At 42.9% G+C, this 72,089-nt stretch overlaps 2 protein-coding genes across 3 annotated transcripts in view; both read left to right on the top strand.

Moving 5' to 3' along the window:
- The window catches only part of gripap1 (GRIP1 associated protein 1), a 50,850-nt gene extending 49,763 nt beyond the window's left edge, over positions 1 to 1,087 (top strand). For both annotated transcript variants that reach the window (XM_076276897.1, XM_076276898.1), the window contains one exon: positions 1 to 1,087. This exon is cut by the window's left edge and continues 1,522 nt beyond it. The gene's annotated coding sequence lies outside the window, so the exon portion shown is untranslated.
- A 23,618-nt stretch (positions 1,088 to 24,705) lies between these two features.
- Positions 24,706 to 63,861, top strand: kcnd1 (potassium voltage-gated channel, Shal-related subfamily, member 1). Its single transcript, XM_076276900.1, has 6 exons — positions 24,706 to 25,891; positions 55,930 to 56,092; positions 56,693 to 56,776; positions 61,412 to 61,507; positions 62,044 to 62,282; positions 62,750 to 63,861. Exons 1-6 carry the CDS (start codon positions 24,777 to 24,779, stop codon positions 62,952 to 62,954), a joined length of 1,902 nt encoding a protein of 633 aa, XP_076133015.1. The 5' UTR covers positions 24,706 to 24,776; the 3' UTR covers positions 62,955 to 63,861.
- Positions 63,862 to 72,089: the final 8,228 nt, after the last annotated feature.

Below are 72,089 nucleotides of genomic sequence, written 5' to 3'. Positions count from 1 at the left end.
GAGGATAGTGAACCTTGGAGTGTGTGACGCTTTGCTTCAGATGTTATGTATGTATATGTGTGTATGTATGTATGTATGTATGTGCGTGTTTGAGTGTGTGACCTGTATACTTGGGCTGTCTAATCACTTGATTGTCCATGTTCCCTCATATATATTATTATTATATTATATTATTGTTATTCTTTTTTGCATATGTGTACATTTACATTAACTTGAATGCAGTGACCACACCATCTGTGCAAAGCCCATTTCTTTGTTTTAAGAGGTATGCCTTCAGACGTTCCAAGGAAATGAAATGAAAAGTTTTTAGTTAGTTGCAGCCACTTTTCCCCAGATGGAGAGGTCCTCGTTCATCCCAACCAGTAACATGTTGGGCTGCTATTATTCAGGCCTTCAATGAAGTCACATTTGGAATGTATTTATTTTTGTCTTTGCTTTACTTTAAATCAACTGGAAGCTGGCTATCGATCTCCATATTTAACTTCATTTTTCTCGGCTGTAGATCTTTTTAAGTGATAATACTAACTTTCTAGATACTGTTTTATCCATGATTTAGTTTCATCCTACATGTGAAAAATATCTCAATCGTTTGCATGTTTGTTGACCAAGACCTTTGGGAAAAATTACTTTTATCATTCATTTAGATAGGCCCTACAAAGACCTAACACATATGATTTCAAATGCAGTTGAACTAACCTTCACTTGTGATTAATGCAACAAGCATCCTGGCCTGTAATGTTAAGCATCTTATCAGCCTTCATGTACTGTAAGTATTCAAGTATTGCTTTCCACAGAGAGTAAATAATTAAAGAAATCTATCAAAGACTTAAGTGCTATTGTTGCCTTCCAATGTTTTTTTTTCTATTGCAGTTTTATCATTTGAACTGCCAAAGCAGTTCTATAATAGTGTCCTAACAGGGCCCCTGTTAGTTATGTCTGTGATGAAACTCAGCACTCTACTGCAACTTCCCTCTAACCCCTCCCCCCTCCCCCTCTTTACATATTTACATCTGTGCATTTGTCAGGCTGGCTACTCAGCAAAATGATGACTTGCAATGTCAATAAAAAAAATGGCTGAACATAATAATTTCCTGTTGTGGTTATTGGGGCCGTGTACGCTTCACATGCCATTTGTCACTTTAGGTTACAGATGTTGGCGAAAGCACATGACGCATGATTAATGTTCCAGTTTGACATGAGTTAACAATACTGTGAAATTATGTTGTTGAGCAAAACAACCCTATATCAGACAGTAAAATAAACATTCATATTTACATTGACAGCCAGTGCATGTATCAGAACATTTCATTCTTTCTGTCCAAAGAATAGAAGGGATTGGTGTGTATTGGGTGAGTGGGTAGTCTGAAGCCTTCCGAAGAGTGTGGTATGTTTGTTTATGTGCCAAATAAACTCAATAATGCGTAACACTAACAGCCTCTACACACAGCTGCGTGCGTTGCAGTGCTGGAGACGCATCCCACTTTACATGGGCTTACGTCATCCGTTGCCGAACTGAATTGTGGGTCCGTTGCGTCGCGTTTCTCCCGTCGCTCGCGTTGAGAAGTTCAGCTGTTGCTGCACCGACAGACGGCACCGGCCAATCAAGCCAATCGACGGAAGGCACCAACCAATCAAATTACGGTTATACTTGAAGTCATTTGCATAGCTACCGTCGGGAACACCCACTGGCATGCGTTGATGGAACGCAACTGTGTAGAAGCCGTTACTGAAGACCACCATCACCATGTGCTTTTTTTTTTTTTACTTCAAAATAACCGCACCCCCCTGCTGGTCTTCTCTCTTTCTTTTTGGGATTCGAACCTGGGTCCCCATGGGCACTCAGGCCCGTATATGGTACGGGTGCTGTAGCCTGCTGCGCCACAGCGCCCCCCGTCTTCTCTCTTTCTAAGCCGACACAAGACTGCACTCTGAGCTGTACTCTGATGGCATCGTTCTTCTCCACTGCCCCTCTGCCATGTGAAAACCCTTCACCCATCTGCCTCCTCTCCCTCTCCGTCTATAGCTTTTTCTTCTGCTTTGCAGTCTTATTCTCTCTTTCTCCAACAGTCGTTTCTCATTCCAGTTAACCCAAGTGATATGTCTGTAATCACCGATTCTCCATTTTCACGGTAATTAATCTTTCGATGAGATTCTAGGACAGGAAAACAATCTTTAAAGCCACCGAGTGGTCTGCCGCTCTCTTTTTTTTTATTGGCTGTACTTTTTTTTTCGAGGAGATCCTTAGAAATGTTATTTCATTTTATATTTTTGACAGTAGCCAGCGCTGTCAGCTTGTCACCAAAATATTTTTGTCCATGTGTATATCTCCCCAGAGACGAGGCCTTTTTTTGGTGTTGGGAGAGGATTTTCTATCTCCTTTCTCTCATAGCCAATAAGGCAAAGCATTTGTCTGAAACGAGGACATTCGAAATGCAAATTATGCTTAACCTTAAAAGGATTTGGTGTTGTTCTGTCTCCTAGCAAAGGGTTTATAACATATCTTATTTTGGATTGTCAGACCTGCAGTATTAACGTTTCCAGGTGGATTTTGAGATGTTTGTCCAAATGTACAGATAAGCCAGTAAGCTATTCAGTCATAACCAATAACAGCTACAGTGCACTGTTGGATTGGGAATCAATATGTTTCAAGGAATGGAATTAACTCGCAAAGAGATCAGGAATGGAATTCAATAACCCTGCCATGGTCGGGATAACACAAGTGGCAATCAATCCCGAGTTAAAGATGCATGTTAGTCTCATCCTTGACCTGTCTTCTGTACTCCTCCCCTGCTGAACAGTGCATTGTCATGGACATTCTTTTTGACTGTTTCTGTCACCAGTGTCTTAAGAATGAGCTTTTAAGTCTTAATTAACACCGCTGTCTCACGGACAACTGAGCCCTGGTCACCTCATAAGGATGATGGCAACAGAGCTGTGTGTGGTGTCTGTGAGGTGGGGGGTAGAGGCAGTAGGGGGTTTCATGAATAACGCCGGCCTTGCGTTGTGGGTGTTGACTGACAAGTAGGTGATATAAATGGAAATGCTGTGAAACGGCATCCAGGTTGGTCATGCCAGACGAGAGTGACAGGGCTGTAGATCATCTGCCTACAGTACATGCCATCTGACCCACTTTTGACAGTGCTGCTTGTCATGTTTATAGGGTGTGTGCATTTACTTGCAAAGCACACCCTTGTCCATGTCACTGTCAGTGTTTTGAGTAGGCTAGAGTTGTTTTAGACCTTGTTCCTCACTGAAGGTGTGCCTAATAGAAGCTGGTGTGATTGCAATCACAGGTTGCACACAGTTTGGGTCAAAAAAGCTGGCCTGTTTTCTTTTCTTTTGGGATGGGGATTTTGTAAGTTATTTCAGGCCTGGCCTGGGGCAGATTGATTATTTGGAGGGAAGGGTTCATTGATCGTTTGGTTATAAATGAGGAAATCAATGTTAAGCAGGCGCTGAAAAAAGCACTGCATCACATGCAAGTTTTTGTTTTCCCCTTCTTTTTTCTCCATGCATGCTAATGTGGTCGATTGGCACATTCAATACCCCAGATAAAGTGTATGGTGATGGACCTCTTTTCCTCAATCTCCAGCTAAATATTTTGTTTGGTAATTTACTGGGGTTCCCAGAGCCTCTTCAGGAGAAAAACAAACTTATTGGCACTCAAATCAGTGGGTTCTCACAGCGATGTAGGAAAATCAAGGTCCTGTTAGTGTTCCTGACCTGGTCGAGTGCACACACACACACACAAAGGCAAAGAGAGAGGCTTACTGAAACATTGGAAGCACATGGATTGCCCGAGAAAGAAAAGTTGCAGAGACTGAAGTAGGACAAGCCATTAAAAATTCACATGGAGGTGAATGGCCTGAAATATTCATACGGCATAAAAACACACACAAAAAATGTAGGAGGCTAGTTTAAAATGAACTTCGTAAAAATAGAGAAACATTTCAGGCCCAGGTGACCTGATGGAAGTTGTCTTGCTTGTTAGAGAGCCGTGTACCCCCTCAAAAAAGGAAGAGGAGCGGAGCACTGCTGCGGAAGCAGATGCACTTTGCCACCAGGAAGCGAAGCGCATAGGCCATTTTGGATCCTGTGTTGCCTCTGCCCATAAAATATAACACCGCACATAAATCCAGGTCCCCTTGTTGTCCCCTTTTTTTGTCCATTAACCACTGACCGTTACAGCCCACAGACATTTACCCTGGTTGGCTTGTGAGCAAGAGTGAGGCACTTTTATTGCCTACCTGTGTGTGATTTACCATTGCACATGTTTTGTGATTGACGGGTGAGCTTGAGGAGGAGGAGGAGACTGATTGGAGATATCCCCCATTGTACAGAATCTCTAGTGGCTTGCAAGCCTCCTCTCTACTGTTGATTATACTCTGGAGTAGAGACCAAGCCCCCACTTAATAAACGTGACCCAAGATTGGGTGAGCGGTGGGGAAAAAGTTTGTGGCTTACAGAACCAACACTTGAGAACTACATATGCAGTCGCTGTGTTGCTGGTCGAGGTCTCCAGTTAATGCTTCATTGAGTCTTTTAGAGATTTTTTCCCCCTTTGTAGCACTAATTACCTTCCCTGTGTTTTTCTGGGCACCAGTGGGAAATGAAGTCTAAAGGTGAGCCCAAGTTTCTATTGAGTTCATTCAGAAGAAGATATCGACAAATTCAGATGTTGAGGTTAATTGTGGTGCCACTCCACCAACCTGTCAAATCTGTTTTTAATTAAACACAATACAGTGGAGGGGCCAGCTCTGGACCTTTGTAATTAGCCAAGATTTGGGTGGTCAGAGTTTCACACTGAATTAGAATCGGTAGTGTGCTTTATGTTTATTTATTTATTTTGTTAAACTGTTTGCACTGTTTTTGTGCAAAACTGTTGGTAAAAATAGTTTTGTCTATATATTTATATTCAACCATGAGATGGGTGAGTAGACAAAACTGTAGACAAAACAAAACTGTGGTTCTGCACAAGAGCAAAATGGATTGCTGTTCTTCTTGATGAGCAGAAACGACAGCAGGAATAACACTTAGAACGGAACAGATGGATAACTGTGGAGTGGAGCTGTGCTTCCACTCAGAGTGAGAAAAAAACAGCAATAAATTGAAAATGAGGCAGGGTGATCAACATTTGGGGGTTCGCAGTAGTTGGAGAGGAATTCGTAGAAAAATGCCTGCAGCAGGAACCAATTTCTTTCACCCCACTGTCAGGGAAAAAGGTAATGTCGCTCTTTCTATGCTCAGTATGTCACGAGGAAAGAATTCTGCTGCATAAGCTTAAATTTCATTCCCGCACTACACATAATGCAGATCCGGTCTGCTTTGGAAATGGCTACCATTTGCCAGTAAATATTTCATGTTTGCAAGATTATTTTTAGTTTGCTGCTGACATGAAGTTCGACACATTTGTACATTGATTACTTCCATATCACTTAAGCAGTGGGCCTTAAATATTTTACCAAGTGCCAGCTGATGACATAAAAAAAGCAAAACCAACGTTATGGGCCGGTTGTTTAGCATAGAGAGACTAACCATATGGATGTACCTGAGAAGTTTAATGCGGTTCAGAGAACATGTATGTGACAGCAGAAAAAAGTGAAACATTTGCTGATTATGCGGCTTTGAATCTGACCTCAGCAATCTTCCCAGATACAGATGAACACCTTGTTTGTGGATTGAATGCAGTTCTTTCGGACAGGTAAAAGGCAATACATATCGCACGCTTTTCTGTGGGTCAAGGATGTAAACGTTCTGTTATGCTCTCCAGTGTAGAGCTAGTCTGGAAATCCAGACCCAAATCTAGAAAGATTTAAGGGCGACTCGCTGAGCGCATTCAAATTGTGCTCTCGCGAAAACTCTGGATTTCCAGGGTAGTCTAAAGCCATTATTGTAAAGAATATCACCATTGTGTAGCCTACACAGTATAGGCTACAACAACAGAGATGGTTGACATTCAGTTAATGCCCATGATAGCATAAGCTATGTAATTTGCGTTTGCCTTTTTCAGGGATAAAACTCTGGGAGACCACACGCATCTGTCTGTCCATCTGTCCAGCATGGATGAGGAAACTGAGCAGCACACTTCAGTGGGCCATGCTTCCCAGCATGCATTTCTTCCCGTGAGTGACGTGAATGTAACGTATGTGTGACCTACATGCAAAGTTTAAGAGATGGAAGGCAGGTCAAGGAGAAAAGGGAATTGGAATACAGCCCAAACACTTCAATTTCACCGGCCGTTTTTTTTAAAACCATGCTAGCTATCTTGTGCACTGCAGTAGTGACCTCCACACTTCAAATGTCATCCTTGTGCTGAACTTCAATCCAGTGTAAGCAGTTACATTTTTAATGTACCTTGACTAACCAAAATCTTTGTTCATTTTCCTCTTCAATCTTTTCTTTCTAACATTTCTTTACCTTCCTTCCTTCATCCATCCATGCATCTATTCATTCATTCATCTATTCATTTATTAATAAATAGGTAGGCTCAATTATCCACTCACAGGACTGAAGGGTTCTGTGATGTGATATAAATTGGGCTGTGTTCTCAGCCATGTGACCCTTGGCTCTAGAGGAGGCAGACTTGCAGAGTTGTGGGTGTATTTTGGTGAAACTGACCCGGGCCGGCTCTCACGTTACAAGCAAATGCTTTCCTCAGTTTCTCCATTAAGCGTTCTCAGCGCTGTTGTTTTGAGTACACATGTCAGTGCACACACACACACACACACAAACACTGACTGCAGGACTGGGGCACAACAAAAAAGGTTGAGGTTGTAGGCAAGCCTCTCTCTGCATAGTTTGGGAGACTAGTAAGTGTACACAGGAAGCAAGGTGGAATATTCTTTTTGAACTCTTAATTGTTGTAGTTTTCTTAACTATAAAAGGAAAATTAAACTCCATATTACAGTGCCAGTGATGATGGTCATGATCTATGGTCTTTTGGGCCTCCACCGTCGTCTTCAAAGGTTAGGGTTAGGTGCACTGAAATCGACGGTGGCAGCGCTGCCTTGAAGTCATACAGGAGTTTTTTTTTTTTTTTAAATCACTGTTTGTACTGTTCACATCCATAAAAAAGTCTGATTTGGCCCAATCCACCCACACTCACTACTGTTTATCTTCAGCCTGACCAAAAGCAGTCGTAACAGTAATCCAGTTTCTTAGAATTAAATGGTTCTCCCTACTCGAAACTAAGTCACACTGCATCACTGTCTTATTATCTTTAAGGGAAGAGGGAGCAGACTTGACTAAAGCAGGGTAGATAACACGAGTCTCCTGGGTGCTCTGGTGTAAATAGAACTGTCTTCCTTCACACAGCTCAGAAAAGAAGAGCAATCTGCAAGAAAGTGCAATTTGTTTTATTTTTACACAACATAAAGCGCAAAGTGTTTTTGTGCTTTTGTCCGAGGGTTTGGATTTAGGAGTGGACATATGCAGTTTGACTCTAACATCACAATAATTGTATTGTTTATTGTCAACGTTGTAGCATAAAGTGCTTTGTGCACATGCTTTCAGGCCCCGTTTCATCTGTATGTCTACAGTAGTTTCTCTCGTGGTATCTGTCACTGATAAACATGGCAGTTGTACAATGGATGCTGTACGAAACTTATTTGGCATAATAAGTACTTGTTCAGGATGGGCTTACTGGGACTAGACGAGACGAGAGCGGTCCTGATGACAAACCTCCGCTTTTACTTATTGGGTAAAGTCCTAGTGCTAAGGTTCTCTCCAGAAGACATATATGTGTCATACTTTAAAGGCTTATGGCCGGCTTACTGCCTTGACTTAAAGTGATTTGTCATCTAGCGTACATCTACGTAAAAATAGACTGACATTTTGTATCCTGTGCTCATATTTACATTCATGTATTTATGTAAATTCCACATGAGCTGTTTGGAGATACTGAGGCTAAAAACTAATACTATTACAAGCCTAGTGCCTATTTCACAAACATGCTCTCCTCTGTGATTAGTTGACCTTATTGGCATGAATGAAAACAATTCTCAATTTCACTTCTACAGTAGGTATTCTCATATTAGTTCCTGCACAATTTCTAAAAAAAGTTATGTTGTGTAGGCTATTTATCCTGTTATTGGATCTATATGCTCTAAATTAGACAGTGTTTTGAACTGGAGTAAAAAGGACGTCCCCTCATTCAACATGATGTAATATCCTTATCCAGCCTTCATCATGGGGAACACTGAAGTCCTGTGGCCTCCTACTGGTCATCTCCCAAATGGGTTGGGTGAAGACAGAGGGAATCACACACATAGAGAGAGAGAGAGAGAGAGAGAGAGAGAGAGGAAAAAAAGGGGGGACTTGGAAATGGAATCTTGAGTCATGGCGTTTGAAAAATTTAGCAGTTTTCCTTTTGCTCTTTACAGCTAACTATAAATAGCATATTCACCATGCTTTGCAGAGGCCAAACTAAGCTAAAACACAAGGAGGAGGGGCTGTGGTGTTTATGTGTGTGTGTGTGTGTGTGTGTGTGTGTGTGTGTGTGTGTGTAGCATTCATATAAGACCTGTCTGTAGTCTTGTCTCCCAGCTCTCCCATCATTAAGCTGTTAAAATACAAGGGCTGACATTATTCTCTCCTCTTCTTCACCTGCAATAACTCTGGCCAACTGTTTAGTTTACCCCCCCCCCCCCCCCTTTAATCTCCCTGAAGTGAAATCCCCTGATGTACGCAAGGGGGGTCTGCTGGACGGTGCTACAAAGTTCCATAATTGCAGGATCGTGATTTTTTAATGAGAGTGAGGTAATAAAAAGTCCCCCATGCAGCCAGCGAGGACGGAATGTTCATTTATGTGCGTCATCATCGTGTCTCTCATTATGATTTTCCGACTGCACTGAAGCTCACAGCACATACTTCACTGGGATTTATGCCACCGACTCACTCAACAGAAATCCAATGATGGGGGCCAAAAAATGAACAGTTTCATTATTTAACTGGCCTCAACTCGACCCGTTCATTTTCTTTAAATCAACTGTGATTGCATTGTTAATGTGTACAGAGTGCAAGACAGTTGTGGGGAAAAAAACAATTCATCAAGCGTGCAATGCATGAAGGTTCAGTGCATACACTACCTGTGACTAACACATTGTGTATGAGTATATACTGTAGCAGGAACCAACCATAAATCGTGAATCTGTGCGAGTCCTGTTGTCTGTGTGAAGGATGGTGTGCATTTTCCTTTATTTCATCTGAGTAATTGGTATCATCTGTTTCCCCAGCTCATGAGGAGGGCAGAGCGCTCGGCGGCACCCATGTCTGGAGACACGTGATTCGGTCCAGGCTGGGGTTTCCTGGACTGCCTTCCCTGAGCCTTCTGTGCTGCATTTGGCTGGAGCTACGGTCAGGAGAGCAGTGGTGAAATGTTGAAACAGTCCTATTGATCCAACCCCCACCCCCCCCACCATCTCGGTGTCTGAATGTAATGAAATCTGCCTGTGCTTTTGTTTTTGTGAGTATGTGAGTAAGAGTATGAGGTTGTGTGTGTGTGTGTGTGTGTGTGTGTGTGTGTGTGTGATTATAGCAGTGTGTGCACTCAGTGCCGTGTGGGAGGTTGTCAGGGAGAGTGTGTGGGAGTATCCTAATTGACAATGAAGGGCCTGAGGTTTTGTATGTTTTGTTTCGTATTCCTCAACCTTGGTGGAGAAGATTTCTTCCTCCTCTGGTGCTATTCTTCCCATTAAGGTTTCATCCCGAAGCTTTTCTTCTACAGAATAATCTCCCCTCCCCTAAGCGTACACCATAGCTCAAAACTCAAAAACCCTCCAGATTACCAGATGAAGATTAATGGTCCATTAAGAAATGATGATGATAATGATATCTTGATATAAAAACCGAGCTGGTTACTATTAAGGCCATGCTGTAGTCTGGGACCATAACAAGGTTATGTCCTGAAGTCCTCCTCACGTTGTACAAATCTAAATAACTCCCTCTTTGATGTCAACCATATGTCAAGCCCCACCATCAAATACAATATAATCGTGATCGACTCATCGTGAATCATTTGAGCCAGAGGTGTGAAGGCTAAATAATCTGTGCTTGGGAGGTTCTGGGATTTATGCTTCTGTTCTCCCCACAGAATTCCATACGCTGTTGAGATCACGTATAAAAAGGGGCGTGATGCTGCTGTGTATGCAGACATGATCCAGTATACAATAGTTACTGTGCCAGGAGGACACCTGCGCTTGATGGACGTGCAGTGTCGCGGTGCTATCTGCTCGGCTGCGCTGAGATTTGAAGTGGGTTCTCTGTGCCTCCGCTGAGAGCAGTGGGTTGCATCAGCGGCGGCGCATTATTAGCTGTGAGAGTGAGAGAGGGCTGTATGCTGTGTGTTTTTGCTGGGAGAAGAGCGAGCAGCAATGGTCGCGGGAAGCTAATGAATGTCCTGACTGTTTCATCTGTCACTGACAGCAGTCTAAACTCTATTATTCGTCACCCGTGTGGAAGCTAGGTGTGTGTGTGTGTGTGTGTGTGTGTGTGTGTGTGTGTGTGTGTGTGTGTGTGTGTGTGTGTGTGTGTGTTTGTGTGTGTGTGTTTGTGTGTGTGTGTGAGTGTGTGGGTGTGTGCGTAAATGGGGAGTGTAATTACATACAATTCAACACAGCATTGTTAAAGTGGCAGTGATTACCTGTTTGTTTGTGGGCCTGGTCATCTGAGTCATTGGGACTGGAACAATACACACACACACACACACACACACACACACACACACTTTCACTAGTTGCAGCTGTGTGTGTGTGTGTGTGTATGTGTGTGTGTGTGTGTGTGTCTGTATGAACTTAGACTTGGAAGCCCAAGCTCCTGAACATTTGACCATATGATCTATGACGTATAACATAATGACAACTGTTTTATGGTTCCCTCAAGAGGAAGACTTAATTTATTTCAGTGGTCAATTTCCCTGAGCAAAGCTGCCCTCTTCACTTCACTCTCTCTCTCTCTCTCTCTCACCTCTCTCTTCCTCTCCCCCTCTCTCTCCCCACCCTGTTCAATTCATTAGCTAGGCTGTGCTTGTAAACCTGTACCTTATGATGCTCTTAGGCTGGGGTTATATTGGTGGTGACAGTCCATTAAATTCTCCATCAGGAGTCAGTGTAATTCCCCCTACCTGCTGTCATGATGGTCAGCAGTGGTTCATTTCAGAGCGTGACACCACAACTCAACCGCTCCCTCCCTCCCCAGCGTTCCCCATACCGATGTCAGTCCGCGGTAATATGTGAGCCTTCATGGCAGATTAGTCTGGCAAGATCAGTGCCGTTTGCCCTCATAAAAACATATAGACGCTCACATTTTTTTTTTTTGGAAGCATAGTCCATCAAAATTGAACGGCTAGCCAATTCTGCAGAGGCTTTGCTTTGGAAGGTCATTAGATGGCCACGGTCAATGGGTAATTTAGCCAAGTCATAATGGAAATGGCCAGTTGTTAAACATCTTTATGAAATACTGAGATTTCTCACCTGCAGTTCAGAAATTTGCATGAGCAGGGGAAGGTGTATGTTTAAGTAATAAGGGATTTATTTGTCTTTTTAAATGAATGAGCTGAAGAGGAGAACTTAATACCCTAAAGCATAATGGTATAGCTGATGAGTGTCTCGCAGGCAGAGATGATCTCTTTACTGAAGGCACACACACACCGAGGCTTATCTTTGCCTTGTTAAATCGACTATGAACACAAAGTGCAGTCATTGTACATTCTGCACCATAGAAAACCGCCTTAATAAGAGCCTAACGTAGGACTGGCTTTTTTCCCCCTCTCCGCTGCAGCTTTTTGTGCACGGAAATTGCTGTGGAAAATCAGGGATTGCCACGCATAATGAGGAACACGGAGGGGAAAAAAGAGAATGGAGGAGGAGGATGAGGAAGAGGAGGAGGCTTGAGAACACTCAGCCTGAAGTTTACACAAACACAAAGTAAAAGAATGGACCCCTACATAACACCGTGGAGCTCTTAAAGCAACACCAAAGAGTTTTTTGTACCTTAAAATAATGTTTCCAAAATCGTTTCAGTGGTTCATCAACTCGTAACGGCACTTTCTGCATTCGCTTCGCGGCCCTCTATCGGCTATTACCGCACTATGTAAGTTTGCTGCATCGGGTAGCGGATCTGTAGTTCGATGGAATGAGACATGAGAAACTACAAATTTGACTTGCATCTGATGTCGCAATACATCGTACTTTCATAAAATCATGCAACTTATTCTACCTTGTCTGTGGATATTTGTTATTTGCAAAGCCGGTGCTGGATAAACAAATAGTGCGTGCGACAGATGAAAAGTTCTTTGGTGTTGCTTTAATGCTAAGAATGATAAAATATGCACTCAGGACCATGGCAGCACAGTTAACACATCATTGCTGATTTCCTGAACACCAAGCCAGTACCCAGTTCCCTTTTAATCAAATGGCCTGTGTTGGAGACTGCTGGGTATCTTAATCCATCTAGAGCAAATCCATGTAATTGTTGACATGAAAGGCTTTCGGAAATCAATCAACAGAGCGTTTCTCCAGACTTCTGGAAAGATCGGCTCAGGCCGTCTGCCCTGGTCTGACAGCTCGGTAAGTTATTAGCGGCTAAATGAGCACCAAAGCCTCATAGTAGCATCGGCCTGTGACGGCTCAGAGATTAAATTCCATTGCATCAATGCCAGCGCTGCCGTACCTGGCTTCATTCATTATCCATTGTCTACCTGAGGCTTAAGAAAGGCTGAGTTGCCAAACTCAGACATGATGATGAAAGGGATATGGAGAGCTCTGTTGTCAGACAGAGAAGGAGAGAGAAGGAGAGAGAGAGGGAGACTCAAACCTAGCCGTCATTGAATGCCATGCTATTGATTTCACAGGAAGATGTACCAACAATGTTTTTTTTTCTTATATATATTTTTTATGCCGATTGATCGTGTCACTGCTCGAGTGTGTTTTCAGTAGGAAATGTAATGACATGATTGAAAAATTGATCAACCAATGAAACATGCGCTCACTCTCTCTCTCTCTCTCTCTCTCACACACACACACACACACACACGTCTGATGCAACACTAAGACTAAAAGTATATGGCAAATAGAGTATGGAGGATAAAAGACAGGTGATAATTGCCAGTATTGTTGGACAGACAGGAAGAAAATGATGGGGGACGAAAGGAGAAGATCAGGTTAATGAAATGGAAAGCGGCTCACAGGATTTGACTGTCTGAGGACGAACCTGCAGTGACATTCATATAATGGACTTGTCAGAGGTGTACTCCAAAACAAAATGGAGCCGGGGCCAGGTGTACCTCTCAAATTGCCACCATGGCGCAGTCTGATCCGCCCCGCAAACTCCACCAAGGCCCTGAGTATAGGCTCGTCTGAGACACGGGATATAATGAAGGTTTTTTTTTAAACTGCCATCCTGTTCCTTTCAGTGTGTCTGACATGTCGTGGTCATTGTGGCTGACTCTGTGTCGTAACACAGCAATGTCTGCACTCGCTTGTCATTTTTTAAAACAGGTCAGGGAACTCTAATGTATTGTTCAACTTCAGAAATAAGAGAAGTGCAGTCTATGTATAACCGGCACGTTGTGTTGAACAGCTGTCAGAAACAATCTCATAATTGGGGCTTGTTTTCTCTGAACGAATGATCTCCATTGGTTGATTTACTTCAAGCTCAGAGCAGAACAGTTGTTCAGGATTTTGTTGTTTGTATGAAACAAATATGTTGTCTTTTTTAAAGTGAAGTTCAACTCAGTGGTTAGACCTGTGGATATGCCTGTAGAGGAAACAGAAGGCAGTTAGGTTAGTTGAACATAGGCCTATTCTGTAATATAGTCACTAACTGATAGTATATTTTTTACTACCATATTTCTCTTGAGACTTAATCAGGACGATGCAGATCAGGATCCAGGCTTTATTCTTTTCAATGAGGGGCCAGTGGCGCCTCAAGGGAGAGAGGTACATGTTTGAGTCACCCCATCATTGGTTTCCACCAGATGTTCTCAGTATTTCTCTTCTAACTTCTCTGACTAACAGAGACCATATTTAAGGTTACACACAAAGAGAGGGAGTGACCTCTAGGTCCAACCCAGTTTGAATATGCAATAGAAAGGGAGGATGAGGATTAGGCCTTCATCAGGTCTGGTCAGCTTCTATTATCTTTTAATTAAAACTACCCCCTTTCCTGGGAAGTCCTTCAGAGGCTTGGACACATGCTGTTCTACAAACATTCACACCTTGGTGATAGGCAAAAGGCATCTAGACAACTTCACTGAATTCAAGGCTAGACAATGGATACATTGCATACAGACCAAAGACACACACACAGGGTACACATGGGTACAAAATCACAAATGACCATAAGAACTACACAGTATTCAAGTCATAAAGACTTGAATCATTAAACTGTTCACATAAAATTATCATACAGAAATATTCCCTTCATTACTGATAAATGATGTTGCATGATTTATTCCCTGTGCTATGTCAAGCTAACTCGAAAATAGTTACGTACAGGAAAACACATTGGTCTTTCACCAAGATTAATAATACACGAGTAACAGTTGAACCATTCATCACTGTCAGTAGAAGCAGGTAAAGAGAAGTCAACCATCACATATACAAATACACTGAGCCCTAAAGGAAGAGAGCATTGTCAAGGCTTATCCATAAACTAATAGAATTGCTAAGCCAGTATCAAAGATGCTCTCTCTAGCCCTTGCTTCACTTGCATTCATTTCACTGTTGTAGACACAGAAATGCCCCGGTACCCTAAAGCCCTGCATTGATGTTCTGTTTGGTGCATAAAAACGACTGAGGAGAAATATAGTCGGAAATAAAAGAGAGTGGCCATTAACAAAAGGCAATCTATCTGGTAATAGAAATCATTATAGAAGCATCATGAATAAATAATGTGTCCTCTTTCCTTTCCTTGTATTTGTACATCTGCCACAATATCTCTTTCCATCTCTCTTTCTTTCTCTCTTTCCCACTCTATTTTCTCCTTCTTCTATCCCTCTATCACCCTCTCAGGACTCTGGTCTCTTGTCACGCAATGAACGGCAGACCGTTAGTGTTTAGGCACTTCCACTGGGCTGGTTAAGAAGGGGGAACCGGGATACTTAATTGAAATCTAATCAAGTCGATGGGGAAAGCAGGGAGAACTTGTTATCCTGAATTACTAAAGGGTGGGTTCCTGAGAGAGGGAAGAGAGAGGGATAAAGAGAGAATGAGGGAGTGATTATTCTCCTTCACTGCATGGGGTGCAGAGTGACTCATTTCCACAGCTTGTCAATATACCATGCACCACTAAAGAAAAATGAACCATTAGTCTGGAAAAAAAAATATAACCTTCCATGATGTTTGTGGAGGGCTTGGGAAAACCAGGCACTGAGCCAAGGGATACACTATGCATCAGCCCAAACAAGAAGTCTAGTTGCCATGATTGGTTTTAATGAATTTGCTGCACATGGGCCTAGGCGCCTGACGACTTGAAAAAGATTGTATTAAACGGTCAACAAGAGTTAGTATAGAAAATCCAACTCTATAGTACATCCATGTTCAATTATGCAGTTCACATTTGTTTTGCCCATGCAGCTTTTAGGACATCCAAAGTTTCAAATAAACGCTCATTATTGCAATGTTTTAAAACTAGGAATATAATTCTTCCATTAATTCTTTAGAAATCGACTAGTCTGCCAAAGTGACTAAATGAACAACCTCTAAAACAACAAATGTTCTTAATTACTTTCACAAATATACTGTAATTTGGAGATAGCCTTTTAGCTGGTCTTGTTTTTCATTTTGTCAAAAAAGTTGCCGTTACTTTAAAAGACCAGTATGTACTTATGTTACTTCTGAGTATTTTTTTTTTTTCTGAGCATTCCAGAACAATAAAATGCAGGGCCTACAGCCTAAAAAGCTATACATTAGCTAAACATATCATTCTAAATACAGCCTCAACTCACCTCCCATTTAACGTCATGGCAACATCCAACATCACTCAAACTCCAAAGAGAGAGAAGCAGAGAGAAGTGTTTATGGTGCTTATTGAAGCTTATACTGTATACAATGAGATTATTCAGCATGATAAGAAGATTTTATTTTAGATATTAATTTCATGCTGAAATGTATTCAAGTCAAGCCTATGAGACTAAGTTCTGGGAAAGCTTCAATTGTTGCCTTGGGTTTAAAGTTTAGAGCAGGGGTGTCAGAGATACGGCTCACGGGCCAGACCTGGCCTGGCAGCAGGTTTCATATGACCCTCCCCGAGATGTTTTGAGTAGAAAGGGAAAATGTTTTTAAAAATTAGATATTCATAGGCCCCAGCTGTGGCGCAGCTGGCTGGGGCACCTGCACCATACGCCGGCGACCCGGGTTCGATTCCCGCCCAGTGGTCCTTTCCCGGATCCCACCCCGACTCTCTCTCCCACTCACTTCCTGTCATTCTCCACTGTCCTATCAAATTAAAGGCATAAAAAGCCCCCCCCCCCCAAAAAAAAAAAAAAATAGATATTCATATCCAGTTGTTATCAACTATGTGTAGTAAGCAACCATCCTTAGGAAGGAAGATGCAGAATAGGAAACATGTTGTTGCACAGCTAATTACAGCTGTTGGCATAGGGTATAGATAGGAAAATCAGTATACTGTATGGCAGCAGTACATGATGAACCTGTATCCATTGTTTGCTCATTAGTGGGTGTGGTAAAGGAGTAGGCTATATCATCAAGCAACCATATTACCCTTGCAGAAAAATGAAAATGACCATGAGAATGACCATAACAATGAGGGCCCCTACGAAGTCTCATTCCAACAGATCAGGTCCACTGCATAATATGAGTCTCATACTAGATGATCATATTTACATTCATATTGTCACTTAAGCCATAACTGGAGGCTGTGTTGTTCCGAATTCCACTGAAATGTATGTCTATAATAACAGATTATATCCTAATTCAAATTTATTTTAAAAGGTTGGAAAATGTCTACATATGTAAGCATAACAGAGAACATCTTTCCTTTGTCCCTTGGGTTATTCTGCAATTTTAAAATTAAAAAAACTTTATAGGATTCTGAACTTTACCCTCCAAGGACCAATGCAATAATTGCATTTTTGGCTTCCTTTTCTAGAGTTTAAACTGAAGGACTGTTTGCTATCTGTGAGACTGTATCTCACAGCTTCTGTGTGTGTGTGTGTGTGTGTGTGTGTGTGTGTGTGTGTGTGTGTGTGTGTGTGTGTGTGTGTGTGTGTGTGTGTGTGTGACGTGTGGAACTGGCTCTTGACTGGCACTAATAGAGACTACTGACCTTGCTGATGAAGTGGCTCTCGGGAGAAGCAGGAATTAGACTCACTCATAAAAATGTCTCTTAGCTCTTCCTCCGAGCTCCTCTCTCAAAAATAAAACATAAGATTTATGCACTGTTGTTTCATTAATTTAATCTCTGCACACATGTACAGTACAATCATACTGTACATTCCACTGCTTTGCAGTATGACCTTAAGTATATCCTAAGTCCCCAGTGCTATCTCCATTGTTTTTTTTTTATTTTCGGTGAAGCAAAGTTCCCATATAGAGCTCTTAATGTTTAATGGCAACGTGATGTGCATCGTGCTACAACAGACAGAAAATGTTTTATAATGATCTCGATTTGTGCAATATTTCTCTCGAGAAGTACAACACGTGCTTCCATAGGGTAGTGCACAGTGGTGGGGACAGGTGCCCTAAATCACTAATTAGACACTGACTAGCCTATTTAAGGCACACAGGAACAGTCAGCCTGCAGTGCTGTGAGTGCAGCAGCAGAGTCTTCCTGCTCTCCATGCCACTGTAGACAGACGCTTTACCACTGCTGTGGGCCGCTGCGAAATCTACTCCCAGTGAAATAATGCAAAAGCCTTCTAGTGGAGGGTGACACCAGGGTCAGGCATTAAGGCACAGGCTTCAACATGGTAGCAGTGGCTATTTTGGGGCCCAAGAAGTTTGTTTCCTTAAGGTCAGTTTTGATCATGCAAAAGTATGGCCGATCAGCATAAGGTTCTGGACTGGTAACTTTGGTCATTAGTCATGTAACATTTTCACCACAAGTAATGTATATTTTAATGCCAAAACGGAGCACCATGACAAAATATGTCAGCAGTCATTAAGATACAGTACCACTCAGGATAAGTGATTTAGTTGTTTAGTTTCAGTCATTCGTGCTAATCCATTTCAGATTCTTGGGAAAACTTGTGTTGTGTTATTATAAGAGGGAGGGTCTTCCTCCAGCCTAGAGTTAATATGGTGAAATCAGGTGTTTAGCAAAACAAAAGTTAATTTGAAGTAGCATACTTCCTTGAGCTCTTCCATGCTGTTGTTTAGTATGTACTGTATTTGTCAGCAGGCTATCATGTTTGTAAGACTTGATGTGGAGATCAGGAGTGTGTTTTGTAAGTGGTGCAGGCTGCCATAAATTATATAATGACCACTCAGTCATCAGTGGACTAAATTAGCCACCAAAACATTCCAGGCACCTGACTCTTTGGTGAAAGATAGAGAGGGTCAGAACTACTTCCAAGCAGTGGACCACACTGGGTCGCATTAAACATGGAGAATCCATACAAATACATCATTCAGTGTTACTGTCGCATCATCTGTAGATATTTGTTATCATATGAGCCAATGGTTCTGTCCCATATATCCTGAAGGGAAGAATACAATAATATATCTTATTCCTAGCAGGCAATGTGTCTAGAAAGCTGAGGTATAACTTGGCAGTTGTCATATAAATGGGCTAGTGTTTTTGCTGGTTGTCCTCCCAGAGGATGAGTCGATTTGGGAGGTTGTGTGCTGAATTTTAAGGAGACTGTCATATGCGATTTCAACCTCTCTGCTCCACTTCATATTTAAACACTCTTAACTCGTATGTTTTGGGGCAGAATCCTTGTGGCCTTTTCATGTAAAATTAAATTATGGCTCACCCATACATCCATACACCACATTTTTCACTGAAGAATGTAGTTGCTTCTTAAAACAACTGGGGTCTTGGCAGTGGAATTTAGGTTTTAGGTCATCATACCCCCATCCATTTCTCTCAGATGTCAGGCTACTCAGGTGGTGTTATATTTGGCCATTTAGGTGGACAAAACATCTCTTATTGATTTTTAAAAAGGAAACATCATAATTTGAAGCAAGATCCTGAGCTGCAGTAGCCTACACTTGGGATTTTCCTGTGCCAGCAACCTTTTTACCACCAAACTTTTTCCACAGTGTTTTCTCACGTATGCTAATATTGGGGATAATGCATAGATTATGATGAAAAATGTGCGCCAATGACATTAACTGCTTGAACTGAGAATTCTTTCTTAAGTGCTCTATGACAATGACATTATTAAAGACACTGACTAAATTAAAGTGGAATGAGGTTTAGTTTAGCTCATCAGCAAAGGGTCATGGCTCATAAAGATTTTGTCCTCTCCTGGTAAATGCCCTTGCTGTGGTTGTGTGAAGTGTCTGTTAATGCAGTGAATGGCTTTTGTATTTTGGTGTGGACCAGTCTGACGTGTAGCAGTGAGGTGAGATTTTAGTAAGGCTTTTTACACCTTCTCTTAAATCATTCATAATAAAGAATTTAATAAATTAAACATGATACAGACACTACAAGCTACGCCTAGTGACTAACATGTCAGGTACTCAAATGTCTCATCTTGCTAGTGTTGCTAGAGTTTATATAATGAACCCATATAATAATGTTTTGAATCATTGTTTTTTACCAAGAAGCCATACAAATTATGCCATGCTAAGCACATGTAATATTTAAGCATATGGCGTGGCAAACATGACTTCTCATAAATAATTTGGCTGCTGCTCATTCAGTGCATGCTCGGTCTCACACACGGGTCACCAGAACTGCAGAATGCTTCCGAATGCTTAATAGATGGAAGTAACATGAGTTCATGATACAGAAGTGTTCTGGAGTGAAACAGCCTAAATGTAATTACTTCTGCCTTTTATACACATGTCTCTATACCATAACATAACATAGACTTTTACATAATTGTGTTTGCATGAAATGCATGCATGTAGGCTAATGCACACACCAGAGACCAAAATTAATGAAATTGTGATAGTCTGTTATTTCTTTAAGATCTCAGGATCAACATGTGAGTGTTTTTTGTGTTGTAGAGCTGTGGTCGTGAAGGTGATGTGAGCTGACTCCTTGTGATTGAGTTAAAGGCAATAGTGGGACCCAGCCACCAGCGTCCCAGGAGGAGAGAGAGAGGAAGAGAGAGAGCACAGGAAGTGAGAAGAGCTCAGTGACAAGGGCAAAAGCCCTAACCCGACTCTAGCCGTACCTCACCACGAAAAAAGCAGGTCACCTCAGCGGATGATGTGCCAATCAAAATGGGTGGGAGGTGGGGGGTTGCGTTGCTTTCATTTAATCATTTTCTCTTAGTGGCACCTTTTTTCTCTACCCCACCACACACACCCTGTCATGTTTCCATTCCACTTCTTTCTCCCAGTGCCTGATCTTTTCAAATTCTTTAAATTATTAATACCTTTATACAGACTACAAAAAGTAGCATCTCTTTCCTCTCTGTACTTCAGTCAAACAAATACCTCATGTTGGAAAATAATATTGCATTGTTGATGCAGGTGATTCGCTGGCCAATGAATGGATAATGTGCACAGTCAACTGTGGTCAGATAAGTGACAATTCAGTAACGTAACAGCCCCCAAGGGACACTAAATTGCCAGTTCAACCTGCTTAGTTTCGTATGTGTTTGTTGATATGAAATGCTCCATTTGTCAGATTATTAAATAATGGATATTGATAGCTGAGCTTATGTAAAGACATCAACAAGACATCAAATACTCTTTTACCAAGAGGGGGAAGCTGTTCACCTGAGAAAGATATTTTCTCAAAATCCCAGTTATGTAGTTACCACATTATTATCACACAGCAGCTCATGACATGAGTTATGCAGATGATACAAAATAAAATTACACTAAGTTCAGCACCCTGCAGTCTTATAGATACAATGTTCAAGAGAATACAATATTCCATTTTAAAATTCTTTTTTTTTTTACTAATTGCAAAGCTACAAACGCTACTGGGGGCAGTGCAGTATGAGGGTGCTCTAACACACTGAAGCACTACCAACACAACAGCATTGGAAGAAGGCGTGAGAGTGGAGGTGATGTGTTAGGAGAGCTAATAGATTGTTCTGATGGTTTCAAAGGGAAGCAGGTCAATATCTGATTGCTCTTGTCTGGGCTCCACATTGGAACTCACTGTAAATTATTGATAATGAGAATGAAACAGTCACACAGACAAAAACAAAGAGAACAGAGGGTCTTTGTGAGAGAACACTACTCTCTTAATGCTAAGCCTCTCTCCGTTTGTTTTATTTTCTTGTTTTTTTGTTGTTTCCTTTTGGAAAATTGGAATCCATTTTCATCTAGGAGCAGACAGTTTAAAACTGCAGTAAAAGTGTATCTGGATTCCATACTGTTGCAGAATCCATATACTGTATACTCATATAGTCATTCATAACTTCTGTTTGCATATTTCTGGTTGTGAGTGATGTCATCCGGTGGCTGTAAATGGCAGATGAATGAGTGTAAGACTGCTGAATTCAGCTTTTATCCGCATGAATAATTCAGAGAAGCAGAGCAAATATTCAGCACTGGCTTGTGATTTTTATCCCCCTTAAATGAGAAATTTCCCCCAAAATGATGATCAGTGGGGAGACCCTGATTTTTTTTTTATTTGTCCACATTAAAAAAGAAACAAATGCTGCGCCAAGCAACTGAATCTCCTCTCACTTCCGCCGCCTTTAACTCTGGATTCTGAGGTGGTGGAAGCAACCGTGACACCATCTCCACTAAGTGCTTTTGGAATGGCCAGTCAATCTTGTTTTATTTTTTTTTCTGTTTGCTATTAGAGCCTGTAGACATTTTTAAATTCCCCTCAGTGTAGATTGTTCTTCTTCCCTCTTTCTTTCACCACATCCAGGATGCAAGAAAATAGCCAGGCAGATGTGTTACTCATGTGTCACAGCTAAATGTGTCTATTAAAAATAAGCTGAGTCAAACTTGAAATAAGACACGTGCGTTTTGCATGCAAAGTACCCAGTTCAGTCCGTTGAGGACTTTCCTAGACTGAACAGAACATCATCATCGCTATCGTTATTTCATTCCAGGCTAATGTAGGATGTAATGCATTGTTGAGAGATCTTAAGCACTATTGTGCATTTATGAGAGACAGAAAGAGACAGAGTGAGAGAGAGTGCAAGAGAGAGAGAGAGAGAGAGAGAGAGAGAGAGAGAGAGAAAAGGGTGGTGGGTTGAGCAAGCAAATGAGAGGGAGAGAGAGGGAGAGCGAGCGCAGGCACAGAACAGGAGGAGGAGGAGAGAGAGAAACAGAGGGAGAGAGAGAGGGAGAGAGAGAGTGGAGAGCTGCCAGGACTAAGCATTACAATCACTCCTGTACTATCCTGTATCCGATATGGTTGGACTGCAGCAGAGGGGCTCCTGCATACCTGTTCACCGGGCGCTCATTTTTTACCCTTCCCTCTCCCCGCGGCACACCGGACCCTACGCCCTCGTCTCCTCCAGCTAGGATGGAAGGTAACTCATATTTTATCAAGACATAAATGGAGCATTAGAGCGTTCAAGTGAAGCCAAAGTGTACTGAGAATGTCTCACATTCACAAGTTCATTGCTTTTAGAGTACTCTTTAAAGACTGCCAGCTTGTTGTGTGCATTTGCTGATTTGTTCACTTGATGGACTGGTCTTGATTTGAATTTGTCAGGGTTTATTTCTAGGGATTTGAGTGAAAGAGCTGTCTTAACCTCTTTCATGATACAACATGAAGAGTTTAGAGGAGGTTTGGTCTGAAGTGGAAATATAATTTAGTGGAGTTAGCCTACACCTTGAAATCACAAGAAGACAGTGTGGGACATACAATGCATGCTGTGCCTCTGCTGTGGGAACAAAACTTTGTTAACGACAGGTTAGTCTGTGGTTATGCTCTTTGTTTTAATTTGTGGTGTGCAGTTTGAAAATAATGTTATTGTCCTCTGGAGCAGGAAGTGGTGGATAATGTAGTATTGATTATCTGATCTGGAATGCATCTTGTGTCCTTGCACAGTTGCTATGCGTCTGGGCTGGGTCACCTGCCTTTTGTTCATGTTCAGTATTCTCAGTGTTGGGACTTGTTGTCACAGATACGGCAGAGTTGTGATGTAGACTGCACCAGTAGCCTTACTGCATGTGCATGGACTTCCATTGACTGAACCTCCGTGGGATGTTCTGGTGAACGCACCATCTACATGTAGCCTGTCCTGTTTATTGGAGAGCAACAGGGGAGATATACAGAGATCTGTTGTGCGAACCAGACATAAATTAATTTCTCTATTTGATTTGCTTGATGGTTGACATACAGCCCTTTTACTGTGTACAATTTTTGTTCACATGGAGCACTTTCGCGTTTATGAGCGTCACTTTTTTGCTGTGAGTAAATTTGTTGGAGGTTTACAGATTGTGTCAATGAGCATCAAACATGCTCTCTACTGTTGATGAATGTTTGGTAGAACAGGCTCTGAAAATGCAATTTAAAGAAATGTGCCAGTGGTGTTAAATTATACACATTTTGTGTACATAACCTTGGATCATATCCCTGGCAGTTCTCCTTGTATTAAAGAGAAAGTGTCACTCAAAAGGTGCTCTGTCTGCCTTTGCATATGGCACTCTTTTCATACACACAATGTGCTTCTAAAACAGTCTGACGAGCAGGCAATGGAATTTCTGTATTTCTTAATGCCTCCCACTCTTATGCAGTCTGAGTGGCTCAGATAGACCTTCAAGTGCGCTGCTACTGCTGCAGAGCATCTAAGTTCCCTGTGTTGTCTGTTTTGACAGGTTTGTAAAGAGATGACCATACAAGGAATGCAGGAGGACCTACGGCCCGAAAGTGCACCATTCGCAAGCCCCTATTAGAAAAGCCTGAAACTGAGTAGACGCGACAGACTGGACTAAGTGCTAACGCTCCAGTCAAAGAGAGGAAGAGAGTATATCAGACACTCACATAATCAAAGCTGGAGAGCTGTGCTTAGAGGGAGGGGAGCGAGGACAGAGAGAGAGCAAGTGAGAGAGAGAGAGTGAAAGCACGAGGAGGAGAAGCAAAAGAGGGAAAAATGTGTCTATCTTGCAACTTTTGAGAGCATCAACACAATTTAATAAGTATTTGAAACACCACAGAGCAGCAACAAATCTGTCTTCCGAGAGGGGAGCCAGTCAGTGAGGGCCAGACGCATTAACAACGCCATGTCTGGAAAGCTTCTGTGAACGCCACTAAGAGGACATACATTAATGATACAGTGATTTTGTACAGGTCCATTGTTGGATACATGTTTTTATTTTCTTTTTGTGGTCATCTTAGATTTTTTTTTTTCTTGAAAAGCTAATGGCTTGACTTTTGAACTTGTTCTCCAGTTGTTTGCCCATGACCTTTTTCTTCGACGATGGAAACTCAGACCCCTGCTCCTCACACTATCTTCTCTTGCTACAAATGTCCATTCTCAGGTAAAATGAGTGGACTGGGACACTGAGACGGCGCTCAACGAAAAAAAAAAGAAAAAAAAAAAAACACTAGCAAAGCCTGTTGTTCGGAAGCCAGCTGTTCGAATGATTATTGTGGAAGTACCATTCCTTTTCCTCCTGATCCGAAAAGGTTCACAAACAACCCCTCAGGGCCCCCCGCCACTGTTTCCCTTTATCTGTCCGTGTCTATAACAAGCTACAAATTGCTAAGCAAAAATGGCCGCTGGAGTGGCAACATGGCTCCCCTTTGCCCGGGCAGCAGCGGTGGGCTGGCTGCCCTTGGCAAAGAAGACCATGCCCAAGCCTCCCATAGACAAAAAGAGCCGCAGCGACGAAATCCTTTTTGTAAACGTTAGCGGACTCCGCTTCCAGACGTGGAAAAACACGCTCGACCGATATCCCGACACTCTGCTAGGCAGTTCGGAGAAGGAATTCTTCTACAATGAGGACACTCAGGAATATTTCTTCGACAGGGACCCTGAAATGTTTCGCCATGTACTTAACTTTTACCGAACAGGCAAGCTGCACTACCCACGCCACGAGTGCATTCAGGCCTTCGACGAGGAGTTGGCCTTTTACGGCATCGTGCCTGAGATTATCGGGGACTGCTGCATGGAAGAGTACCGTGATCGCAAGAAGGAGAACCAGGAGCGCTTGGCGGAGGACAACGAGGCGGGGGAAGGGGGAGACGCTCCGCTGCCCCCGAACAGCACCTCTCGTGAGAGGCTGTGGCGGGCCTTCGAGAACCCCCACACAAGCACCATGGCTCTGGTTTTCTACTACGTCACAGGTTTCTTCATCGCCGTGTCTGTCATCGCCAACGTGGTGGAGACGGTCCCCTGCCGGCCAATTAAGGGCACGGTAAAGGACCTGCCTTGCGGTGAAAAGTACTCCCTGGCCTTCTTTTGTATGGACACAGCCTGCGTGCTAATCTTCACCTTCGAGTACCTGATGCGGCTGTTCGCCGCACCGAGCCGCTGCAAGTTCATGCGCTCAGTGATGAGCGTCATCGACGTGGTGGCCATCATGCCCTACTACATCGGGCTGATCATGCCGGAGAACGAGGACGTGAGCGGCGCCTTCGTCACGCTGCGCGTCTTCCGCGTCTTCCGCATCTTCAAGTTCTCGCGCCACTCGCAGGGCCTGCGGATCCTGGGCTACACGCTGAAGAGCTGCGCCTCGGAGCTGGGCTTCCTCCTCTTCTCCCTCACCATGGCCATCATCATCTTCGCCACCGTCATGTTCTACGCCGAGAAAGGCACCAAGGGCACCAACTTCACCAGCATCCCAGCAGCCTTCTGGTACACCATCGTTACCATGACGACTCTAGGGTAAGTCAGCCACCATCTCTTCTCTGTTTTGACTGTTAATGGATCGTGAAGCTTCTCTTGGTCACAGGCTTTTGCTTTAGCTCAGCTAAATCTGCGCTCCTAATGTAATAAAGTCAGACACATTCGCGTTTATGTGAGATTGAGTGTTATGTACATTCTTTTATGAACATTAGCCACTTAAAGGGTTGTAGTCTGACTGAGCGTTTTTTGCATTTGTCACACGTTCTGCCCTCGGTTCCACTGTGCTCACACCTCAGAGCCATTTACGGTTTACACTCAGTGGGTGCGTTATTGCACTCCTAATGGCATTCTGGGTGATGGTGTAGTGAACATGAGAAGAACAGTGCAAAACAGGTGCCGGCACTCTCACTGCACATAATTCCTATGAATGCAGATGAGTACAGTACGAGAATGTGAGTCGGTATTTCGTGTCAGTTTTCAGTTTCAGGTAAACCACAACAATAGAGCAGTACAAAAACTCTAAAAATTAGGTTTCAGGATTCAGGTTTCAGGATTTAAGTCATAGTTGAATACTCAAAGCTACAAAGCAAGGAAGATGGAAGATGAGCTAAACGGAAAGAGAGAACCATGATAACAAACTGCACAACTGCCATAAAAATGACCTCCATCATCCCAAAGCCAATTAAAAATGTTTAGATGCCAGTCCAGCAGCATGCTATAGTGGGGTCGTAAAGAGAAGCCCATAATGGGCATTCCTATAACAAGGTTTGGTCGGCAGGATGACTGTGGGCGTCTGCCGAGCACGCTCAGTGCAGCCACACAGAGACAAACACAGGGGTCTGTCTAGTTTCTCAGACTTCGCCCTGCTCATTATCTCCTGAGTCATCCCGCTTGTTTTTAGAAGATAGCAATCCCCCAGTCTATTAAACACAAATCAGTATGTGTCCCGTGTCTTAATGGATGCCTTCCACAGAAAGCTCTCCTTTTCCTTCTTTATCTACTCTGTGTATTGGGAATTTGACCTTGGTATGGTTATACTGTATCTTGGGGTTTGAGTCGATATTATTTTAGGCATAGCGAAGAAGGGCTCAAGGAGATGCATGTGCATGTCCGACAGCACAAACACATACATGCAAATGTAACAACCTACTCATTTTCTTGGGTTGGATCTAAAGTCTTGAAGCGAGGCGAATGAAATGAGCATGCGCCCGGTCTTGAAATTAAGAAGAAACGTGGGAGTTTTAATTTGTCGTGCTGCCACGAATCGTGACAGACGCCTCTGGATGCCACTGCTGTGAGTGTGGAACCTCCACGGCAAGCTCCACTGCAGAGGCAACACTGTGCAATACAATATCAGCGCCACAGCTCCCCCAAATCCAAACCCATCAGCAGCACCACCAGCACTGAAGTCTCACTCATTAGTCTGAGAGTATGACTCGTCATAAGACACGTCCGTTGGGTCCACTGAAGCACGGCCATCTTGCAGCCTCATGGCATGGGGAGGAGAGGGGAGGGGAGGGGAAAAATGAGCTGTGTCCAACTGAGCCAGGAATTCATGTTTTACTGATACAGCATGATGGCTCTCTATTTGATTGATTAAGGTGGAGCCTGGTCCATAGTCCAGAGGAAACAATGGCAGTGCTGAGAGATGGGGTAAACAGAGGGAGCTCTTAGTCTTACTGTTTATATAATGTATATATAGCTTAGATGTTGAGCACCTTGATGTTTCTTTTGATATCCAGTAGGAGATGGAGAGAGAACAGAGTGGGGTTATGAAATAACTGTAATTGGTTTCCACTTCACTGTTGCTTGATGTATTATTTCAGCAAACACGCTATATGCATCCATTTGTATACAGGGGTTATGAAGCTATGGAGTATAATAGCTACTGTTTTTTCTTTGATTCTTGAGGGCAAGAATTATGGATATATTGTGCTGTTGTCACTAAATAGGAGCTACGGTATTTCATCAGTTATAGCATATTTATGTACAACAGCAGTTTTGATCATCCATAAACAGAGACAATACTGATATACCACTGTGCATGGCTGTCAAAGTCTCATGACAAATTGGCTTGGCTTAAATATCAAATTCCCATTAATGTTAATAACAGCAATCTATTTTTTCTGAAGAGCTTAATCTGGTTGTACATTATGTAATTAAAAGAACATAGTAACATTTATCTTAATATTCCTGCATAGTATGAAAATGCTGAGAGCTTAATTTTAACATTAGTATCTGTTTTAGACAAAAAAATCACATGGTTTGTGTAAGCACCTCTCATAAGGCAAAGATAAATGGAGACTGCTGCACAGGACTGGGACATTCCAAGATGAAATGACATCATCCTCGCAACAAACACTATGTGAAAACATGAATGCTGTCCCCAAATCCCTTATTTTTCTGTCTTCTGCGGTCACTCTGCTATAAATCATCTAGGGAAAACTAAGGCAGTAAGAAGCAGAGCACATCTTTTGGATACATGAGTACAGATGGATAGCTTTGACAAGCAATGCCAGTGAACAAGCGCTTTTTGAAACGCACAGAGCATAACCACAGTAAGCTCCTCTTGGGTGAAATAGCGAGGTAAATGACAAGGTGGAATTTCAAAGTATTTTTTTAATGAAATGTCATCTCATGGTCATGGATTTAGGTGCATGAGTTGGATGAGTTATTGAAGTTGTGTCAGCATTTCAAACCATGAAATTAAACAAATCCAGTGTTCATGGCATATATTCATAATCCGACCGCATTCTTCTCTGTGAAATTATGGAGGACGGTCATTCAATCAAGTTGTTAAGAGTTGGCCAAGGGATGGTGACATTTTTAATGTGCAAAGGTAACAGGATGAGGATGAGAGTCTTTGTCTTGCCAAACTGGTGACATTGTTGGTATAATCACCCTTTCTAGTAATAACTGCAGTGGCGGCCTAGGAAAAGTTCAAAACGTGTAAAAAAAATGGATTTAAAATGATAACTCTCATTTCTTCACAGTTGGAGGGTTTTGGCACACAGCGTTTTGGGCCCTAGGAAATGATGATGTTAGCGGTGGGGCCATCAGTTAAAACATCCGATCCTCTCCAAAAGTACTTGTAGTCCCACAAAGAGTTGCGAAGAACCTCATTATCCTCAGCTCTTCCGTCAGCAGGAATTCAAGGCCACCTCCGAAGAAGAGAAAAGGGAAATAATTATGAGGAGCAAATTATGAAATGCAAAGCTTCTGGTGGTGCTGTGGTGTAATGAAATATACGCAGAAAGGGTGAGAGAGAGGAAGAGGAAGAGTGAGAAAGAGAAAGAACATATTTTGCTTACAAGACTAATCCAATACTGCATGCATTCCATTCATGATGGCTTACATGCAGATAGGTGAATCGTGTAGAAAAACGTTATTACACAATTCTATTTCATGTGTATTTCAATTTGCATTTACATAAGTTTGGCTAGATAAAAAAGATAACTTGACAGAGTAATCCCATGTTGTTTCCATGCCTCTGTGATGAATGAATGATTCTAATGAATGAACACATATTATAATACATATATTTCTTTCCACGTTTTGTGCTGACCAGGCACAGAGAGCGACTAAATGCACTAATGGTTTAGCAGTCTCGTCGGCTGAAGAGCGGTGGTCTCTACGATGATGGCTTGTTAAACGTGCCGCTTTAGGCTTAGTGTGCAAAAAGATTGCGAGTAATGTATGCTGATCAAAGCAGCGCCGCCGAAGGCTCACCAGAGACTCCGCTCAATGAGTGCAAGATTCTATTTGCAATTACTTGACCTCGTCTCTGGCGGCAACTGACTAGAGCTCTCATTAATGGGACTTAATATCTACCTTTTTTTCCCTGCTACTCCCCTGACCTTGGCCTATTCCCAGATAACTGGCCGAGCAAGTTAGCGAGGGCTTTCATAAGGTGTGTGATGGTGGTGTGTGTGTGTGTGTGTGTGTGTGTGTGTGTGTGTGTGTTGGGGGCCATTGGAGTTAACAAGAATGCTTGAAAATCAGTTCAGTTTTCATTTGTTCCATAATTGAACATACTCGGAGGAATACTAACGTCACCGATTTTTTAAGTACACATATTGTCCACATCTAGTGGCTTAGCTCTGCTGATTATGCCCATTAAATACGCTTTGATTCAGCTGGCATTAACAGACCAATAGTAATTAATTACAGACCAATTAATGGACCATTATATGATACGTTCACATGTTACTTAAGCTCAGTTAGAGTCAACTGTGACAGATTTCCAGGCACACAATCTGATCCTTTGGCACATTACCTGTACAGCGACGCCTCATGATCTGTCCATCTGAGTTCCTGACTAGAACAGTTTCAGCTGAATTCTAACATAAATCCACCTTTTTTTTCTCTAGACAACAAGCCGCTTTGCTTCTATTGCATCATTTGCTCCTCTCAGGAGTAGTATTCGCCTGTCACTCACCATCTGGTGGATTATGTAAGAATCTTGGGGAAGGGGGGTGGGGGGGGTAAAAAAACACACTTGTCTGTCCTTGAACAATACAGTACAAGGCTCAGGGGACTTCATAACAACAGCCCTAAGCACAAATGTCACTGACACAATCTGATTATCTCATTTGAACGGCATCCGTTGCTTTGGGGTTAGAGAAGACCCGTTGCCCTCGCGCATCCGTTCCATAGTAAATCTGTGTGTGTGGTTGTGTGTGTGTGTGTGTGTGTGTGTGTGTGTGTGTGTGTGTGTGTGTGTGTGTGTGTATGCCAATTCAGCCCTGGCGCATTGTTGAGTTATTTAACGCCGGAAATCGCCCCCGCTCGTTGCCATCAGTGCACTTTGTTAGCAGGGCAGCTTCCTCACCTGTTGTTGGAGGGATGCCATGGAGGGGACACTGGCAATAACATCTAATAAAATAAGTAGGAGGAACCTGCTGCAGTCTCCTTTAGATAAACCTTTGAGTACAAGGGTACAGAATGGCGATGACGAAGAATAGAGAACACCAAAAAAGGCCCCTGTGATTACACATTACACATGCAGGCATGCTACACAGGCACGTAATTAAAGCGCTCTGTTCATGGAACTTATAGTATGCTGCGACAATTAGTTTCCACTATAATCTATGGAACTGGCTAAACCAGACATGATAGTGCTGCGTACATTCTGACTCTTATAAAACAATTTTAAGCTCTGTGAACGGAACGTTTCAGTTACATGCCTGGTGTAGCCTGCCTGTAACACTCCATAGTGCTAAGAAGATTGTGAGTAAAGAACCTGATGTGGACATAATGGAGCACTATGATGGACTTTAGGAGAATGTAAAAATAAAACATGTTTTGACTGAGTGTAGAGAGGCTCCTCCTTACACACTTAGCTATGTAAATTGCCGTCGGAGACCCCAAGAAGCACTTGCTGACCATAGAGAGTGCCTTGCGGTAGAGATCTGACTGCATGTAGCCTCAGGGGTCACGGACTTGGCTCCCTGGAAAGTGCCAGAGATTGATTTTTATCGCTGTCATTATCTTTGTTTATGGATGTCAGAGTATTGCCCTTACTAATGAAAGCGTAATGCCCCACTCTATGAAGACATTTCAGTTGGCCTTCGCCTATAATCATAGATCATAAAAGTATTTTTCCGGCGTGAGGTCTGAGATACTGGTCTAGTCATGAAGAGTGTTTATGTCACTGTACATAACGCATATAATCAAAACAGATAGACCAGGTTCTTTTGCCATGCTTTGGAACCTGCCTTGTGTTTTCTTCTTGACTAATGTTTGTAGTTGTTGCTGCTTCACCTGTTTCTCCTCTATGTTATGTAAACTCCACCTCTCCACTAAACCACACTATTCAACCAATCACTTCATCTTCCTACAGTATATGTGAATATAATTCACACCATAAATCTGTCTCACTTTTTCAAGCACCCCAAAATGACCCCATATTGTTTTATTTTACCCTCTCTCTGTGTTTCATCCAGTTCTGTCACACATATCACATCTTGATGCATTCCATGCATGTAAGGTAAAGATAGGAAATCACCTAAGAGATGACACACCATGCACTAGGCAGGAACACACTATAAATTGCACCATTTTAAAAATACGGTGTTTGTCAGATCGAGTGTTGGCCCATTTTTCACCTAGACACTTTAAAGTCCATTTGTATACAAGTGCACAAAACAGCACCGTTGTAATTCATGCTTGTGCTGCCCAGCACACTGTATGCCGCTGCCGGACAATAACCGACAATCCATAATCTTTAAAGAAAAGCAGACAGTGGGCATTTTCTACAGTAACTGGATTTGTTGACCTGTGAAGGTTTTCAGAATGTTGCTTGACCAAAACAGATGGATGTGTCACCGCAACCTTGCTACTGGTATACATGTTATACAGTACTGTGTGTTGCAGTGGCATTTCCATTTAGCGTAGAGCTCCAAATCAGTTTGCACTACCACAGCAAAGGATGTAAACACCTGTCCAAATACATAAAGATCATGTACTTAAACATTAAACACATTCAAACATTACATCACATTAAACCTTTCCAGAGTAGTACAGAGGTTCTACTGCACGTAGCTCCTGGAGTGTAACAGCCCATTGGACACATGTAGCAGGCATGTACTGTAGGTCCCTAGGCTCAGCGAGATGGAACTGATAGGGGAATAAAAGCAAGCCATGTGCTGCAGTTAACCTGGGGCTATTGCCTTGTCCTATCACAGCCCACAAGCCTCTCCTAAGAGTAAGTAAACAAGCAGCTTCTACCCACATGTCAGAAGGTCCTTCTGTGTTTATTCAAAGGTAGTGAATGACAGGGCTGAGCTCTTTTGAAGCATCATTCAGGTACGCTAACACCATCTTTTCATGGTTCACTCATTGAAAGTGGTGAGCTTTCAAACGACCTAGCGAGAGGAAACGACCCAGGAGCTGGTCAGGGAATGACAGAGAGAGAGAGAGAGAGAGAGAGAGAGAGAGAGAGTGAGAACGAGCTAGAGAGAGAGAGAGTGCGACAGCGAGTGCTTGATGTGGCACTGTGGCGTTAATTGTTCCACTCTCGCTCTGTTGTACCTGGCACACTTGGTGGCTGCTGCTCAGCCGCGGTGACTTTTTTTTGTTCCGTCTAAAAATAATTGGGCGGCTCTGCTCCGTCGGACGGCCCCTCGCTGTGGCCCGTCTGCGCGCTGGACCTGACCTATTTTGCCGGCTGAGGTGCGCGCGCACATGGCGGAGATGACAAAGCTGGTGTGTTTTCCCTCCGCACCGAACTCCAGCCCCCCTCTCTCTGCGGTGCCCGCACCTCTCCCAGTGGGACGGCTGAGTAACGGGCAGACATGCCACCGCGCCAGCAACTTAAGCCCGACGTGTCTTCACCCCACAGTAAGGGGGTGGGGGGGGGGGGGGGTGGAGTGACAGGAAACTCATAATCCACCAGGGCCTTCTCGCAATAATCTTGTATCCTCTTCGTATTCTTTCAGTGGTGTTATGAGTTTATAAGTGGCCTGACTTGGAAGCCTTGCTTGGAACGCCACTGACTTGGGCCGTTGCTATATTTCAGTACTCAGCTGTACTGTTAGAGCATAAAAGATAGGAAAGATGGAGTCATTAGAATGATGTATGGACATGTGTGAATTACGTAAGCAGTGCAAGATGGCAATACAGACTTGTGGTGCATTTAAACCCTATTTTGGCTGGATTCCTGTGGATAGGGAAAGTTTATAGCCATTGAAAGAGAAGAAAACTTTCAGCACAGTCATCCCTATGAAAAGGGCAGACAGCCAAGCCTGGGTCTGATATCCTGTGCCTCTGCACTGACCCCATACACAAACACACACACACACACACACACACAAACGCACACTGACACGCACACGCAGACAGACACACACGCTCACACAAACACACACTGACACACACAAACACACCCTTACTCATAGCCCATTAAAATAAAGACAGAATGGGGGGATCGATGGGGCCCTGAGTCTCTGCACTGACCACCTGTCTGCCTGAGGCAGCCATGGAGGCATACTCCTCAGGAGACGCCCTGCATACCGCCTCTCGTGCGTTCAATATTAGACCATCACGAGACCCCCAGCTCCCTAAATAGAGAGAAAGAGAGAGACATTAGGACATGGTCCCATGCTTCCCTGGCTCCATTATCTTCTGCTCCCCCTCCTTCTCTTCCTCCTCCTTCTCCTCTTCCTCTGCTCATCTGCATCACTATGGGAATGGGATCATGGTTTCAACATCCGTTTAAAAACCTGATCCCTCTTCTCTCGAGTCTCCTCCACTACCACCCACTGACACTCTCCACCGCAGAGGAGAAGAGAGAGAGAGTTTTTTTTTCAAATGCTTTTGTCTTACAGACTCACAGTAGGAGAGCCTCTAATACTGGGGATTTGGTGCTATTCCCCTTTGAGCTTATCAGCAAGAAATGCCCCTGTTGATGTACTGTATATTACCTCTACCTTCTCCACTTTTGTTTTTTTTTTGTTGTTATTTTTTTTCCTTAAGTACTCTTAGCGTGTCCTGATGTGGGTTTTTTGTTGTTTTTGTACGCCCGGGAAGTGTTCGGTGAGGTTTTTTAGCCACAGAGATGAACATCAGCTGCCATTTTCACTGTGTCTAGTGACAGTGATATTTCATTTATGGCTCTTCTCTTATTTCCACTACATGTCACAATTCTTCCTGCCTTAGAATGGGTCAGAAAAAAAAAGAAAAGACAAATGGGTGATTTATTGAGATCACTGATCGGACCGTCCAGCCCACACCGTGCCTCTCGCTCTTCCTCGGATATCGAATCACCCTGGAAACGGCATTGTTCCTGGGATTTATGGCCCCACAAACACGGGTCTGTTTCTGGAGGGAAAAGCAACTCAATGTCACTTTGAAAACGGAAGAAACAGAATATGATGCAGACCCTCTAATTTTAGAGGTTATGTCCACTCCAGGACCCCATGGGATATAGAATCTAGCTGATCACTACTGCATACCCAGATTGTCATTCGAAAGGCTAGGGAATTGCGCCTGGATTAAGTAATAGGTGGCGTATTTTCTTGTCTATTGACATTTTTATTCTCAGTTGCAGTTCATTGTACGATACAGTAACAGAGTAGAGACCTCATTCGTTGGGCCAGTGACCAACCAAGCAATGTCTATGCTTCAACTCTATTTGATGAAGGAGTTTTACCATCATAATTCATGCAGTGTTTTGGAGCCCTGGAGGAAAAACCTAGAAATGAAAAATGTTAAACTTTGCTTTTAAGAGGAAATGGCTCTTTTTTCATGAGTTTTCACTCCTTTGGCCTGACACACACCCTGCCAGGGGAATAGATGCAGTCTGTTTCGAGAGAGGCAGACACATTTAAACAGAGTGTGTTAAATATAATGGCCTTTCAGGAATTCACCCAGGTTGATGAGCAGAATCAGTGTCCTCGCGTCAGGAATAGAGAAGGTTGTTTTTTGAAAAAGTAAATAAAAAAACCCATACATATTGCAAATTTATGTTTACCCTCTAATTATCCAAGTATTTAGCAGGTTCAGGATATTCCTCTACAAGCAGCAGTACATGGTCATTTGTGGCATGCTCCTGATTTTCGGTCATTACCATCCTAATGTACAATATGCAGGAGCATTTTATGTACGGCTGCTGTCATTTCTGGCAATAATCATTCAAGATGGCTTGGTTGTTGCGCCACCTCCATTTCCTGCCGCTACACAAAAGGGCCAGCTAGCCTGGATGGGCCTCGGCAGTGATGGCAGTTTAATTCAAACCACTGAAGCATAAACACTGAAGCACTGAAGAGGGAGGGAGTGGGTGGGTGTGGTGGTGGAGGGGTGTGGGATGTGTAGGGGGGGGGGGGCAGTGTAGCATGCAGGCAGGAGAAATACTGAGTGCTCAATACTCCAACACTGTGTCCAGACTGTACCCTTCTGATTTATGTGCAAGCTGGCGATGAGGGCTTTGCCCAGTTTATGACATACAGTATTGGCGCTCGAAGCCCGCTCTTTTATAAGTGTGTGTTCGTTAAGCAAGCTATTAGTTATCTTACACAGGACTCCAACCATAGAACATACTGTAGAATGATAAAATGAAAAGATACACATACAGCCTTCAGAAATAGATGAGAGCATCTGGCTTACTATGCATCCTAGCAACAGTTTGAGTCTATATCTGCGATAATAATAAGGTAATTAAATGACCCCCTCTCCACTAACAGCGTTCAATTATTTAATCTTTCCACATTGCAGTGTTTCAAAATCCTAGTGAAAATACAACAGACTGGTGCGCTGAGGTGCAAAGCTGTGTTCATAGTGCTGCTGAGCTGCTGGTGGAATATTTTACCGTGATTGCAGAGGGACAAAGGGGGCAGGTGGTGTAAACAATTGACTATCAAGAACTGGAAGAGGAACATGAAATCCCAATCCCCTCTCCTGAAAATTTGATGCACAGCCCATCAATAAGTAATTGCAAAATATTACACAGGCTTTATGAAGAGTCGTGAGACCGTTTGTCCTCGGCATGACACTGGATCCAGGTCCCAAACACATATATTTTATAGCGTTTTACTGGAAAATGTGGCCAACTCTGGGCAGGTGATATGGAAGTAGAGGGTACTACTGTAGAATTTTATACGTGTGTCATATTGTGGGGCAGGGGTGCACAGTAATTCACACTGCGCATCATGTAAACGACCTTTCACTCCTCATTTAATTTGCTCTAAGTGTTATTTATTTGTATGTGTTATATCTTATTATCATTAAGTGCAACTCTGTCTTGACATATCTTTCCATCATATCTCTCTCCTCATTCCTACTGATCTTCTCATTAGAGAAGCTAGCCAATTTCTTCAATAAAGACATCATTTTTCAGACAATTAAATTTACTGCAATTTCATTTATTGCCGAAGAATAAATTTGCCTTAATGAGAATACTTGATTGAATCTTAAACCCCCTTTTGACAGAAAATTATCTTCACCCCCTCTGACAGTGCTTGACTCTAACAGGACACAGTCTACACATTAAATTGCTTTCCCCGGCAATATTCCAGCTCTTATTTCAACATCAATCAAGTAATGCTGAGCAATTCTTACATATCTCTTTCAAGGCAGGCTTAGAGTATTTCATATCAGAGTCAGACCATTCATAGTACGGCTGATGTCCAAAATCTGTAAGTCTTTGACACAAATGCATGCCACCACAACCCTACAACCCCTTTGGCCATTGACTAATTTCATTATGAGCTACAATCACCTCATTTAAAGTTATCCAATTCCCCCGTAACACTCTACTGTCCTCAACTTGAACACATCACCTTATCAATCTTACCTTACCTACCTAAAAGGCTATGATAAATAAATAAAGTGAGACAAAATGAGAACAGATTGCATTTCATGAATAAAATATAAAGTAATTTCCATCTTCAATCATGCAGGCCAACAAGATCCTTAGGACCCCCACCCCAACCTCTTTTTTCACTCTATCAAGTACACATGCATAAGCATCCATCTCTCTCTCTCTCTCTCTCTCTCTATATATATATATATATATATATATATTTCCCACAATGCCCTGGTGCTGATTAAAACACACTCACAGCAGAGCCAGCAAAGTGCCTTGCCAGAGGATGGGCTATTTGACAGCCATACCGACCGGATCACATGGGGCATGTTTACGACCATTTCACTGTCCAACCACACCAAGCGTCCTCCATCTGATGGGTTTGAGAGAGTGCATCTTCAGGATAACTTGCGCTCATTGCATCGGCATTTGTAAATACCCCTTCCGCTGATGAAGACAGACGATAGCGGCATTAGCTCACTATATGCGTGCATGTGGCTATATTTAAACCCTGAAATAGCCTCCCGCCGAGTGAAATAAAAGGCATTTGAGGCAGCTGACGCGCGCTGCTGCTGCCCATACATCATGCGCAGGGGCGTTCGGCGCTGTTGTTTAGCTGAGACACACGTAGGAGTCAATTCAGTAGCATGGTATAGATCATACGCACAGCAAAGCACAGTACGCATGCACTTAGTCAAGATGCAATGCCTGCGGTTTAACCCAGTGGCAGTCGAGGCCTGGGAATTCCATCATGGCCTGAACAAGGGGAAGGGAAGGGTTGCTCGCTTCGGTCTTAATTTCTGACTTTGTTTGTTCTTTCTTGTTTTCCATATATTTTTCTCTTCTTTCTTCGCCTTCTGTGCCCTCAGGCCCCAAAGAGTATATTTCAGTTTGGTTTTAGAGAATAAACAGACAACTCCAGAGGTGACAGCAGCGCCGTGCAACACTGGGACTCTAGCAGGGGACTTGTTTTAGTTTCAGTCCTCCCCAATAAGTCACCCACTTCCACCCGAGGGGCAAATCATGAGAACTGGTGGTAAGCAACGTTACGTAGTGTAGCCGTAATGAATATAGTGTCTCAGGCTAATGGTAATGCTAACATAAAATCCATACAGTGGGTGCATTACTGCTGTCACATGGCAGCAGAATTTAATGACCCGAGCTTTTTGCTGTTGTAAATCTGCGAGGAAGGAGAGCTGAGTTGGCCACACTTTCATGTATTTACAGTGTATGTGCGTGCGTCCCAGTAAATGCTGTTCCTTATGATTATTTTAAGAAAAGTGTGCCTTGTAGTTCACCCTGTCCTGTCCTCAGCAAGCTGAAGTGCTATAAAAAGACACTGAGAGACAAAAACAACGGTCTCCGTTTGAAACTGTTTCAGATCAGTTTTGATTCATATAATTCATTAGATAGTTGATGAAGATCTTAGAGCTCTCCCCTTTCCTCTCTGGCTAAGTCATCACAAATGAGGATATCATCTTCATCTTACTGTGTGCAAAACCACTAGTGACTAATCCATTCTATTTTCACCGCACCATATTAACCCATCTCTCTCTCTTCTGCTGCTTTCTTTCGCTCTCCCTCTCTCCCTCTCAAAGTAGGCACCTGCTAATAATGGCCACTGCAGTAACATAAGCCTATGTGTGCCAGGGAAATAGCCGAAATAAGAAAAAAAAATCAAGTCATTATGGGTTTGGTAGGCATTGTTTTATCAGTAAAGCATATTCTTATTCATTCAATGAACAAGTGCTGATGAGATGGCAAAATGCATGTAAGAGTGCTTGCAGCTGCTCTGATGTGCCTTGTGATGTATGACACACATGCACATGTGTTTTATGCTTTGACATAAGGGCTTCTTAAGCAGCAAAGTGTTGCCCCCCCCTAACTGCAAACCAGAGCCCTCCCTTGTTCACAAACTCCAATTCTCCTGTTGTGTGCAGGTTCTTTTGAGTCTCCAGAACATTCGAACCTCCTTGGAACTCTGTCCCCAAAAATAGCAAGTTCTATCCAATTCTCTCTTGTGCTTTCCTCTCCTCTACAGTCTCTCTCTCTATCTCTCCCCTTCACTCTTCCTCTCATTGCTACCCTCTCCTTGCTGTCCCTTGTGCTCTCTCTCTTTTGCTATCCTCCTGCCCTCCCTCTCTCTGTCTCTCTCTCCCCCTCTCCCTGTCGCTCTATAGCAGCAGTGGGCATCGCCCTGAGGCTTTTAGCCCAGAGGGTGGTGAGGGCACAGCCGGTTGTGGCGTTTCAGCTCTTGCTTATGGTTTCGGCGTGGTGCCCTCTGTCTCGGCTCCTCGGCTGCTGTCCTCTCCCGGCTCTGTGACTCTTCTGGCAGTGTGTGTGTGTGTGTGTGTGTGTGTGTATGCTTGCTTGAGTGTCCTCCCGAGTGTCAGTCTGCTCTGCAAACACCCCTGCTGGTTGTCGTGACCTGCCTGTCCTTTCTATGCATCCGCTGTCACACTTGTACAAGTGCAAGCACACACACACACACACACACACACACGTATACTCACACACGTATATATGCATCACACAGACACATGTCACATAGACACACACACACACATCAGATAACAAAGACACACACACTCATACACATTTATGTCACCTGCACACACAGTAACTTTTACTCACACACAAACACGCACACTTTTGTGTCCTTGTTCCACCTCATCCACTCACTTCTGGCTAGCTGACAGTCTAGCACTTATGCCCCTTTCCTTATTATTACTAGCCTTTCACCTTAGCCCTTGTTATCACCAGCCATACCCATTATGGTAGTATCTAGTTTTCCTCCATTTCTCCTTCACAGCATCCCCCCCCTCTCTCTTTCTCTCTCCTCTCACACCCTCTTTCTCTCCTCTCTCTCTCCTCATCTCATTCCCTCCCATCTCCACGGTGTTTGTCCTCCCCTGGCTGTGCAGTGGCTTTCTGGCTCTATACCATACTCAGATAATGACTTCAGTGTTCATTCCCATCCTGCCGTTTAGCTGTCTTTTATCGACAGGCAGAGGTCAGGGGATGCAGAGAAAGAGCAGGAGGTCTGGAGGAGGGAGAGAGAGAGAGAGAGAGAGAGAGAGAGAAAGGGAGAGAGTGAGCCTGCAGAGAGGACAGCTCCCACAAGCAGAGTGGAAAAAGGGAGAGCTGTAATGGCATTAAACAGAGGCTGAAGGGTTGGGGCTTTCACTTACCATAGAAGGGATAGGAAGAGAAGTATAGGAAACAGATAGACAACAAGAGGAGGGATGGAGAGAGAGAGAAAGATAATGGAAATCAGAGGCAAACAGCAAGGGGAAAAGAAACGTAAAAGAATATGAAAGAGAATATGCTCAAAAGAGATAAAAAAAGACCGAAATAGAGAGCGAGTGAGCGGATGGACTGAGATACCGGAGGAGAGATGCAGAAAATCTCCATAGTAATGGGCTGCTGGAGTGGGAGGTGTCACAGCATCTCGGCACGGCTCAGCCTTCATCTGGCTCTTGCCGCGCAACAGAGACGGCAAGACCCCAGCGCTGAAGTATCTCCATGGCCTCGGGAATACGCAAGCAGTCCGCTCACAGTCGTCAGTCTCTCTCTGTCTGGCTAAAGCACGCCAAAGCTAAAACACATTCCAACAGCACATGCCGGCCCCTGTTTCAAGCCTTTAGGCAAATTGGACGCAATTGATACATTAGGTAAACAGCTTGCATCACACCCACACTAAGACACACACACCTGCACACACACTCCTTCCGTGTTGCCTGTAACATATGTAAATTGACCTTCATCCTAAATAGCTCGTTGGTTCGAACTGTCAGCAAGGGTGAGGCTTTTCTGGTGCCTGGTGCTGGGCTTCAGGCCAAGTGGGTACAGTCGGCTTGGGTTGCATTTTCCTCTTCGAGCGGGGCTACCTTGAAGGGCAAGGCTAAAAGCTATACAAATATGGTACAACCGCGTCCTACTCTCCACCATCCATTATTTATGATTACCGCTCTGCAGGACAGAAATCATATTTGCCATAATAAGGTGGAGGCAGTTGTTCAACAGCAATGACAAAAACAAATTCAATTCATTCAAGTTGTGAGATATTGCTAGTGCATTTGGTCTCTGAGTGAGAAGTGATTTGCATGTTGGGTGACAGCAACAAAAATACTAACTATTATAATGTCAGACACTTTCTTTCTTTCACTGACACTTTGAAGACTGACAACTGTGAATGTATTTCAAGTCCCGTGTGTGCGTATTGACACTTTTGCAAAATCAATAGGATCAATCCCTCCATATCAAGATTCTGTCGGCCCACAGTCAGTTGTGTCCGTATATCAGCACCACCTCACGCTGATGTTTACATGGGATTTACGGATTTGCTAATTGTTGCTAATTTGGAACCGCTTGCAGCCCGTGCTGGTCCCTTAGTCCCTGATGAACTGTTAACATCTGATGAACGGATGCTGCGGGGCGAGCGAGGGCCAAGCACCATCTCCCTCAAACTGGCAAACATCCTTTACTCCTCTTGTTATTCTACTGGAGCTTTCTATATGCCGTGGCATTGCTGGGGGGATATTTTTAGCTCTGCTCCTTGTATGATTCTTCTCTCTGTCTCTCCACCATGGAGAGTGCCATGAGAATACCACAAGGATGACCTCTAACAGCGATGGCTCCTCGTCAGGATGCTGGATACAGACACTGACATGCTGCAAATGGAGGCTAGACGATGTAATGCTGTACATGCTGATGCTGAGCAGCACTACCACTTCCTGGATTTAAAAAAAGAAAAGAAAGAGAGAGAGAAAAAAACAACAGGCAGGTTAAGGCTCTCGTCTGGCTGACCTTTTTTTTTTTGCTCATTACCTTTCCTATATGTCCTTTTCTTGCTCCTTTATCCCTTTACCAAACTTTGCTGTGTGGATAAAACAGTTTCCTTTCCCTGTCCATCTGATAACAGTTCCATTTTAAATCTGCACCTCCTCATATTGTATTAAAATGGGATTTAGACAATCCCTCCCCATCTATCATATTAATATGTAAAGCCAGTGTCAGAGGGCTTTATCGGAGCCGTACAGAGCATCACTTATGACTTGCGGATTGTGCAGATCAGCTGTACATATCGCTTTCATCTCATTGAGCTGAACAGTTTCATATCTGGCTCTGACTGTTATATCTTTGCAGTGATACTGTACAGTATACCGAGCTTATACTGAATCAGGCCCTGTTTTAGACCTGCTCTTGAGCTTTCCATATCTTCTTTGAACTTTGCAATGTGATATATGAGAGAATTGTGAGGGTGTTTTAACTGCATCCTACTTCATGCGAAGACTGATAAGGGTTCTCGTGCAATGTACAGTAGCACAATAATTTTTTCCCAAACTGGAGTGAAGATTTGTAGACGTGCGTCACAGATGGCCTTTCAGGGGGCGGTGGACAGATGAGCCTTCTGGAACTCTCTGTATATTTGTATGTGAATATGTGTGTGTGTGTGTGTGTGTGTGTGTGTGCGTGTGTGTGAACTGATCTGTGAACCCTCCTGTTGAGATGAGTACCCAGCCTTCCTCTTTTCCTCCACTGTTTGCGAGCGACAGACTGGAGAAGCTCAATCCTCCCCACCATCATTCAAGCCGTCCATACACTCACTACAGCTCCCTCACCATCAATCAAATCTGAGGCATCGTTCTTCACTGGCCAGTTTAACGCGGCGTATGTCCTGTTCAACCACTGGCCTCTGCACCAGTGCATTCCCATAGACACTGCAGGTGGGCGTCTGTCCGTGCCTCCAGGGTTGGATTGCTGAGAGGATAGCTGTGATATATATATACTGTATATAGCTCTCAGGGCGATTGGGGCGACCTTTGAACCCTCCTCTGTCACATTCTTCCTTGCATCAGTGCTCCGGGTGCTGCATGGCTGGCTAATTGAATGTGAACAACGGCTTTTCACACAAGAGGACCGCGCTGCCCCATGCTGCTCTACCCCCCCAGGCAAGAAATTACCAATTTATTTAAATGAATATCCTTCTGGCTGTTTTTACTCTCCATCCATCCCCCAAACACAACACACGCACACACACACGCACATACACACACACATGCATGTGCACACACGCACACAAACACACTCTCCAAAGTCACACTTAAAGCAACAAAATACAATTCTTTTACCTTAAAAAAAACAGCTAAAATGCTACAGTGACTTATAGTACCGAGAATAAAGCCTTTAACATTGCCAGTGTATGTCTGGAATGCTTGATATTGCAATGTAGCGTTGTTGATTGGGAAAGATAACAACCCATTTAGTCGGTTTTTGACAAACTGGGCACTGTCTTCGAACTAAATGCCATTGAATATTGATGCCAAGGGGCATACATATCAATTCTTCCATGGTGTTGCTTTAACTAATACAGCCCAGGCTTTGAATTCATTTGTGTTCTCATGTGGGGCCAATAAATTGCAAATTAGTGAGTGAGGCAATCAGAGACTTCAGAGAGCCGCCACCCACCTCTTCTGCCTTGTTGCATAAAAGGGCTTGCTGTATATGTTTCTCGTGTTGTTTTTCGCTGGTTAATTCAGCCCTCACATTCCTTTGTAACTGAAAGGAAGGTCAACAGCTATGTTTCCAGTCTCTCTTCAATCCTCTCCCCCTCTCCTTTGAATACATTTTCATATTTTAACATTTACCAGAGACGTGTGATCTATTTCTATTCATTACGTTTGGAATGTAGTGATTTAATGCCGACTTATGTTCTCAGAAAGCTCGATGGCCGGTCTCTTTCATACAAAGGACAAAAAAAGTATTTTGATTGGCCTAAACCCAGTTAGAAAGGAAGAAGATAAAAAACAACATTAGATGTCTTGGAGAATAGGATTTACACTAAGATAGGGTTGGGCACCGAAACACGGTTCTAATATGGCACCGGTGCCGACGCAAACGGTAGTAACGGCATCGAATAACAACGTGGATTTCGGTGCCTCATTTCGGTGCTTAAATTGCTTTTTTTTAAATATATATACGAGGCATCACTGCATGTAATGCGCCATCTCTAACGTCTTGCTCTGATAGCAACACATCCATATACAGTTAGCTAACATACACTGTATAAACCAGAGGGGTGCACCACATAGGTGAGTGGACAGTGTTTGACAGCTTGCTGGAGCCCAAGTAGCTTACTTTAAAGCGATATCGCGAACTCCTGTCAAAATCTAGCAGTGGGCCTAACTACACACAAGCAAAAGGCTATGAAACAACATCAACAGTAGCCTATATGTTACACAATATCCTTGCTAATGTGCTAACTGGCATTGATTTGAAATGTTATCAGCAAAGTTGTAAGGTGAAAACTGTATTTCACGGTGTGTTCTAAACCAGCGGTGCCCAACCTTTTATGTACCATGGACCGGTTTAATCCCTATTTTTTTTTCACGGACCGGTGGGGGGGGGGGGGGGTCGGGGGTTCCATGTTCCATATGTGTTGTGCATGCATTACTTGAAAAGAACTAGCTCCAGTTATGTATGAACAGTGAAGGTAACGATCTCTTGTGAAAAACGTGAACTTGAAGAAGTGAAAATTGAACAATATGAACTATGAATATTGAACAACTTGAAGCTACATGTGAGCATGCTTAACAAAATATGGGAACAAAACATGGGAACTAAACTGCAATACGAATATAATCAGTGGGAGCCCTGCTTGTTTCCCTGCAACAAGAAGCTTCCATATGGGGGTGATGGAAGACAGTGACACCCTCAGTGTGTTTGAAATGTCCAGTCGATTGCGCAATTTGGTCTTAGTTGCAGTCATTGCCGAAAACCCGGCCTCGCATAGATACGTGGTGGGAAACGTTTTCAGCGCTTTTACGGCTATCTCGGGATATTCTGCTTTGGTTTTGATCCAAAAACCCGCCAGAGAGGTTCCCTTATACACACTCTTAAGACATAAGGCCATTTGCATTTTCGATCAACTGCTCTTCCTCCTGCGCTGACAAGTTAGGACTATTCGGGATATTGACAAATGGGTTGCGGACCCACTCATTGGTTTGCCGTGGATCTTTGGAGGATGGGAAGTAACGCTCAAACTCATTTGAAAGCGCAACAAGGTGATCGCGCACCAGAGGGCCTTGCCTCAGTCTCTCCCAAAACTCCCACTACTGTTTGGAACATATCAAATACACCCCAGTCCACTCGTCGTCCCCACAAATCAAGCTTGGCTTTAAATGCAGCGACTTTATCTGCCAGTTTAAAGACAGTCGTCATTCTCCCCTTGAGTGACAGGTTGAGGTCATTAAGCAACCCGAATATGTCACACAGGTAAGCGAGTTTTGACACCCAGTCCTCATCACTAAAATGTGCAGCTAACAGTGACTTTTTTTCTGTGAGAAATCTCTGCAGCGGCTCTCGCAACTCAAACACTCTGGCCAGTGACCTGCTAAAGATGCTTGTTTTTTGTTGCTCATTCTAGCAGTTTAGCTAACTCTAGCAGTTTAGCTAACACTACCGTTCGCCAAGAACTGATCAAGTGAAGTGAGCTGACCTGAGGCTGTGCAGCGCTGAAGGCAATACTGTATGTAAAAGTGTTGAAGGCGGGACAGACAGAAAATAGACCTTGCAAAATGCAAACGTGCGTGCAATCAAACAACTGCATATAGGCCTATGCCATGTAAAAACGTGACATTATTGCGAATTAAATGTAGTTTAGTTTGCTTGCATTTTTTTTTAAAACTCATGTCGTAGGCTACGGCCCGGTTAGGAATGTCCTGCGGCCCGGTGGTTGGGGACCGCTGTTCTTAACAACATAATGGCATGATATCTTTCATGTGCATGAAGCCCATATAGCATCACAATGAATTTGAAGATCATGTTAAAAGTTAGCTGGCAAAAACATAAATATGTAGGTTACATACCTGATGTCACTGAGCTGTCGAGGCTAGGAAACCATCTCCATATGTTATCGCTAATTAAACTCAGCTGACTGGTGTTAGCGCATAGCCATAGTTGCTGTTAAAATGCCTACTAGGCTAGCGCTGGGAATCTAAACACTTCAACACCGACATGTAGCCTAACCTGTTCAAAACTATTGCGTGTTATGGGTTAAGACATTAAATTTCTTGAAGCATTTGGGAACACACTGAATTAACTGGAAAGTAGAGTCCCTGTTAGATTAGCTTGCTTGCAAATGCCGTTGTCCATGACTTGGCAGTTTTATGGAAAGCGGTTTTAACATACCTTATGGCATCGGTTCCCAAACTTTTTTCCCCGCGGACCACCTTCTACACCCTGACTCGCGTACCCCCACCCTCCAACACATAAAAAAGTAACACATTCTATTGACGCATTCCAGGCATCGTGTTTAATTAGCCGCCCTACATAATAACAAAATCAAAATGTGCAACTGGTCTATGAGCTCTCACGCTAAAATGAAAAACCACACTAGAATGGTTAGATAGCATCTCACTGCAGACCAGGCACTGTGGCTTTGGGAAGTCTCCCAATCCACGTGAAGCCTAGGGCTATATGCCTCATCATCAGTGTTGGGAAGAATACTTTTAAAATGTAATCAGTTACAGAATACAGAATACATGCCCTAAAATGTAATTTGTAACGTATTCCGTTACATTACTCCATCTAAGTACCGTATTCTAAATACTTGGATTACATAAGCGCTGTTTTACATTTTATCAAGTGGGAAATCAAGCTGCTATTTCCGTTTGTAAGACCCACAGGCGATGTTAGCAAAAAACCCACAACTTAACCCTATCGGATAAACTGAAACATTATACATTTTGTTAATGCACAAGATCATCTCACAGAAATATTAGAATTTCAGTTCAAAAATCCCAGAAATTCATATGAGAAGGATTCTAAAAGTAACCCTTTAAAATGGCCAAAGTAACTGTATTCTGAATACCACTCATTGAAAATGTAACTGTAACTAAATACAGTTACTCATATTTTGTATTCTGAATACGTAATCCCGAATACATGTATTCAGTTACTTCCCAACACTGCTCATCATACTTTCGTTTTCTTCACGCAGTCTTTTCTGTCCTCCTGCGCTTCACCTCCACCTTCATTAGTCTGCTCCCCATCCCATCGTTACCTGTGTCCTGCTCTGTTTCTCTCGCTTCTTCTCTTCGATCGCTTTAATTAGGCCTTTTGGACAGTGTCTCTGTTTTTAGCCAGTTTTAGCTACCTAGCCTATACTTCAACAAAACTAACGCGCCATATATTCTGGCTGCCCGCAGGAAATCACGTGTATTGTGTGTAGCTTATTTTTTTTAATGAAGACATAGCCTATTATAGAGTTTACAAATGATTTCCTTTAATTTCACATTTCCATATTATTATAACCCGATTCAAAAGTATGTATTATTTATGAATTAATTAGATTATTAATTCATTAATCATTTTTAACTCCTTTCCGCCATTGCCCTTTTCATCTCGCGTACCCCCTAGTGGCAGCTCGCGTACCACAGTTTGGGAATCCCTGCCTTATGGCAAACCGCCTACACTGGATAAACTAGAAAGCAGAGCTTTAGCCTACCATTGTGTGTGCATGCATGGCAAGCTGTTTTAACATTTACATGTATTATTCATAGGAGCAATGAGATATTGATAGTAAATTGAATATAACAGTTCAATTTCATGTTCAAATTTGTCTTATCAATAATAAAAAAAGCAATTCATGCTTTAGACCATTTTAATTTAAAACATTTTAAAAACAAAGTACCGGTTCAGGCACTGTTTCGGCACCGGCACCGTTTTAAAAGTATCGATTTAGCACCAGTATCGGATAAAACCCAAATGATACCCAACCCTACACTAAGAACATGCAGCATCACTTGCTGTTAAGGTGTAGTATACTGAAGTATTTCAGCCTCTCTCTCTCTCTATCTCTCTCAGTTTTTCACTCATTCTACTCCCTCTGTCTTTATCACACACAGGCACAGACACTTTAGTTAACTAGGAGAGTGAGTGATCGGCCAGTTTACTGTCCAGTGTGAATCAGCAGTACAGGGTCCGAGGGTATCCTATTTGGTGCGGTCCGGTGCGGGGCAAGGGGGAGGCGAGGTCTCCGTGATGGGAATGCAGAGCTGCTCTGGGCCCTGTGATGGTGGGGTACTGAGGGCCGTAAATAAGGAGGTTATCTGCAGGAGACATGCCCTATCTCTCTCTCTCTCTCTCCCTCTCTTCGTTTCTCCCCTACATTAGGTGCACCCTTATCTCTCTGTTCAGTTGTCTCCTGCTTTCCTGCTTCTCCTGCTTTCTTATTCTCTCTCTCTCTCTTCTTCTCTTCTCATTCTCTCCCTCTCTAACATCTGACACCTCCATCTCCACAGCAGCCTTCCTCCTTGCAGGCTCCTCTAACACACACGTCCACTTCATTGATCGAACGCCCTCCACCCGATCCTGTTTGACTGCCCTCTTCTCATTCTCCTCTCTCTCACTCTCTCTTTCTCTCTCTCTCTCCCCCTCTCTATTTTTATGTTGACATTTCACAGTACCAGTTCTGAATGGCTTCAAAAGATATTCTTTTTTACTGTGGACACAATGGACCAATTACCCTTTGTCTTTTTTCCGTTTTGTAAATGTGCCTCAAATGTGCCTATCAGAATGCATTCTTGGCTGCCGTCCGCGATTCAAGTTGAACAGAGGGACAAAGTCATAAATCGCCAAGGTGATGTGAGATTACAGGGCATAATCACCCCGATTCCCAGCCACTGTGCAGGATGTGATAAATCACTATAGCCAAGACTCCATCGCCCAGCTTTGTCCATGATAGGACAACTGCCCTGGAGCCTATGGAGTTTACGTCATTAAAAGTCAGAGCCAAATTAATCATAATCTAATTAAAGTCACAATCGCAGCTCCCAGAGTCACTATATGCTTACACTATGGTACATTGTCTTATTTTGGGCCACTGCAGGCACTTCAGAGACATAACATTCCTATGTTTGCACTGTGTCAACACTTCCCACCTCCAACTTCAGTTGTGTTTCTGAAGTCATCCGTTGCGTGTAGCCCTGCATAATAACTTGTCCTGCTGCATGATGTTCCACTGAGTGAGCAGGTGTGCCCAGCAGCCGCGATGAACAACTGCTCTTGCTTAATTTCATTTCCGACAGTCGGCCGTTATTAAATCAGTAAATACCAGCCGCAATTAAATCACGGCAGGGCTGATTGTCGAGATTGACTTTTATAATACGATACTCGGCGTGTTAAGTGCCAGTGTGGTGATGCCAGCTAACCTGTCACCTACGAGAGGGAGAGTGAGTGTGTGTGTGTGTGTGTGTTTTTTTTTTGTGTGTGTGTGTGTGTGTGTGTCAAGCGCTTTATTGCAGCTGTCACCCTTAATCACACTTAGATTACCCAAAACGTCAATCTGCATCATGGAACTTGGAACAAATATGACAAGATTGCTGTTGGTTTTTCATTTTTTCCCCCTCTGTGTCTGTTGTTACAACCTACAGATGTACTGAAGCCGCATTAGAGAAGTCTAGTGTTTGGAGAAGACTTTACTGTCGTGTGTGATGTACCGAAGCAGTGTTAGAGTAGTGTAGTGTACTGTTGGGGCAATGCTGTCATGTATGATGGATAACTGGATCTTGCCCAGCATTAGATGCTCTCTAGGGCAGAAACATTGATATCTGATACAGAAAATAAATAAACAGAAAATGTGTACGCTTGCAGTCAGTATCCACACGGATATAGTGTGTGTGTGTGTGTGTGCGTGTGCGTGTGCGTGTGCGTGTGCGTGTGCGTGTGTGTGTGTGTGTGTGTGTGTGTGTGTGTGTGTGTGTATGAAGTGAGATGGGGACAGGGGACAGTTTGAGTGTTAAAAAGCAAAAGAGGCTTGAGAAAGAGGCTCTCTGATGGGAAGAGAGATGCTCACTGATCATTCTCCATGGGAGCTGAAATAGCAGCAACGCTCAGAAATCCATAAAGCAGCATTTTCCACTGCGTCTCCCACAAGTGCTCTCAGTTTTCACTCAGAGAGATGGAGAGAGAGAGAGAGAGAGAAAGAAGGAAGAAGAGAGGGGGAGACAGAGAGGGGTGGGAGGAGGAGGGAGAGAGAGAAAATGAAAGAAAGAATGCAGGTTAACCCTTCATTCTGAAGCCTCAAGGAAACCTAAAACATCCTGTCACAAGGACACAAAACTCACAGACACACGCCATTAGACATCAATTAGGTCCTGAATTGCTTATGGGATATATGCATGTATATCACTCAGATAGAGACTTTTGTGCTATTGTATTATATTTTGCATGTTTTGATTCTAAAGTGTGGTCTTTTTATAGTCTCAGAGAGAGAGAGAGAGAGAGAGAGAGAGAAAGGGTGTGTGAGTGTGTGAGTGTGTGTGTGTGTTTGTATGCTGTGTTTGTGTGTGGTGCAGAAACTCCACATCAGCAACTTTTACGAACGGGAGTTTACTGCTTTGTCTCATTTCTCTGTTCGCTCTCCATCTTCCACTCGATCTTCACCATGAACTGCTGACAAACCTCCTTGACCCCTTTCCGGACCAACATCTAGGCCAGGCTGCCTCTTGCACCTCCAGGGATATCTGTCTAAGGCTTTCTATTATGGGAAAATTAAAGGGATAGTATGTTCTTGGGACTAATGCTCTCTGATACGGAAGAATGAATGTGAAACAAAGGTATGTTTGTACATCTGCGTTTATCCTGCTTTGTTTGTAAGACTCGGGGACAACCATGTACCCTGATCTCCCTGTTAGCTGTGCTCCTATGGCTACTTCTTTCTGCACATCCAAAGGGAAATAGCTGTTGTACTTGCATATGGTATGTGCATGCAATGTTTCGATTCCTTACATAACATGTAATTTCTTCTCCCTTCAGTGGCTTCTTGCTCTTTTTTTTCTAATCTGATGTTAATTAACTTGAGATGCGTGCGCGGCATGGAAAAAAGAAGAGATTGTGATAATGACTGTCATTGTGCAAGCCCCATATCCGCTGGCTTGCTTATCTTGCTGCCCTGGGCCATCTGTAGAGTCCTTCTTTTCGATAATGAGGATGTCTTCCAATGCGGAACAAGATTAGGCTCTTGAGTTGATTGGTCCAGGGAATATAATGTCCCTAAGGGAATATTGAAAAAATGATAAATAGAAAGAGAGAAAGTAAGAAAGAAAAAAGATTGAGGGTGAGAGCACGAAACAGAACAATAAAAGACTATTCTGACATGACATCAGAGCGTATATTTTCTCCTTGTTATACTGTATGTGTGCTTCTTAAGAGCGTAGTTTGACTAGTACAGGCTGATCAGTGGCAAGGCCAGCAGGCATTTCTTAGAGAGTGGCACTTCAAAGGTAGACAGAGGTGGCAGAAGCACACCTGCTAGTGTAGTATGACAGGAACAAGCAGCCTTGCCAGGGGAGTTTTATTTGGTGTGCATGGTGGCGTGAGGGATCGCAGTGAGGATGATCACAAACATTTAATGTTTTGTCATCTTAATTGCACTGCAATCCAGTGACAGTGATGATGGAAACATATTAATAACAATGATAGTTATCCTAGTAATGGCTCTCAGGCAGGCTGGTAGCCCTCGAAGGTGACTAAACTCTGTGTACATTAGTCCAGTCTTTACCTTAGTCCTGGGGCTATTCCAAGCGTATGGTTTAGTGACAAACCTATGAATTGACTCGAAGACTGTGGTAAGCCTCCTGGTAGAAGAGTGTTAAGGCCTCATTTCCCAAGCAAAAGAAAGCCTTAGGACTCCACTCACCCACAAGTTAACTTACCCAAGTCTGTCACTATCTTTTTGTGGCAGAATGACTGCCATTACATGAGGTTCTATATGCTCACATCCTTATCTATTTTTCTCTGTTATGTTTTTTCCTCTGTTTTCGCATTGTCACATTGTCAAACTGTATTTACTGTCATGAGTTCTTTCATGTGATGACAGTAATGTAAAGAACACAGTGCCTTTTCTATAACTTCCACAAGGGGGTGCAAGAATTAGAGGAATGCATACAGCCATGGGATGGGGGCCATTACAAAAATGTTGACCACATGTAGAGTTTCTGCACTTACATAAGCAGGTTCAGTCTTAGCTAAGCACTGGGCACTGCTGTTGTCCATCCCACTCACCCAAGTAGATGTGAGAAAATGTCAAAGGGAGATGGTAGATAACCTCTCATTACAGCTGTGCAGCACGAAAAGCTTCCTAAGAGGACAGTGGGGAGAGTGGCTCTTCACAGGGTCACCAAGCACGGCACGAGATGTGAGGGAGGGACACACACACACACGCACACACACACACACTCACACACTCCTGACAGTCTAACAGCAGGCCCACTGTAGACTGGCCTGTCCCTCTACTGCTACACTAAACTAATTAGATAAACAACCTTTTTGTCAGCCCCGCTCCACTGAAGACACGGCCTTGCAGATTTGAGCAAAAACAGAGTTTCCAGCGCCTGTGAAGTATTTGCTTCTTTTAAGAATTACTAAGTGACTTTACAGGCAAACTGAATAAATGTGTCTCTATGGTCTGTTAAACGAGATGCACTTTCGATACTATGGTCCATTAAATTGTTTTTGTGCCTTGAGGCACACCATGTCCTATGGTGGTTGCCATATTGTTTACAAGCCCAAAAAAGCTCACAAGGTCACAAGCCCAAAAAAGTTGTGTCTTAACAATGTCTTTCACATTTCACATCCAAATAACTCAACACTCTGCAAAGCACTCATGTGGGTCATCAGCAATACAACTAGGGGGTTTACATCACACACACACAAACACACAAACACACACACACACACACACACACACTCACACACACACACACACAAACACACACATACACGCACATGCACACACACACACGCATACATTTATCACTTAAGGTAAATTCTATTCTACACTGAGGAAAACCCTATAGACATCTCTTGCCAGAAAAACAACCATGCACAGGGGTTGTTACAAATGCGTTGCAAATCACCCCTCTGACTGTCACTTGCTCATTTCTTTGAGCTGTGAGGTATGTTATGGAGTGTGCAGTTCAATATCTCAGTTGCCATATTGTCGGTGTGATTGTGTCTTACTATACAACTGGTTTAAGTGCTCAGGTTGAGGATTTTAAAAACCCAGAGCCTGAACCAGAGCTTAGTGTTTTTACCTAATTATCTCCTACTTTATCCATCTGTAGTCTGGATCACAGAATGAATATAAGCCCATTTAAGATCATGGATTCTCTTCTCGTGGTTAACAATGTCGTTTTTGTAGCTCTAATGGAGCTTCATTGAACTGGCTCACCACTGTTTTGCTCATAGGCTCGCCTCACCTCTGCTCCCCCCTCCTACGGTCCATTTTACAGCACCGTTGTGACGGAGCAGTTTGTACTTCGCAGACTCCGTCTCTGCGCCACCATTAAAAAAGCGCCCGCCACACCCAACTGCGGCTTTGCATCGTGTGTTCTGAGGAGGGGCGTTTTCCATGCGGCCGGAAATGCGTCTGTGATCGCGTGCGTTTCCAGAAAGATGTGAGGAGTTCTGAAAAAGGTCCTCAGTCTGGCTGACGAGCCATTAGCTGTCGTCCCGTCATCTGTAGAGTACTGCTCCTTTGTCTCTGCATGCAATTATCCCACACTGATCTCAACTGCTGAGCTGCCCAAGATAGAGTCAGTCCATCAGTGAATGCAAATTGATGCACTTCATCAAATCTGTGTGGGGCCTTTGTGCTTATTATTTTATTAGACACCATATTGGTTTTTAAATTGTTTTTACATCTTTCACTCCATAGTTTCTGTGGTCAGGGAAATCACAAAGTCAATGTTTTGTCTTTCCTCCCATCACCAGAAGAGCGCCATTGTGTCTTCCAGTGTTTCAAATGCGATTTTTAAAATAAAACCCATGGATGTCTGCAATACTAATCAGTTTGAATAAACAAACAAACGCAGTGTTTTTATTTTTTTTGTTTTTTTTACTGACAACCACCGGGAGTTAGTTTTCCAGTACTGTTCCCTGCAATGCACACCCAAGTACTGTATGCATTTGAATGTGGCTTTGCTGTTGGTTTCATCACTCTCCACATTGTTTGTCAGCGTCTCCAAGTGCTGACAGGGCTGCAGTGGCCACCGATACAGTAGGGGCCTCTATAGAGGCTGAACACAAAAGGTTGCATCAATGCAAATAGCCCTTGAACTGTCTTGGCTTAACCAGACCACTGACAGGAAAGCCCCTAGGTAGTCATAGTTAGGTTCATGCCATGGGCTTAGTTTGCCCACTGTTTGTCATGACCAGTTGGCCTTTCTATGGCTTCTGCAGCACAACAAGGTTTAACATAGCCCTGTCATACTTGTATTTCTTGTATATGACTAAGGTTTGTTTGGTTTGATACATCTGCATTTGTTATGACATATACTGTATATATTATCTATGGAGAAAAAAAAAGATTGTATATTTTTGCACTTGCCTTTCATGTCATTGATTGATTATGAGACTCTGGCACTTGATGACTAGTAAATTACATCAGGTCACCACCAATGTCCACAGGGCAGTTTAATTATGTACTGCCCCCCTTGTAAGTCACTTTGGATGAAAACATCTGCCAAATGAATAAGCATAATGGTAAATCTAAATGGAAGGTCCTGTTGCAGTGCTGTGCTCCCTGGGCTGATGGAACATTCTAGAACATTGGCCCAAGGATGAATGACTGCCAATCAGGGGCCAATTGGCGTCCCCCCTCTCGTCTGCATGGCTAAGATGAATGTGGGGAATTTCAGTTCTGCTACACCTGCCTGGCTTGAGAGCGGCTTCACTTTTCCTCTCCCTCGCCTCGGCTTGCCTCGCGCCCGGCCTCCGCTGCATGATTTATGAATCACATCAAAACACTGACTAGCTAGTGAATGAGCAAGGCCGCCTTAGTCTGTCGCAAGCCAGCAGGGGAGCATTGGAAATGCGGCCTCTTTGAGAGACAGACAGAAGGTGGGACAGAATATGTATTTGAGTGGGTGGTCTGAAGCAAAATGCTGTGTATGTATTGTGTTTTTCCCCTGTAAGTGTGTGTGTGTGTGTGTGTGTGTGAAGTGAGGGTGGGTGCCTGCCCACTCGTATAAAATTAGTTTCTCCGAGACAGAGAGATTGAGAGACGGCTGTAATAGTTTAATTGCTTTTGAGTGAATATTTCTTTGCCATTGGAGCCATTAGGCACAATGCTTAATGAGATGTGGAGATGGTTTGAAATCTATTAAAAAGATGAGCTTTGAATTCCTGCAGATGCAGGCATCAACACAACCCTCTCCAGTGTGCTCTCACTAATGCACCCAAATAGAGCTGGGTTCATGTGAGTGGACCTTTAAATCAACACACACATTTCTAGAGTGGCTGAGATTAAATGGATGAATGTACACAGGATATTTGCCTGGACATAAAGAATGCAACAATAACAACTGTAACAGGTTTAGGACTATTTGAAGCTTATATTGAGATTGTACTTATGGTTTTGCATTATATTAAGAGCCTACTTATAATTTTCCATCAACATATACGTCATAGGTTCAGTAGTGCTTGTAGCTTCAGTCACAGATCGTTGACTACTCCTATCATCAGTTAAAATTTAGTGTTTCCATGAGTCTTCTCTACCATTATGACCATTATGTGGCAATTTAGTTGCAGTATCAAATTGGCTCCTCCATTACACACTGACAAATCGAAGCGTCATCTACTATGTTATGATCATGAGTTCAGTGGTCAGACTGCAAGAACCTGTGATAATCTCACTCCTATTGGACACTGTGGTAAAAAATCTTCATGATGGTATGGTATGCATTATTGTTGGTGTTTGTGTTTGCAGGTATGGAGACATGGTGCCCAATACCATTGCGGGGAAGATCTTTGGCTCCATCTGCTCTCTCAGCGGAGTGCTGGTGATCGCTCTGCCAGTGCCGGTCATCGTGTCCAACTTCAGTCGCATCTACCATCAGAACCAGCGGGCCGACAAGATGCGGGCCCAGCAGGTACAATGGATAGCAGAGAGAGTGGAACACCTCTGTTGTTATTGTTGTTTTTTTGCTATGTTTTTCTCATTCTTCTCTCTTCTTCTTGTTCTCTCTCTCTCTCTCTCTCATTCTCCCACTCCCACCCTTGATGCTCCACTGGGAGCAGAGGGCATCAGGAGCTCTAAAGTGGATGTGGTTTTCGTCCGTCCTCTCCCTCACATAGTCAAAGTTTTAATAATGCATATTTTTCGGGAGTGTTCTCCTCTTTCCTCTTTCCTGTCTCTTCAGTCCATCCTCTGTGTCATGACTCGACCGTATTTATGCCCTGTCTGACACAGCCTCTCCCCATTTTACTGTGTAATAATGTCCACAGATGTTTCTCTTCCTTTGATTTAGTGTAATTTAAGGAGAATAAACATTGTGATGAGCTATCATTTGCTACTTAGCCACAAATGACTGGATCATCTCTTTATGAGACAACGGTTACTTTCAGGAGCAGTGAGAGAAATAAGGCTGTCGTGAAAGGGAGGTTTATATTCTCTGGGTGCTGCATTTCGGGTTATGTGTGGAACAAGTGCTGACACAGTAATTTCAGCTGTGTTCTTCTCTATTTTTCAGAAAGTGCGGATGGCCAGGATCCGCCTGGCAAAGAAAGGGACCACCAATGCATTTCTGCAGTATAAAGACGACGGAGGGTTGCAGGTAGGAATAGATAACATGACTGGTGATAAAAGTACAGATATCTGGAATGAGCTCTCTGAACACATGGGTTGTTGGCATTCAACATACACACGTCGCTAACTATGCACTTTCATGCACTTGAATTAACAACCGTTAAATGCATGTACGCTCGGGCGCGAAGGCACAAATAGAGTCCTGAGTCCTGCTTGGAGGTGAGCTGAGTCTCTGGTGAGGCAAATGAGAGGTACATTCTCTGGAGAATCATTCTGGATCTTTCTCCCACATGTCAGGTGAGTGGGATCAGGCGGCTCAAAGACTTCATTTTGTTATGCTGAGAGGAGAGAATAGAAGCTGGGGTCCACGAGGCATTGGTCCATTTCCCAGAAGTCCCGGGCTGATGAGATGGTGTCGTTAAGTGTGCTCCCAGCTGTAGTATGCTGGGAGGAATGCCTATGCTTTACTGCACCTGGGAGGGAAGTAGACAGTCATGCGTCTTGCCTCCTCACCCCATGTCTGACAACACCCTCTCCTTCCCTTCAGTTTCCTTGTGAGATTCTGTTGTTTATGTTTTACATTAATAAATAGGTGGTTTGACTCCGCCATGAAGGCTTTTTTTATTGCATTTTTATAGTTGAAATTGTGACTGTAACCAGAGAGAATTTATTGAAGGATCGAAAGGGATATTCTCTGACAGTGTGGCTGTCTGAAAGGAACTTTAAATAGCCAAATGTCACATTGCCGGTCATCAATAATTCATTACCAGAGCCTGCTCAATTAGACCAATCTGAAGGAGCGCCATGGCTTTTGAAGTGTTCACTGTTCAGAATAAAACTTTTTTTTTTTCTAAGTTATTGTAGCCCAGCCAAAAGTGCTAGAGGACACTTCATTCCCCTCCAAAACACCTCAGTGGGATACCGTCCACGGTGTAGAATTTTGCGCTATCCTCAGATTGCTGGTAAGCTATCGAACGGAGGAAGCTAAACGGCGTCCTCTGGCCATGACCCTTGGCTGCGTGTCGCTGCTGTGCGGAGACAGAGGGAGTAATTGGGAGTTGGTCGGACGTCGGGGTCAGGATCCCAGCGCCTCGGATCCGACGGCTTGCAGCCGGGTGGGAGGTGGGAGGCTGATGGGTAATTGTAGCGGTGGGAGGCTAATGACGTTAGGAGAGCGTGACATCATGTAAAATGCACCCGACCGCTGGTTTCTCCCTCCTCATGCTGAGCTGCTGCTGTTGTCTCCCTAAGTTTTAGTCGATGTCATTATGTCTCTCATGGGGCTGCTCACTCCATCTCCACATGAGAGAAGACTCATGGCCAGAGCAGAGTCAACAAGAGGATGCTGTTTAGCTTGATTTGGTTCACTCCATATGCACTGGCCTCAAAGGCCTTGGTCCTGTACAAGTGCCTCTGCTTTGCAAGCTACTGTACATTTTGTTTTGTTTTTTATCCTAAATTACTTTATTGAAGGCAAAGCACACAACTGAATCCCTGACTGGATTCTTTGACTTACTCGAATCCTCCTGTTTTACAATAAGACTGTTGAGAAACGCATGTTTTAATGTTTAGTTTTGTTCTCTTCTCCTGTTCTTCCCTCCATTTGTCATACATTGCTTACAACTTGAGTCTTTGACTTTGGTCCTTACTTCGGTCTGTCTTATTATTATTATCTGTTATTAGGTAAAATAACTGCGCTCCTTACCAGATGGATTAAGGCATACCCACATTCTCACAAACACATTTACGACTTAATAATCCCTTCAACACAGGAGAGAAGAGCTGATCTCACATCCCATGCACCAAATGAGAAGGTTGCGGTGCAGACAAACAGGCAGAGAAAGAGAGAGACAGAGAGAGAGACAGAGACAGAGAGAGAGACAGAGACAGAGAGAGAGAGAGAGACAGAGAAAGTGTGAGAGAGAGAGAGAGATTGAAATATCATATTTGCTAATGCGCAAAGTTGAGTTCTGAGGAATCCTTATTCTGTTTCTTCTCAGCAGCTGAAAGCCCACTATAATCCAATATTTACAATCCCAGTGTGGGGGTTGAGGGGGGGGGGGGTGCGGATCTATAAACCCATTACTAACAGGGTAGTGGTGCTATTTATAAACCTGGAGTCTTCCTCTCTGCCCCCCCCCCTTCTGTTCTCCTCTCGAGTCTGCAACAGTTTTGTATTTTCCAGGTGCCTCACTTATTTCCGCCCTGCACTCTCTGATGTGCAGTTTTTTACCCCTGTCTTGAAAAGCATGCCCCAGGTGTACAGTACGCTTGTGACTAGAGGTGGCTGCCTGGGATGATGGACGCCCTGTTGCTGTTCTCAGCTGGGTGGATGAATGCTGTGTTGTAGGTTACTATGCTGCACATTTGGCCCCTGTGTGTGTGTGTGTGTGTGTGTGTGTGTGTGTGTGCGTGCATATGCATGGGTACAGATAGATGGATGTAATGCTCCACACCTGGCTACTGTCCACTCTTTCCTCATTAAAAGAAAAAAAAGGATATTATCCCTCTGCTCCAGCAGGCGGTGTCTGTGGAGCATGCTCTTTGTCACTTGCCTTGCGTGCTGCTGATGTACTGCTGAGGACACTACACGGCCACCACGTGTCTGCAAGGCCACGGGGAAAGATCAATCCTGGGGAGGTTAATTTCCAGACCATGCCACCATGACCCCTTGACCTACAGTATAACGCAGAAACGGGACCTGCATGTGCAGCTTTATGAATGTTTTTGTAGAGTGGGTCTCAATGAGATGAGATTGCAATCAATCAAATGGTAGCCCTCCTGAGATGTGCATGGACCAGTTGCTAGTAGTACGTATATGCAATATTTACTGCACTGTAAGTGCGCACATATTATATAAGAATACTGTTTTGTAGTCATGAAATACTTTTTTAAAAAAGTCCTCCAATCTATCACAGCTATCTTTTGCAGCATATTTCTATTTGTGGCCCTTTTCTTCCTCTGCTTCAGCTGTGCATAAAGCACCAACGAGAATAAAGCTCTGAAGGTTAAAGTGTCATATTAATTTATGCATGCAGTGATCACATCTCATCATGTACTGTAATATCAGAGATGGTAGGTGTACTGATTGTAAGAATAAAGATACAAAATCAGGTTAGCCATTATCCTATGTTCTTCAATCAAGTCTATCAATCGACAAGACAAACTGGACATGGCTGGTACATAAAAGGCACGACATTGGTGTGATTCCATTATCTCCTACACAATAAAACCCAGAGTCAAGATTCAATCACCTCCTGATCTCATTGAACATGCGTTTGGTGTTAATCATCGGGAGCCTGTGATCCAGGGACTTGGTCTCTAGCCTCTGCAGAGAAAATTGTGTCGTTAATGTGACAGCTGTATCAGCAGACCTGAACACTGGAGCTCAGCCTGTGATTGATGGGTAAAAGCCTGAGGATCTACTGCAGGACAAGTAATCTCCCTCTCTTTTATCAAGCTCCATCCGTTCCAACTTGTGCCAAACAACCGCAGTAATTCCCGACATGGATTTGATTGCACTGTTAAATCATGCTGTTGTTGCAGGTATACAAAAATCTCCCATATGTGTATTCTGTGTATACTATGCAGTTGAGTCACATGACATGTGGGTTTTACTTCTTACATGGACACATCTACTACTGTCTGCTTGTGAATAGATGTTAAACCAACGGCTATAAAGCTTTCATTTTGTATGATAATATTTGAAAAACTAACATTTTATTTTGCTATGGCCTTTCACAGATAGGGAATCATACCTATGCATTGACATAGAGAATGACTTTGAATTTCAAGTCTAACTCAATCATGGATGATGTTATCAGACATATCTGAGTGAGATCTGACAAATGTCCTTTTTTGCGGATCTTGCATTTTCCTACAAGCCAGCACAACAGGGCTGTTTTTGACCTTTTTAAGCCTCTTTCAAAATAGCCGTTCTCCGTCTTAAAGATAAGATCACTGGAATTGAAGTGACTTTGACAGGATGCACCCTGTCTATGGCAATACTTCTGATAAACCACCTTTACCTGAAAAAACATCAGTCTGCTCTGAGATGGTATCGGCAAACTTCCAACAATTAGTTTTTGCCAATGTCGAATAGGACACTTGTCCTCTAAGACTGAATTGTGGTCTGAATAAAGGTCCTTTTCACCGAGGGGTTAAAACTTCCACTAGATGCCAGAGGAAACAATGCAATGGGTCGGCCACCCTCTGTTGTCCATTTGGACACTGAAAAGCTTTAGAGTGATAATAGACTCTTCATGTTTCCCCTGGCCCCTATGTGAAGGGAAAGTGCATTAGGTTTCTATGTTGATCAAACAGATATGTCAAGAATTTTAAATGGCTATTTAGTGTTCCATAAACCTTTAAAGACACACAAATACCCACAAAAAACCCCCAACTGTTGGAATTTGTGCAGCTACTTAGCAGAATGCTAAAATGCAGATTACACAGCAGCACATACTTCAAGCAGGACTGTTCATTTTGAACTTGCTACAGTATAGCTATATTTTGGACTTACCAAAAAGCACTAGTCCACTATCAAGACATCAATCTGCACATGTGAATAATGTCTGATGGGACTGATCTTTTTCTCCTGGGCGAGTGAGCTTTGCCCTGTGTGTCTGAAATGTTTTTCTTTTCCCCTTTTGTTTTCTTGCAGGATCATGACAGTGACAGCACTGCTTTGTGTGTGAAAAACAGATCCGCCTTTGAACACCAACATCACCACCTCTTGCACTGCCTGGAGAAAACCACGGTGAGTTTTACTGTTGCCATTACCCTGTGTCATGTTCAAAAGGTCAGCAATCAACCATTGTGCCACTTACAGGATTTTGCTTTGAAAAATTCCTCCTCATAAGCTGCTGTGTGAGGCAGGCTGCATAACTGCCTGAAGGTAACACAGATTAATGTCTTAGCATGGCATATGGACGACACCGAGAAGAGGCAGGCAGGATACAGCGGTAGGATCCAGTCAGCATCTGAACAGCCGAACACAGCGAATCCCTGTCTTAACCTTAAAACCTTCAGTTTTCGATGCTCAGTGCTAGATGCTAATTTTGGAATTTTGGGATTGCATAGTGCAACAACTCCAAGGTTGCTACTAAATGTACATGCAGAGCGAATTCAAATTTGCCAAAGGTTTGTCTGGATTCTCTTAGGCTACACCATTCTCCCAACTGCAAGTTAGTTTACCATCAAAATAATTTTAAAGCTGTTATATTAATGTAAAAACATTGCATCGAATGCCTTGAAATATAATTTAAAATACAGTGAGATCGCTCTTCTTTTCAGAATCATGAGTTCACAGATGAGCTGACCTACAGCGAGGTGTGCATGACCGAGTCCGTGGGCTACCGCACCAGCCGCAGCACTTCCCTTTCCAGCCACCAGGGCGGCTCTAGCTCCTGTTGCCCGCGGCGGGCCAAGCGCAGGGCCATACGGCTGGCCAACTCCACCGTTTCAGTCAGCCGTGGCAGCATGCAGGAACTGGACACCCTCCAGGTGCATAAGACCTCAGTGGCACCTCAGAGGTACGGCTTAATCTCACTCTTAATTTCAACATACATGTTGGTCCCGCTTTTTTATTACAGTATCGGCAATAGTTACCAGTTACTCTCTCTTTGCAATTCCTTCACCACTTAGTTCACCACTTAAATTCAATAAGAGCCTTCTCCAGTTTACATGACATCTGAAGGTGTGAGGAGTTGGATTTGGTACCATAATGTCAGATGTATGTCCCATAAAATATTACGCCCAGATAGATTTGCCTTCTTTTAATTTAAATAATTGGGTGTTATTGTGTGACTGGGTCACAGGCTAGGTTTTATGGACGTGCATTAAGGGAATTCAATAGAGTTTATGAAGTAGTAATATTAGTGTAATGTCGTTTTTGTTTCCTTGTTTTGGACTAGAGTCACAAAGCACCCCCTCTCTTCCTCCACTTTTTCTGTCTGTCTCTCCCGCTCTCTGTCTGTCTCTCTGCCATTCTTTTGAGCAGTCGCTCCAGTCTCAATGCCCGGACGGAAGACCTGAAGTTGAACTGTGATGACCGAGATTTCACGGCGGCCATCATCAGTATCCCGACACCCCCAGCCAACACCCCGGACGAAAGCCTCCCGCCGTCGCCCGCCATCCCTGGCATCCTGCGCAACTCACGCTCGGGCACATTCCCCCACGACGCCGTCAAGATCTCCTCCTTATAACCTTCCCTCAAGCACACAGGCTCTCCTTCCCACTGCACAACGGAAGGAAGAGAGAGTCAGAGAAAGAGACTGAGAGAGAGACACACAGAGAGAGAGAGACAGAGAGAAGAGAAAGAGTGAAAGAGAGCTCATTCTAGAACATGTGACAAAGAACTTTTGAGGAGCTTTTACAAAAAAAAAAGAAACGAAGACATACCTTTTCAAAACACCTGGCCTCATCCCTATTCCAAACCCAAGTTTGTATTGAGTGTTGGGGTTGTTGCAGGGGGGGGGCAGGGAGAAGAGTAAAGTTGGATGGACCAGTTTTGAGCTCTAAAGACCAGAGGGATGATGAGTGTATACGGAGCAGCTGGAGCAGAGGCACGTATGTCTGCCACCTCGACCCCTGAGGCACTAGCTGCTGCGAGAGGCCATTGGGTGGTTTTGTTTTTTGGTGAATGGATGGTAAAGAAGTGATAAAATGGTAACAGAACCTCACAAGCCTTTGGACTATAGTAGATGGCACGTACAGTATGGTCAGCAACAAAAAAAAAATGTACATTTCACAAACAGAAGTTCATCGCAACAACTTTAATATATGCAACATTAGACAACCAGGAAAAGTACATATACATTTAATGTGTGTTCATTTGCAGGGAGAGATTATACAGATTCTAAGCAGAAATACAAAGCTATATTACTATATCAATATGTCTTTAAAGAGAGTAATATGAATACCTTATTGTGCTATAGATTTGTTGTCACAGACCTTGGAGGTTAAAGGGAGTATCAGCTAGTGGTATATATATGTAACATATTTTGTACCATACCTCTCAAAATCACATGCATCTTCGAATCCTACCAAAAAATGTCAGTTTTCTGACTAACCTAATACCAACAGTGCATGTTGTTGCCGTAGATGGCTGAGAACCAAGCTTTGGAGAGGTTGTTCTCACCTATTTTTGCATGGAACCTACTCCCTTTTCTTTATTTTGTTTGTGTTGATCTTTTCATTTTTGCTGATTATCAGTGAATTCAACATTTATAGACTAATAATAATTTTTTAAAAGTGCTGCACCAGAAGTGTACAAATAAAAATGAAATGAAAAAATATATGAAATTTAAAATAATAATAATAATAAAAAAACAAAGATTCAGGCATGTTCTTTGCAAAAATGCTTTGGTTGGATGAGTATGGTTGTGCAGTCCGTGCGTGCGTGTTGGAGTTGGAGTTGGAGAGGGCTTGTGTTAACGGATCACAAATATGCATGGATACCGTTGTAGGTATTGTAGGTATGTTCAGGCAGTCCCTTGAGAAAATCTGAAGCCATTGTGAATGGAATTCGTAGGGAAGGTCACAGGTGTAGGGGTGGGGTGGGGTCAGACCTTTAGCTTTCGGTTAAGACTGCATTCATTGTCTTACTGTAAGGGTTTGGATGGGATCTTAAGTTTGTTTTGGCTGAAACAGGTTGAGCTTTATTTCAGTTGTCCATGTATTTTTCTCTATTATGTTTTAACATTTGTTAATCATGTGATTCATGCGCCAAACATGCTAAGGTGTCGATGCTATGGACCATTCTGACTGAATATGTTTTAGTACTTACATATCACCACTTCTTTTCAAGGACATATTTTCTGTGTATTAACATACAGTAACGGATGTTGGCAATAAATAGTGTAATTATTTTACTAAAACATAAATGCATATTATAATTAATTTTTAAAACTGAAAAGAGTACTTGCACTTGACTGTGATGACAAATGTATTTGTTACTCTGTTTACAGCAACTGTTCCAAAGTTATTTTTATGTTGAATCATCCATCGATGAGTGGGTTGGCTACTGTGAATGAGAGCTGGGACAGACACCTGCACTGCTGACAGGAGAGCATTGTTGAATTAGTTTGTGTGTAGGAGGATGAGTGAGGAGAGTTCGATATGAAAAGCACAGAGGTGTATAGTATTCTATTCCACAAATAAAGTGCGCAGAATTCAGAGACCGGTGTTGGCTTTCCTTTCCCTTTTTGGCAGAGAAAACACCAGAAACTACGGAAGATGTAAACATAACACTTTGGACCAGCTTACAGTCATGCATTCTCAATTTCCATTTGACAATGAAACAAATTCAGTGAATACGGATAGATTGCATGTATAGGACATTGTGCATGTTCTATATTTCTATAGGGGTGTTGGAACAATTCAAGCTTAGAATTGAGTTCTCAGTTCTCACTATGGGTAGCCTAGAAATCTAGACGCACCCTAGCGACGGCAAATTAATTTGCTCAGCCTGTACGTCTAGTATCGAACCATAGGAATTTCTATTGGCTTAACACCGTGGATGTTCTCCAATCACAGCGCTCTATTTCGTTAGAGAGTCTTAAGGCGGGCTTAACAGGATAACGACAGTCCATTGACGGTGAACAACAAGGAAGGTGGCTATGGCGAACGAAGAGCGGTTGTTTGAATCGGCGTTGGCGTCAACTTTGGAGGAGTTGGACTTGTGCTTCTCTGCACATTGAGCAACACAATGCACTTAAGTCATTCCTTTCTAAGAAGGATGTGTTTGCCGTTTTGCCTACCGGATACGGATATGGTCGTAGCGCTGGCCTATTGCATGCCTAGGCAGTTTGAAAGACAATTCTCTGCCCGCCCCTTGGATTAAGCGAGGTGAATGATTCGATGCCAGACTATACATCTCAATGATATAGGATGGCCCCGCCAGGCTACACTATGGGAGTAAATCTCTTGCAATAAGCCATCATGACCTGTTTCATCAGAGTGTGCTTTTGTACAGCAGTGATGCACAATTAATAAATCCGACATGTGCATTCTTAATTCAAGGCTTCATCACTCTTGTTTGTCTTCTAACAGATCAGTCACATACTGAAGAAATCCACACTCTCATCCGAACACAACGCCAGATGAAGTTGCTATGAGATTTAAAAACCTATCCCAGCCAATTTAAATACAAGTTGACTGAAAGTATTCCTAATCATTCTCTCACCTGCTTACTCAAGTGATTTTTTGTCTGTCATCCCTTTAGTCATTTCTATCACTTGTTTATTTTACTCCGAGCACTCGCAATCGAGAATGAAAATGCACCAGGGAGGAGAGAAGACTTAGCCAAGCGCCTCCTTAATCCTCTCTAGAACACGGCATGCCAGAATTGCCTCGAAGATCTTCAAAAATCCTTTGGATGTGTGTCATAATCTCTGAAATAATGCTGTGTGACATATGTATGTGCTAAAATGCCATCTCAGCCTACCCTCTCCCACGGGCCTTCCTGGTCTACCTGGGAGGAAGGAGCTGTATTTGCATAGAAAAACAAAGGCTTAACTCTGTAGAAAGCCTTTTAAACTTTAAACAGGATATTTCTGTTTGGTTCTGTAAGCTTTTTCAAATCATGTAAATGTATAATTAAGTTAAAAATATACATTTCAAAATGGTCAAAAGGACTGTTGTGGCTGTTTTAGTGTTAAAGCAACACAATGCAAGAATCGGTATATTTGTGTGTCTCTTGGCGACAATTCCAAACATACCCATTTGGTGCTATGGTAGTGCCTACTAGTGTTGAAATGGGCCACACAGTTATTGTACATAGTGCAATAATCAAGAACTACGTACTGTAGATATAGTGTTGCTTTAAAACAACCAAACTTCTGCTTATGGCCAAATCAAAAACTAAAAAAACAAATAACACTCATGGGTTGTAATGAAATTCCACTTCCATGACTAGAAAAGAGAAAAAGTTGTCTTGAGGTAGTCAGAACAGAAGTCACATGAGCTAATGTGTATTTTTGAATGGAACCCTTTTATGCTGAGTTAACCATTAAACCGATAAACTCTGGCAAGAGTTATCAGTGTGTTTTTAAACATTATTGTGCAGTGTCTTGTTGTCGTGTATGTGTGTGTGTGTGTGTGTGTGTGTGTGTGTGTGTGTGTGTGTGTGTGTGTGTGTGTGTGTGTGTGTGTGTGTGTGGCACGCCCAGGTATTCCACGAGCCCAATAGCTTTGTTATTGCAGTTGGCATGAAGACATGGGGCTCTTCTCTAGGTTTATACCTTCTCTGAGTTAACTTACTGGCTTGTTGCTAATACACATTCTTATACCCAGGACATTTAACCAAATTAAACAAAAGTAACAAAAATAACTCATGTGTCAGTATTTCACCTACATTTATGACATTTTCTTTTGACTCGAGGTTATCTAGTCTATAAATGCACAATAGCATAACATAGTTCTGTTCATAGTTCTGCTACTAGATTTAGTAGCATAACATAGTTCTGTAATACAGTAATTTGTTTATTAATCCCTGATTAATTCATCTTATACTGAAGGATACCTTTTGATATTAATTAGCAAAATCACATGATTGTTTTAAGACCACTTCTTATCTTTCAACCATTCCTCTTTAATGTATTCCTTTGCTAGGCTACCACAGTTTGTTATGTTACCCAGCATGTTGGGAGTAGCACATCCTGACCACCAGGGGGAGTTCATTGCACTGTGGTTACACAGCAGTCTTGGGGAAACTCACAAAACAGGCGAGTGCTGGTACTGAGCTCAGCCAGAGACATGCCCTGGGCCATCTAATGCCAGCCCGGATCTACCGTTCACCATCATTTTTAGGATAAAAAAAAATGGCATATGGGATACGGAAAAATATGGAATTTATTTTTGAATCTTTAAATCAAATGCAAAGTTGTGCAACCACAAATAGGTTTTTACTTTAACAATTTAGGCCTACTGCTGGCTTGTCCTTCGGCACCTGTCCATTTCTGGATCCTGAGAATCCTCTACCCCCACAGATGGCCCTCCCATTACACATGTTTGCCGCCACATATTTCGCTCTTACAGCACCCCTGGGAGTGGGACTGCACTAATATTTTCCACTGCAGGCTATTCCTGGGTGTACGTGTACTTGTGAAACACAGCAGGCCCTTGTGTGTATACTACCGCTGAGAGACATACAGTATGAATGGGGATGAACAGAAATTAACAACGTGTGTGCTGTCACGTTTGTGAATTTGTGAATTCATAAGATGGCTGTTTAAAAAAAAAAAAAAATGTTCATTCATATGGACCCGAATATTAATGTTTGCTTTCTACTCTACTCCCTCTCTCTCTCTCTCTCTCTCTGTCTCTCGTTTGATGGTCTTTTGGGCCCCCACCGTCGACTTCAAGGTAGCCTTAACCCTAACCCTTGCCTATCCCTATAGCGTCTTCCAGGCAGCGCTGCCTTGAAGTTGGCGGTGGGGACCCATAAGACCATATAGCCCCCCCCCCCCTCTCTCTCTCATACACACACATAGAAAGACACAACACACAACACACACAGATACATTTTGAATATGACTCTCAACTCATTCAAATGTCACTCAGCAGAACTATAAATATATGAAGTTTGGTTCCAAAATGGTATATCTCCGTTTTTTAAAACATTAAAAAGTCAGGCTTTTAATTGTGTATTTCAGGTAATATCACTCAAATTGCAGTTGTGCTGTTTTGATTGAGTGAAGATAATCAAATAACAACACCCAATTACAGTTCTACTGAAATTACTTGAAAAATATTTCTGAAAATTAGCAAGATCCCTTCATTACTCTGGGTAGTGTGAGAATGAAAGTGAACAGAGACTAACAGTGTTTCCACCGAAAGAAGCTGGTTTTGCAGTGCATGTCAAAACCAGATACCCATCTGGTTAGAGCCATTAGAGATGGCTGCTAGCTGGGTGTGTCATAAAGATTGCAGATTGCAGTTGTGCTGTTTTGATTGAGTGAAGATAATCAAATAACAACACCCAATTACAGTTCTACTGAAATTACTTGGAGAACAACATGTAAAAAAATTCTGAAAATTCATTAAAACAACATTAATATATATTAATGTTGTGTGTTTTTATAGAGTGATGTGGATGAAACACTAGCAAGATGCCTTCATTACTCTGGGTAGTGTGAGAATGAAAGTGAACAGAGACTAGTGTTTCCACCGAAAGAAGCTGGTTGCAGTGCATGTTAAAACCAGATACCCATTAGAGATGGCTGCTAGCTGGGTGTGTCCTAAAAAGCACACAGCAGCAAAGCATTACTTAATGTCTAATCAATGTTTCTCACATCAGATACACAGGTCATTTCACTATTAGGGTGTTTGATATCACCAACATATTGTTGAGATTACCCATGACATGTTGCCAATGAACAGGTTTTTCTTACATCCTACAACAGAACAGACAGAACAGAGTATTTATTGAAAAACAAATAACACAAAAAATAACACTTCAAGAGGGCTTCATCAGTTCTTTAATGCACAGCTGTACAATGTTCACATCACGCCTGGTTCACACCACTGAGTCACTGCCTCTGTCCCTGTTTTTTAAAAACAATAAACAATACTTCATGTAAAATCTGTCATCCTCCAGATAAGTTGCTTATAGCATGTTGTGGGTGGAAAAGCCACACAAAGTTTTCTTCTCCTGCCAATCTAAGAAACTCTCTTGTGATGACTAACCGATGCAATGAGTAATGTGCTTAATTATCAGATGACGAAGGGGAAAAAACTGAGCCTTTATGCTCATCAGAGCATCAGAAAAGCTTCATTTCTGGAGAAAGCTGTGCTACATCCCCCAGCACTTGCTATCTTTAGAAAGCAGCCCCTGCGTACTTCTGAGAAGTGTGCGGTTGCTAAGCATGAGCGCGCTACTGAGCGTGTGCAGGAGAGAGAGACCACAGAAGCCACGGCCTGCTGAGTTTCCTTAGCTGGCAGTTCTCATCATCACCACCACCACCACCACACAAGACGCCTCCCCTGAGGAGGGAGGGGGGCCTGGCAGACTTTGCGGCAGTGACATCTAGCTGCAAGGAACACTATCCCTGATGCAACCAAACAACAAGCAAAGGGCAAACACATTAATAACTAAATGTACAAAATGTACCAAATATGCCACCCTGTTTGTGGACACCTTAAAAAGATACGGATAATTGTTTTAATTTTCTTTATTTGCCATGCTACTCTTGATAATTGTTTTGAAGTCTGGAAATCTGCTAATTATTTACAAAAACATGATATGTGGAATGCAACATGGTTACCTAATCACAATTATAATGGCAGCCGTGGCCTACTGGTTAGCGCTTCGGACTTGTAACCGGAGGGTTGCCGGTTTGAACCCCGACCAGTAGGCACGGCTGAAGTGCCCTTGAGCAAGGCACCTAACCCCTAACTGCTCCCCGAGCGCCGCTGTTGTAGCAGGCAGCTCACTGGGCTGGGATTAGTGTGTGCTTCACCTCACTGTGTGTTCACTAATTCACGGATTGGGATAAATGCAGAGACCAAATTTTCCTCACGGGATCAAAAGAGTATATATACTTATACTTATACTTAAATGAATCTCAAATTATATACTTTTATTCTTCATATTTTTAATATGAACATTGTCAGAGGGTAGACTGTGGCTTGGTTATAACCATTGAGTTTTACACATCCACTGTTTTACAGTGTTACAGTGTTAAGTGTTTAGGTATATCATATAATAATATAATTTATTGCTATATATAGTATATGTTATAATAACATATATTATTATTCCTATAATTAAATTATATATTCCCAATCATCTTGTCAGAGGTAGAGGTTTCATATCTCAATATACTGTTTCTCAGTAAGTATTAAGCAGATTTTATTTTGCGTTTAGGAAAAAGAAATGTACAAACATGTACATACAAACATTTTTCAACCAATCTAAAGTTATTAACCAATCTAAAGTTATTATTATTATTTACTGAATGTTAAAGTTGTCTGACACTTTTATACATAGCAACACATACTCCGAGGTTTGGATTGGTTCAGCAATCGAACCCAAATTGACTGTTTGTCGGTCGGTGATGTTACCACTTCTCCACCTCACCAACATGAATGAAACATACATCACAGCGTCAGTTAATGTTTAATAACATCAATACAACAGCAAAATGCAGTCAGAGCATGAGTTCACTTGAAACTGTCTGGGCCTTTTGAAAGAAAACTTTTGAGGACTTGCTATTTCCACGTTATCAGCACTCTTTGATTACAGAGCCGTTATATAAGTGTATCTGTTTTACAATGTTGGAGTCAGATGGAACTCTGTGCGGGTTTTTAATCTGAACATCAGAGCGTTTCCCTCTCCTTTCTCAGCACTGCGCGCTCAGCTACGGCACCTAATTTCACCACATCCCTCCGCCTCACTCCACTAGACGCGGCAATGTGACAAACCAAATTAGAATACTAGTACATCCTCTCAAATGTACAGTTTAAACCAGTTGTATTTAATCTATGCTGAATTTACCTGGGTTGTATGGACCTACATGTACTGCTTGACACATACCAATATCTTTTTAGGTTCTGTTCTATTTATATTTCTAAACACAAAATTTCAGTGGCAAAATAGCAGTGGTTCTTAAACTGGATGTCGGGACCCCTAGGGGGGTTGGCAAAAGTTTTGGAGGGGTCACTAAATGATTTGCAGCTGGATTAAAGACATTTTTCCTAAAGGTTTTTAGTCAAAGGCTGCCATTGACATAATGCCTTTGGTGTTTACACAGCCTATGAGAAAATACATTTTCTGCCTTTGCTTACAATGCCCATCTTGCAACATTTCGAAACCAAATTCTGCCAACAAGAGAGAAGGGGGTCGCGAGACTTGGCTCATGTTTTTTGGGGGGTCGCCAGACAAAAAGAACCACTGCCCTATAGGTTAGGCTGTATGACTTCAACTCCTTGCTGTTGAATGCAAGTCTCGGAGGCCCCTGTGGAGAGTACTTGTTTCTCAGCTGGCATAATTGCCAAATTCACAAAACATAATGCAGCAGAATCAGCAAGGGTGGTGCCAGCAAGTAATAAAGCACAAAAAGTCATCAAAAGCAATCAGAGCTGAGCCCCATATCTGTCCCAGTTAATTAAGATAGCCATCTACAGGTGACTATGACAGAGGGGCCAAGTGTCCCACCATGCAGATACATTTCAATTAGAACAGCATTTTGGTTTGTCTAATAGCAATGGAACTGTGCACTGTTGTATATAGGCTGAATGTGCAGTACTGTTGTATATTATGGTGATATATCATTACCCAAGGGATGCCGTGCAGGGTAGGGAGATGCGTAAATAACCACATGCAAGCCATGAATGAA

This window comes from Alosa pseudoharengus, unplaced genomic scaffold (genome assembly GCF_046254945.1).
Source record: "Alosa pseudoharengus isolate Yale_2024_CS ecotype anadromous, Long Island Sound unplaced genomic scaffold, YU_APseudo_1.1 YU_APseudo_1.1_scf_9, whole genome shotgun sequence".
Taxonomy (NCBI): Eukaryota; Metazoa; Chordata; class Actinopteri; order Clupeiformes; family Clupeidae; genus Alosa; species Alosa pseudoharengus.
The sequence above is the reverse complement of the archived record's forward strand: the minus strand, read 5'-3'. Positions and strand labels throughout refer to the sequence as shown.

Coding starts and splice junctions, on each gene's coding strand:
- kcnd1 (XM_076276900.1), top strand. CDS start 24,777: ATGGCCGCTGGAGTGGCAACATGGCTCCCCTTTGCCCGGGCAGCAGCG. Junction 61,508..62,043: donor ACTGCCTGGAGAAAACCACG/GTGAGTTTTACT, acceptor TCTTCTTTTCAG/AATCATGAGTTCACAGATGA. Junction 62,283..62,749: donor ACCTCAGTGGCACCTCAGAG/GTACGGCTTAAT, acceptor TCTTTTGAGCAG/TCGCTCCAGTCTCAATGCCC.